This window comes from Pelophylax lessonae (genome assembly GCF_965119305.1).
Source record: "Pelophylax lessonae genome assembly, chromosome: 5".
Lineage (NCBI taxonomy): Eukaryota > Metazoa > Chordata > Amphibia > Anura > Ranidae > Pelophylax > Pelophylax lessonae.
In genome coordinates this window covers 351017869-351089957 of record NC_138772.1, presented here as the reverse complement: position 1 = coordinate 351089957, position 72089 = coordinate 351017869, and positions in this window count along the sequence as shown.

Sequence of the window (72089 nt, the reverse complement as noted above, 5' to 3'; positions counted from 1 at the left end):
CAAGTCGTGGTCGGTCGCGGTCCATTGAGTAGTACAGGACCCGTTCTAATAGGAGCGACACAAGTCGCTCCGACTTAGAAAAAAGGTCCTGTACTACTTTGGGGCGACCTGGGAGCGACTTGCATAGACTTCCATTATGTGAAGTCCCTGCAAGTCGCGCCGAAGTCGCGGTGCACAGCGGTGCACGCGACTTCACAGGTCGCCCCCCGAAGTTGGATCGCCTCAATGTGAACCGGCTCTTAATGGTTCAGTAAATTTTGTTTTGTTTTATTTATTTGGGGGGGGGTAAATTTATTGTTATTTTATAATGTAAGGGCTTTTATTTTAAGTAAAAACACTTTATTTTGCTGGAAGACTTTCCTACAAAAAGTGAGCTTTTGATATAGGGGGCATTATTTTAGGGCTTACATTTATTTAGGAGAAATATTGTTTTTTATTTTATGTTGATAATGCCTTTTTCTGGTTAAACTACTTTTTCCAGGGGTATTATTTTGGGGTTTTCATTTCTTTGGAGGATTTCTTGATCTTTATTTAATGCTGATAGAGCCTTGTTTAATGTTGGGGAATTCAAAGCACAGCATTCACTTGTTCCTGGCCATCAGTTCTTGGAGCTACCCTTTATGCACAGCAAGCTACTGTATTGTTTGAAAGAAAATTACTCTAAATGGAGAAACAGTACCTAAAACACCTCACATTATTTGACTTAAATTCAACACCACCCCATCCCCATAGATAAAAAAAAGTTAGGTATATACCTGTTAGAGTTATTATCTCTGAAAAAAACGATATTGTTGCTGACCAACGTTACAATGATGTATACTCTGCAGTATCCTAATTTTTGTAATCAAACCTCCACCCCTTGCTCTTCGACTTTGCCATTTTTGAAAGCAAACCACCCAAAGTATATTATAAAAAGGCATAGATAGTCTTTTGAAAATGTAATTTTTTTGCTATAAGTGTTTGTAAAATGCAGGAAAGAAAATTAAAATATATTTTTTTACACAAAGTTTTTAATTAATAATATATTTCTAACACACATCCTCTCCATACTTACAATTACACCCTAAAACATATTTTGCTACTCCTTCTGAATATGGGGACAACATATGTGTGAGGCTTTTTCACAGCCTAGCCACACAGAGAGGCCAAAAATCAAAGAAACACCTTCAGGTTTTCTAGGGGAATAAATTATGCAACTATTTTCCTGTAACATTTATGGACACTGTGACTGTTTCTTTTTTCTTTTGGCACATTAAATGCATCGGGACTGTAGGAAGCATTCAGTTCTCTCTCACAGTCAATCGTTATGAGAGGGAATGGCTCAAGACAGGCATGCAGTCTATGTTGACATCTTTGCACACAACGACCACATGGTACAGGGCCAATTTCATTGGTTCTGTACCCGTTCATAATCATCCGTTGTGTCTAAAGGAGACAGTGATCAGTGGACTCACCAGTTAGTGCTTAAAGAGCTACACACAAACCTCTGATGTGGGTATGGGAGGCCGTAACAATTATTCTGCTGCTGAGCTACTTTTCACTGCTCTATCCTCTGCAGTCTTTTCATTTTAGAAATAAAACCTCTACCTGTGCTCTTTTTCTCTGGTAAGTTTGGGGGCTAAAATTGCTATTTAAAACTGCTCTACTGCTGGCCAATTTTCCAATACTGTATCATCTGTGGCCTCCTATTTCTTATGGAGAGTTTGATAGAAATTCTCTGGACCTCTCTAGTGATGTATGTAAATAATGTAAAAAAATTATAACTATAAACCAAGCCTCTGTTCACACCGAAACGGCTTTGAAATTGTGCTACTTCGACATTTCAAAGCTGCACATCAGTGCAATTTGCACTGCTTATTTAATAGCAGCTTGCGACTTCATACAACAGAAGTCTATGCAAGTTGCAATGAAATCTGCAAAAAGTAGTGCAGGAACCTTTTTTTAAAGTTGCTGAGTCGTGTGAATTTAAACAGTTCTATTGCTGACAATAGGATGTGACTTGAAACTGTCAAATCGCATGACAAATTGCACTGGTGTGAACAGCGGCTTAGTCCCAGAGTCAGATAATATTTACAAATGTAAATCGAAATTGACATTTAATTTAAAAAGCTTCATTACAGAATGATTTAATCCTTTAAAAAACAAAAACATAAAAGGAAAATTACAAATGTCCCCTCATGTAAATCATGAAGAGCATATGAAGAGCAAAGAAGCATTATCATAAATTGTCACATGCTCCTGTAGGACATGGAAATGTTCCCAACTTCCCTTATGGTGGAAATTATCCTTCTTTGTACATTTTTCAGTTACAGCTCAAGTACAGTACCCTCCTAGGTAGGTGCTAGGATAAGTGTAGCATACATTTTGGCTTCTCTGCTTAATAGAGTGACTGCTAGGTAAATGTAATTGCTTTCTGCTTAACAGAGAGCGGTGATTGGCTAATGTTGTCTACTCTGTGCTGCTCATACTGTCTTGAGTTTCCCTGTGTCCAAGCAACTAAGGAAAGTTCTGGTTAATTAGCAGAAACCATGCAGATGGGAGCATGAATATTCATGCAACCCTGGCCAATTACAAGGGGAGGTTGACCTGAGCAAGCTGGGTATTTATATTCTAGGAGAACATGGGCTTGGGGTCTTTCCTAGCAGAAGATTGCATCAGCTGGGGGAGAGGCCCTGCTTCCCCTGGCACATGCTGTCATGTCACCTCATGTGGGTGACCTGAGGATCTGAATTGAGAGAGATTGTGCTGCCATGCAGCCTTAGGTGGGAGTCCTGAGGGCCTGAGGTTAGTGAGAGTGACCCTGGTTCAACAAAAAGCTGGCCGAAGGGGTTGTCTATTCAAGATCTGGTCTGGTATCACTGGTATAGAGTATCGCATGGAAGTCGGAAGGAGGCTACAAGCTGTCCCTGGACATTGTGTGAATACAGACAACATAAAGGATCTATAGACTTGTGATTTTAACCCCTTCTGGTGTGCTAAAAAATTGACTGAGGGTATGAACAAGGGAACACTAGCTAGTGTTCCAAAGAGCTGGACCATCTGTCGCTACTGCTTAGGACTTTGCTCAGTTTTACTACTTTTAGATTTCCAGTCTGCCATAACTAGCTTTTACCTAAGGCGTTTTGCCCTGCTAATACGACTACTGAGGGACTTTGCTCGCTCCCGAAACTACTTTGTGTTACTTTCAAGGAGAAGTCTGCTATTTGCATTCAGCAAGAACTTGATCAGAGCTTACCGAGAGATCAGTTAGATGTTCCCAATTGTGAAAAGTTCTTTTTCTTGGAGTATCCCACTAAATTCCCTTCCCTATCCAAGTTCTTAAAAAAAAAAAAAAACAACAAAAACAAAACGCCTAGACTGGTCATTGAAGACAACTAGCGGAACTGTGTATTCACCTGGCTGTGTGAATCTACCTTGTGCCTGGCTGTAGAGCAAAAGTGGGGAAGACCAGAGAAAACACCAGCGACTAGCGGTAGCTAGTCGGTAGCTACACATGTAGCTACACATGCGGTAGCTACACATGTTTAATCAAAAATTATATTTTCTTTTAAAGTTAGTCAATTCACTTCACATTTTTTGGTTACAGCTTAAGTTTAGCCAAACATGTTTTTTTTCTTCTAAAGCTGCAGTCATTTTATTTACTTGTAATGAAGTATGTTCCATGTCATGCAATCTACTGCTTCACGTAGACATCTTCCCTGCAGGGTGCCTGGTCCTCTTCCTTGTGCTGAACATCTACCACTCTGTGGATTAATAGCTTTTGGTTTTGGGTCAAACTGCATGTAAGATGGCCTTATGGGACCCGCCCCCTCCTCCTTTCACTTCCACTGTACATGATTAAATCTGAATGTAACGTGATCTCTGAACAGGGAAGAATTTGATAAATGATAGAATTCTCTCCACCCACACAAGAAAGTCTATTTTCCTTGCTAACATGTTATTTCCCTTTTTTAGTAGAGGGATTTGCAGCAAAGATTGAGAGCCAAAAAGGTAAAATAGATAGAAGAGAAAAGACAAGTTGGATAAAATGTACCGCCCAAGGGAATGAGGGTGGGGGTATACTGGGAGGAAACTACCTTTTATGTATTTGAGCTATATAAAGTCTACTTCTTTCATGTTTTATTTATATTGTGATATTGGGGATCATTAGCTCAGTGGTAGAAGCATTTGTAGTCCATGCCAGTCCGAACTGTGATTTTAGGGCTGGCCAGCCCACTTTTATTCAAACTAAAACTCAAAGTTCATAAAACTTGCCCACGCAGGGGTTTCAGTTTCATGCAGCAAAAAAGGTTAATGAAAATATCAAGCCACCCGGCACACTCTTCATCAGCGCCACTGATCTTGTCACTGGTCCCTCACTGGTCATCTCATCAGCTGCTTGGACTCTCTCCTGGCTCACTCAGCCTATGGTCACAGCTCCCTGCTGTGTAGGCCCACTCCTGGTATCTCAATAGGGGTTCTCCTTACATCCCAAGCTCCTTTTACTCCACTAAGACTTCCAGATTCCCTCAGTCTCATGAACTGGCCAAGTTGTCCCAAATCTTCTTAGTCTCCTAAACCCTCTCATAGTCTCCCAGACTCTTATTGCTGCCTCAACTCTCTCTGTCAAATGCATATAGAATCCCTCCCAAATGGAGTGCACTGAACTATGCCAAAGCTTTCAGTATAAGCATAGCTCCCAACTGTCCCTGATTCAAGGGACTGTCCCTGATTTGGAACAAAGTCCTTCCACCCCTCTTTCCTTCTCATTTGTCCCTCATTTTGGTCTGATCTATATAGTTGTACATAAAATGCACTATCTGTCTGGGTTTCACAGTGTTAAACCATTTTTTCAGTTTCTAAATTTCTGCATTCATAAATTTCAAAAGCCAGCATAAATGTCACTTACCTGCTGATGGAGCCATACGTGGAAAAGAAGGCGATCTCTTACACCTCCAGTTTGTACCCCTGATAAGGTAACAGGAGGTATAAGAGCCTGGAGTGGCACAAGTGCCTGGCAGTTCTGGTTATAGCGGTTACAGATGAGAGGTCTGTGCGCACATGGATACAGGCTGGATTGTGACTCAAGGCAGCAGGCACAGTAGGCTTGAAGACAGTCAGCAGGCACTCGGCAGCTGGCAGGTCATGGGCCCCAAGCACTCAGTAGGCCATCAGGTGTCAAACATCAGGTACTTGGCAGGCTACAGGGGTAGGGATGGCCTCCATGGGTTGGACACAGAGCAGAGTCAGGCAAGCTGGGTCAATAACTAGCAGGCATGCCAGGTACAGAGCAGCAGGCAGAAGAATAGCCAGGTTCTGGCTGGAGTTGGCAGCGTCAAGCAGATAGACAGAAGGATCAGGCAGGGACATGGTCAAAGAGTAAACCAGGGGTTAGTTTAGGCAGAGTTCCAGCGTGGCCAGAGGAATCACAGAACGGCAACAGGAGATCAAGCACAGGAATAGGTAGCAGAACGTTGTAGACCATAAGACAATGTCCTAGTGCACCAGAGGTATTTAAATAGCCCACTTGGTGCCAATCTAGTGGACAATGATATATCTTTCCTCTAGATCACTAAATCTCTCTGACTGCAGCCTGTGTGAATGCAGTAACACACTCTGACACATTGGAAAGCTCTGGTAAGAGCAGCATTCTTCAACTCATCTGATCCCTCCAACAATCACCTCTCAATAAAGTTCTCCACTTAACAGAGGCTGTCTTCTGGCGATTACATTCCCCGCAGTTCCAACCAATCCCAACCATAAAACTAGCGTGATTTACATTTTATATCCAAATATTTGACTATATAAATGGATAGCCCAGAGATTTCCAAACAGCTTATAAGAGTTTTAAAAAGGTTTGAGAGGATCATTAGTGTGGTTGAAATAAGTTTATGGCCTGCAAATATTGCACATTCGTGTTCCTCTTTACCGTGGCCAAAGCCTCTGATATTAGGGTGGCATCATATCGGTCATTTTAAGATGTTAATTGGTAGGACAAATCATACCCCTCTGTATGTCTATGGACTGTAATTTATATCCATTTATATTTTATTGGGAATCGTCATAAAGGACTCGCAAAATGATTATAAAATGTTTTTTTAACCAGTAATGAATGATCCTATATGAAAAATAAATAATATTGCAATGCTTCAATATATAAGATAAATAATGCTGGGATAGGAAATCAAGAGTTTTCTTTTTCTTTTCTAGGCCTTGTTAAGGCCCAGTTAGACTGAATATCTAAGATTAAAATGAATACACTTCTCGTTTGGTCTGGAGTTTGTCTGTAGTAAATTGCTTGGCTAAAAACTTTTAGATATTTTAATATTTTGAGATTCTATTTAGTGATATTGGACTGTACTTTTCTCCTTTACTGTATGTTTATTTGATTTAATTGATGTTTGCGTGTGAGACACTTTATTTTCTGGATTCAGTTTTAACCTGTATCTTAACCCCAAACTTTCTTTTTGGATAGAATACTCCTATCAGGTTTTTCTGTCATCTATATCCCCATCTGGATATTTCTCTTCTTTTCTTGTCCTGTAGACAGAATAGGAAATGAGAGCAACATTTTTCAAATTGAAGGAAATCCCTTTTTAGACACCTGTCACCATAACAAGTTCCTCTTCATATGACAACTTAACATTTTAGATATTCTCTCACTTAAAGGGCCACTGACAATGGACACCAAGACAAATATAGAAAGTAAATCTCCCTACACAGAGACACAATCAGCACTAAAACCTGAAAGTAGCTCCAACCCTTTTCTATTTTACATCCTAAACATAAAAAAATGTGGCTTTAGATACACTTCATCCAATGTTTTTGAGGGTTTTCTTAAATTCTGGAGTAAGAAAACTCATTAGAAAAATCAAAACTGTTTCGGGTTGACGCGGATGATATTTTTTTAAGTAGTTGGGGTAGATTGATTGAAGTGTTTTTCATTTTGGGATTTTCAAAAATTCTAGGTTCACAATTAGAAAATCATTTGGGGCCCTTTCTCACCAATGTGCTTTTGATGCGCTTTTGTGCAGCTTAAGGGTCTTTTCACACTGATACTGCTTTCGATGTGTTCCTATTGACTTACAATGGAAGGTGCCTTTTTGGTGCGCTTTTGAAAAAGCGCAGTGCACCTGCAGTGTGAGCAGTTACAAAGGATTTAATGGGGAATGATTTTCATGTGCTGTTGTCATCCTGGAAAAGCTTGACAAATGCACACCAGTGCGAAAGGGGCCTTATACTTATCTCTGTGCTGCCCTTCACTAGTTATACTGCTGCAACATTTCTCTTATCCCTGCCCTTTACGGACTCTTTGCAATGCTCCCTGTCTCAACCCTATTTAGTGAATGTAAATAGTTGCCTCCAAGGAAGTATATGGAGCCAACTTCTTCAGTCCTGGGGGCTTCTGTCTCCTTGCACATGGCAGTCCTTCTGGTCAAGTTATCTGACCAATCACTGCTGACTCATTTTCAATTCCTCATTTGCATGGCTAAGGGGGACCAGAAGGGGAACTGCAGGTACTTTACAATTGACCAATAGGAAAGCGGTTGTTAGGGTCAGGATTAGTGTTGAGCGAACACGGACTGTATTATTCGTGTTCGTACCGAATAATTGGATTTTTTGTACCCGAACACGGACACGGACACTTTACTGTATGTTCGGGTAAAAATCCGTGTTCGGTCGTTTTATTTCCGGGTTTTGCATGCTTTGGCGCTCTTTTCATGGCGGGCTTTCAACAGCCAATCAACAATCGTTTAACTGGTGTGCCTTAAGCCATCCCAGCCATGCCTGCAAATGTCTCAGTAGCTGTGATTGGCCGTCTGAAGCATGTGACCAAGTCTTTATAAGTTCGAGGCAGCCGCAGCGGCGTCATTATGCTGCTTAGATTCAGGGACAGAGCACACATCAACGTGCTGGCTGCTGATTAGGGAAAGATAGGCAGGAAAAAACCATTTGTGTCCGGATAGAATTGAGGGACAGGTCGGAGTGTTTAGGCAGGGCGAGTTGTAGGCATTTTAGGGATAGAGTCTGCTGAATTATATAGGGTCAGTGTCTTCTACAAACTACAATCGATATTGCTGTGTGGGGGGTGGGGTCTGCACTCAATCCTGATCTACGATCTCTTCTCAATCCTGTTAGGGACAGAGTCTGCTGAATTTTAGGGAAACTGTGTTCTACAAACTACAATCGATATTGCTATGTGGTGTGGGATTGGAGATAGGCAGGTGTCAGTGATCCACATCCATTTTTCTGTGTGTGAGCTGCAGTGAACACAATCTTTTTGGGCTGCAGTGAACACAATCTTTTTGGGCTGCAGTGAACACAATCTTTTTGGGCTGCAGTGAACACAATCTTTTTGGGCTGCAGTGAACACAATCTTTTTGGGCTGCAGTGAACACAATCTTTTTGGGGTGCAGTGAACAAAATCTTTTTGGGGTGCAGTGAACACAATCCTTTTTGGTGTGCAGTGAACACAATCTTTGTGGGGTGCAGTGAACAAAATCCTTTGTGGGGTGCAGTGAACACAATCTTTTTGGGGTGCAGTGAACAAAATCCTTTTTGGGGTGCAGTGAACAACATCCTTTTTGGGGTGCAGTGAACACAATCTTTTTGGGGTGCAGTGAACAAAATCCTTTGTGGGGTGCAGTGAACACAATCTTTTTGGGGTGCAGTGAACACAATCTTTTTGGGGTGGAGTGAACAACATCCTTTTTGGGGTGCAGTGAACAAAATCCTTTTTGGGGTGCAGTGAACAAAATCATTTTTGGGGTGCAGTGAACACAATCTTTTTGGGGTGCAGTGAACACAATCTTTGTGGGGTGCAGTGAACACAATCTTTTTGGGGTGGAGTGAACAACATCCTTTTTGGGGTGCAGTGAACAACATCCTTTTTGGGGTGCAGTGAACACAATCTTTTTGGGGTGCAGTGAACACAATCTTTGTGGGGTACAGTGAACAGAATCTTTGTGGGGTGCAGTGAACACAATCTTTGGGGGGTACAGTGAACACAATCTTTGTGAGGTGCAGTGAACACAATCTTTGTGGGGTGCAGTGAACACAATCATTGTGGGGTGCAGTGAACTCAATCTTTGTGGGGTACAGTGAACACAATCTCATACTGAAGGTTTGAGGGTGCTGCCTGTTCCATACTCCCCCTACTCCTCATCTAGCCTTTTAGGGGTACAAACAATAGTAATTGGGGCCTAGTGTGGTTGTGTACGTGTGATATACATACACTTTTTTGGGATCATATTTTCTATTCCGCTATTTAATCAAAAACCTTTGGGGATCAGTTAAATTGGGGGATAGTCTGTGTTGGTACGTGTGAGAGAGATCCACCTTTCCAAGTTGTTGGGGTTCATCTCATACTTCTGAAGGTTTGAGGGTGCTGCCTGTTCCATACTCCCCCTACTCCTAGCCTTTTAGGGGTACAAACAATAGTAATTGGGGCCTAGTGTGGTTGTGTACGTGTGATATACATACACTTTTTTGGGATCATATTTTCTATTCCGCTATTTAATCAAAAACCTTTGGGGATCAGTTAAATTGGGGGATAGTCTGTGTTGGTACGTGTGAGAGAGATCCACCTTTCCAAGTTGTTGAGGTTCATCTCATACTTCTGAAGGTTTGAGGGTGCTGCCTGTTCCATACTCCCCCTACTCCTAGCCTTTTAGGGGTACAAACAATAGTAATTGGGGCCTAGTGTGGTTGTGTACGTGTGATATACATACACTTTTTTGGGATCATATTTTCTATTCCGCTATTTAATCAAAAACCTCTGGGGATCAGTTAAATTGGGGGATAGTCTGTGTTGGTACGTGTGAGAGAGATCCACCTTTCCAAGTTGTTGGGGTTCATCTCATACTTCTGAAGGTTTGAGGGTGCTGCCTGTTCCATACTCCCCCTACTCCTAGCCTTTTAGGGGTACAAACAATAGTAATTGGGGCCTAGTGTGGTTGTGTACGTGTGATATACATACACTTTTTTGGGATCATATTTTCTATTCCGCTATTTAATCAAAAACCTTTGGGGATCAGTTAAATTGGGGGATAGTCTGTGTTGGTACGTGTGAGAGAGATCCACCTTTCCAAGTTGTTGGGGTTCATCTCATACTTCTGAAGGTTTGAGGGTGCTGCCTGTTCCATACTCCCCCTACTCCTAGCCTTTTAGGGGTACAAACAATAGTAATTGGGGCCTAGTGTGGTTGTGTACGTGTGATATACATACACTTTTTTTGGATCATATTTTCTATTCCGCTATTTAATCAAAAACCTTTGGGGATCAGTTAAATTGGGGGATAGTCTGTGTTGGTACGTGTGAGAGAGATCCACCTTTCCAAGTTGTTGGGGTTCATCTCATACTTCTGAAGGTTTGAGGGTGCTGCCTGTTCCATACTCCCCCTACTCCTAGCCTTTTAGGGGTACAAACAATAGTAATTGGGGCCTAGTGTGGTTGTGTACGTGTGATATACATACACTTTTTTGGGATCATATTTTCTATTCCGCTATTTAATCAAAAACCTTTGGGGATCAGTTAAATTGGGGGATAGTCTGTGTTGGTACGTGTGAGAGAGATCCACCTTTCCAAGTTGTTGGGGTTCATCTCATACTTCTGAAGGTTTGAGGGTGCTGCCTGTTCCATACCCCCCCTACTCCTCATCTAGCCTTTTAGGGGTACAAACAATAGTAATTGGGGCCTAGTGTGGTTGTGTACGTGTGATATACATACACTTTTTTGGGATCATATTTTCTATTCCGCTATTTAATCAAAAACCTTTGGGGATCAGTTAAATTGGGGGATAGTCTGTGTTGGTACGTGTGAGAGAGATCCACCTTTCCAAGTTGTTGGGGTTCATCTCATACTTCTGAAGGTTTGAGGGTGCTGCCTGTTCCATACTCCCCCTACTCCTAGCCTTTTAGGGGTACAAACGATAGTAATTGGGGCCTAGTGTGGTTGTGTACGTGTGATATACATACACTTTTTTTGGATCATATTTTCTATTCCGCTATTTAATCAAAAACCTTTGGGGATCAGTTAAATTGGGGGATAGTCTGTGTTGGTACGTGTGAGAGAGATCCACCTTTCCAAGTTGTTGGGGTTCATCTCATACTTCTGAAGGTTTGAGGGTGCTGCCTGTTCCATACTCCCCCTACTCCTAGCCTTTTAGGGGTACAAACAATAGTAATTGGGGCCTAGTGTGGTTGTGTACGTGTGATATACATACACTTTTTTGGGATCATATTTTCTATTCCGCTATTTAATCAAAAACCTTTGGGGATCAGTTAAATTGGGGGATAGTCTGTGTTGGTACGTGTGAGAGAGATCCACCTTTCCAAGTTGTTGGGGTTCATCTCATACTTCTGAAGGTTTGAGGGTGCTGCCTGTTCCATACCCCCCCTACTCCTCATCTAGCCTTTTAGGGGTACAAACAATAGTAATTGGGGCCTAGTGTGGTTGTGTACGTGTGATATACATACACTTTTTTTGGATCATATTTTCTATTCCGCTATTTAATCAAAAACCTTTGGGGATCAGTTAAATTGGGGGATAGTCTGTGTCGGTACGTGTGAGAGAGATCCACCTTTCCAAGTTGTTGGGGTTCATCTCATACTTCTGAAGGTTTGAGGGTGCTGCCTGTTCCATACTCCCCCTACTCCTCATCTAGCCTTTTAGGGGTACAAACAATAGTAATTGGGGCCTAGTGTGGTTGTGTACGTGTGATATACATACACTTTTTTTGGATCATATTTTCTATTCCGCTATTTAATCAAAAACCTTTGGGGATCAGTTAAATTGGGGGATAGTCTGTGTTGGTACGTGTGAGAGAGATCCACCTTTCCAAGTTGTTGGGGTTCATCTCATACTTCTGAAGGTTTGAGGGTGCTGCCTGTTCCATACTCCCCCTACTCCTCATCTAGCCTTTTAGGGGTACAAACAATAGTAATTGGGGCCCAGTGTGGTTGTGTACGTGTGATATACATACACTTTTTTGGGATCATATTTTCTATTCCGCTATTTAATCAAAAACCTTTGGGGATCAGTTAAATTGGGGGATAGTCTGTGTCGGTACGTGTGAGAGAGATCCACCTTTCCAAGTTGTTGGGGTTCATCTCATACTTCTGAAGGTTTGAGGGTGCTGCCTGTTCCATACCCCCCCTACTCCTCATCTAGCCTTTTAGGGGTACAAACAATAGTAATTGGGGCCTAGTGTGGTTGTGTACGTGCGAGATACATACACTTTTTTTGATCATATTTCCTACTCCGCTATTCAATAAAAACCTTTGAGGATCAATTGAATTGCGGGATAGTCTGTGTCGGTACGTGTGAGAGAGATCCACCTTTCCAAGTTGTTGGGGTTCATCTCATACTTCTGAAGGTTTGAGGGTGCTGCCTGTTCCATACTCCCCCTACTCCTCATCTAGCCTTTTAGGGGTACAAACAATAGTAATTGGGGCCCAGTGTGGTTGTGTACGTGTGATATACATACACTTTTTTGGGATCATATTTTCTATTCCGCTATTTAATCAAAAACCTTTGGGGATCAGTTAAATTGGGGGATAGTCTGTGTCGGTACGTGTGAGAGAGATCCACCTTTCCAAGTTGTTGGGGTTCATCTCATACTTCTGAAGGTTTGAGGGTGCTGCCTGTTCCATACCCCCCCTACTCCTCATCTAGCCTTTTAGGGGTACAAACAATAGTAATTGGGGCCTAGTGTGGTTGTGTACGTGCGAGATACATACACTTTTTTTGATCATATTTCCTATTCCGCTATTCAATAAAAACCTTTGAGGATCAATTGAATTGCGGGATAGTCTGTGTCGGTACGTGTGAGAGAGATCCACCTTTCCAAGTTGTTGGGGTTCATCTCATACTTCTGAAGGTTTGAGGGTGCTGCCTGTTCCATACTCCCCCTACTCCTCATCTAGCCTTTTAGGGGTACAAACAATAGTAATTGGGGCCCAGTGTGGTTGTGTACGTGTGATATACATACACTTTTTTTGGATCATATTTTCTATTCCGCTATTTAATTTAACTGGGCCTCCATGCGAGACCTGTGTGCCTTGTTGCGCTGTTTTGAGTACTCCACCAACATGGCCAGTGGCAATGACGCCGTTCTCAGCTTAACTATCCCACTTCCATGCCTCCTTGAAAAAACAATTCGGGCGATGATGGAAGAGGATGTGGCACAGGATGAGGAGGAGGAGGAGGATGAAGAGGTAACATTTCCAAGGCTTTCAGGGCAGTCATTCGCAAGGGGCTCCGAGGGTGGGTTCCTGCACACGCAAACGCCAGGGACGCAATTGTCCAGCAGGGGCACAGTTCTGGAGGATGAGGAGGATGAGGAGGAGGAGGAGCTGGAGGAGGAGATGGAACCATGTTCACAGCAGGGTGGCACCCAGGCCAGCTCATGGCCATCACTGGTGCGTGGCTGGGGGGAAACAGAGGACACGGACGATACACCTCCCACAGAGGACAGCCTTTCGTTGCCTCTGGGCAGCCTGGCACACATGAGCGATTACATGCTGCAGTGTCTCCACAACGACCGCCGAGTTGCCCACATTCTAACTTGTGCTGATTACTGGGTGGCCACGCTGCTGGATCCCCGTTACAAGGACAACGTACCGTCCTTAATTCACTCACTGGAGCGCGATCGCAAGATGCGCGAGTACAAGCGCACGCTGGTAGACGCCATGCTGCTGGCATTCCCATCTGACAGCGGGGCCACAGTGGAAGCACAAGGCAGAGGAGGAGGAGGAGGAGGTCGCCAACGCAACCAGGGCACCGCCAGCACCTCAGAAGGCAGGGTTAGCATGGCCGAAATGTGGAAAAGCTTTGTCAGCACGCCACAACAAACAGCAGCACCAGCAGCTCAGATGGAACGTCTTAGCAGGAGGCAGCATTTTACCAACATGGTGGAGCAGTATGTGTGCACACGCCTACATGTAGTGAATGACGGGTCTGCCCCCTTCAACTTCTGGGTCTCCAAATTGGGCACATGGCTTGAGCTTGCCCTTTACGCCTTGGAGGTGCTGGCGTGCCCTGCAGCCAGTGTATTATCTGAACGGGTATTTAGCACGGCTGGGGGCGTTATAACAGACAAGCGCAGCCGCCTGTCCAGAGACAATGTGGACAAGCTCACGTTCATTAAAATGAACCAGGCATGGATCCCACGGGACTTTTCCGTACCTTATGCAGAATAGCAATGGATACCGACCTTACCCACCCATTGTTCCATTTTTGCTCTTTCTCACTCTTTTGGGGTGTACCCTCATTTAAAATTTTTGAAAAGAAGCAGTGTTGGCTACCTCGTCCTCCTCCTCAGGGCCAGATTAATGTAGGGGCTATTGGAGCTGCAGCTCCAGGCCCCTACCTTTTATATAGGCCCCGGGTTGGCCATATTCACTGTTACCGCTCTTCTGTCACTTGTAAACACAGAAGTCTGGCTTCTATGCTCGCTTCCCCAGGCAGCACCCTCAGAACCTCCCCACACAGCGTGAAGGCCGGACAAGGAGGGACAGTTGGCGATGCATGGATGTGTTTATGGGCTTCAGAGACAGCATCCCATGTTGAATTAGGCATGCATGGCTGCACCCTTCCTCCTCTGGGTGCATGGCAAGGCACGGCCCTTAAGGCCCTTCAAAATCCTCAGCACCAAGCCCATGATGCTGTTAATCCGGCCCTGGTCCTCCTCCACCGCCGCTTCCACCTACACCGCCCATAGGTGTGCGCAGCCTATTGCATTAAGGTGTGCACCCCAAAGTTGAAATACACATGCATGTGTTTGCCAGCAGGGAGAGTAATGTATCGGGGCCATGTACCTGTAGGCAAGGAGAAATAGAGCAGAGCAGGTCCCAGGGAGATCTTTCCCATCTCCTCACTGGCAATGCTATGTGCCCTAGGTGATTAGGGTGTGCCCAGGCACACCCAGCACACCCTGTGCGCACGCCTATGTCACCGCTAGGCTTGTGACGGTATCAGATTTTCATGCTGCGATTAATTGATTAAGGTTTTGCCACGGTATACGGTATTATCACGGTATTCTATTATTAAATTTAAATTATTAAATTTCCACCTCACTTCAATTTCATTGCTGAATTTAGGGGCTTTGGTTCACTTATGCACATTATTATATAGTCAGTCAGTACAGACTCTGTGAACCAGGCCTAAAATAGGTCATCAAGCAGTGTCTGGCCTAACTGGTGATAACTGGTTCTGGCGCTCGGCTCCGATCCGATGGCCTGGTCATTAAGAGGGCAAATCCTTGTGGTCAAGAAGTGGTTAAACCTGAAGGAGGTGTTGTTTATAAATTACTTTACTATTGCTTTAGGCCTGGTTCACATGTATGCGGGTTGGTGGTTCACATTTGCACAGGCATAGCAGCCCATTGATTTGAATGGGCTGCTATGCCCTCATTTTCCGCAGAAAAAAGGTGCATGCAGCATTTTTTTAAAATTCAGTGGCCTTGAAATCCATCCTGCTTTTGCACCATGCGACTAACCTGCAGTTCCTGCTCTGGCAAGCTTTCTGCATTTTTTGTATACGTGGGCACGGCATTTAAAAATAAACAGTTTGCGTGTGCAGCAACGGCAGGTAAGTCGCATGGTGCAAAAGAAGGATGGATTTCATGGCCACTGCATTTTTTTAAATTCTGCATGCACCTTTTTTCAGCTGAAAACGCAGGCATAGCAGCTCAAGCCCATTCACATCAATGGGCTGCTATGCCTGTGCAAATGTGGGCCCCCAACCCGCATACATGTGAACCAGGCCTAAAGCAATAGTAAAGTCATTAATTGGTTAAACCTGCAGGAGGACCGGTGTTTTTATCTATTAATGACTTTACTATTGCTTTAGGCCTGGTTCACATGTATGCGGGTTGGGGGCCCACATTTGCACAGGCATAGCAGCCCATTGATGTGAATGGGCTTGAGCTGCTATGCCTGCGTTTTCAGCTGAAAAAAGGTGCATGCAGAATTTAAAAAAATGCAGTGGCCATGAAATCCATCCTTCTTTTGCACCATGCGACTTACCTGCCGTTGCTGCACACGCAAACTGTTTATTTTTAAATGCCGTGCCCACGTATACAAAAAATGCAGAAAGCTTGCCAGAGCAGGAACTGCAGGTTAGTCGCATGGTGCAAAAGCAGGATGGATTTCAAGGCCACTGAATTTAAAAAAAATGCTGCATGCACCTTTTTTCTGCGGAAAATGAGGGCATAGCAGCCCGTTCAAATCAATGGGCTGCTATGCCTGTGCAAATGTGGGCCGCCAACCCGCATACATGTGAACCGCCAACCCGCATACATGTGAACCACCAACCCGCATACATGTGAACCAGGCCTAAAGCAATAGTAAAGTCATTAATAGATAAAAACACCGGTCCTCCTGCAGGTTTAACCACTTCTGGATCGCAAGGATTTGCCCCTTTAAAGACCAGGCCATCGGATCAGAGCGCCAGGACCAGTCATCACCAGGTAGGCCAGACACTGCTTGATGGCTATATAATAATGTAATGTGGGCTGCTAGGCGTGTGTGTGTGTATATATATATTTATTAGAGCTGCACGATTCTGGCCAAAATGAGAATCACGATTTTTTAGCTTGGAATAAAGATCACGATTCTCTCACGATTCTCTGTGTAACAAAAAAAAAAAAAATTGGGATAACTTTACTGTTACGTTTTTTTTTTTTTTTTTATTCATTAAAGTCTAATCATTGCGTTTGAAAGACTGCTGCGCAAATACAGTGTGACATAAAATATTACAACAATCGCCATTTTATTCTGTAGGGTCTCTGCTAAAAAAATATATAAAATGTTTGGGGGTTCTAAGTACTTTTCTAGCAAAAAAAAAACTGATTTTAACTTGCAAACAGCAAGTGTCAGAAAAAGATCCAGTCTTTAAGAGGTTAAACTTCCTTTCTCCCTGGCAGAGGGAAGGAAAAGATACGAATGTAATCATTTTTGTTTATAGTTAGGAGACTTAATGCTGAAAGGTGTTAGCTGAGTGAGTGAATGAGTCATCCAGCTCACTGAAATGTATCAATTCACAAGTCAGGCAGACTTGACAGAGAAACTCGGTATTTTAAAAATGCCACAATAACAATACCGTGGCTATGCAATACCGCGATATATCGAATTACCGAAAACCGGCATATGTCTAGTCACCGCCACATCCACCACCACCTCAACCTCCCTCCTACTCCATATGGGCCTCGTCCTTCAGAGATGAAGAAGAACATTGTTTTATTTTTCTGTTTTTTTTTGTTGTTTTAAGTTATTTCCCTATCCACATTTGTTTGCAGAGCACTTGCCATGCTCTTAATTACGTTTTGCTGCCATTTGCAGCACTCTAGCCCTTTCCTTTGGTGTTTTAGAGCCATTTTAGTGCCTTAAAGTTCGGGTCCCCATTGACTTCAATGGGGTTCGGTGTCCGGGAAAAGTTCGGTAAAAGTCCGGGACACGGACCCGGACTTTTTTTTAAAGTTCGGCCGAACCCGTCGAACACGGACATCTAGGTGTTCGCTCAACCCTAGTCAGGATGTTCCAAATTCTGTATAAAAGTGTGCTGTGTTCTCCCAATAAATGGTGTTCCTGTTTTACCCTCAACTCGGAGCTTTGTCTCGTTTTTGGGAGGGGATTTACTATCTGCGGCTAGAGACTGTTTCCTGCTAACGTAAGCCACTCGGTTACGGTGGCCATTCGGCGGTTTCATTCCTTTTTACGCTGAGGTTTGTAACAAGAAGTATGAGTTTTTTTTCCTTAATTGTCCCCCACCAGCTCTAGCACTGAGAACCGAGCGATAAAACGCTGCTGATCGCTCAGTTCTCACATCCCCCACGCTCACTGGAGTGCTGGTCTGTGCAGGAGGCGGGAGGACCTGCTCAGGCTTTTAGCCACTCGCTGAAAGGCTTAGCTGGATGCCAGTCCAGGCATGTGGGCAGATCCCAATGTGATCATGATCCTTCACGGGCCTGGACCGGCTCAGTGACGTCAGCCGACAGTGGGCTTCAGCCCTCTGTCTGCTGAAAACAGATCACAGGGCAAAATTAACTGCACTCCTGTGATCCACAAGGAAAGTACACCCAAACAATCTTTGACTGTACTTTTTCTTTAAAATACACCTTATCCATACCTCTGCAAACATTCTTGTTAAACGCTTTGTGGAGTTCTTCTTTAAATATTTATTCTGGTCTTGAACTAACCTCCAAATTATTAAAAGATTGTATTCACTTGCAACTCACTAATGTGGACAATGTTTTGCATCGACTCATTGCACATGTAGACTAATTATTTTATATATTTAGCAAAAAGAGTTACACCAATTTTAGTGTGCTGTTTCTTTGTGAGTATACATAAATTACAGATATGTTAAAATCAGCATGTCATGGTTTTATTGCTCCTAAGTGCTAAACTAAGCTTTACATCACAATTTTCTCAGACAGTTTAGGAGATATAACTGGCGATGGTAAAATAAATTTTAATTGACAGAAGCAGATAGAATTTTGCACAATCAGTCATATGTTGTGCATTATAAGCTACTGTTGACATATAATCGCATTAATGCATTGCCTATCCATTAAGCTAATGCAGATGAAACAGGAATTTTCTACTATAAAACATGCAGACATCTTATTTCCTGGAATCATCTTAGCATGAACAAAATCTTCTGTCAGGAATACCATATGAGCCAACTAAATGGGGAATTTGCTACAATAACTATGCTGAAAATAAAGAAAAATAAATGAAAGCTGAAATGTGGATTTTTGTAACATAAACTGTACCTTAATAACAATAATGTGTTCCCATCATGCTTTGCCTTTCAAATCTCACCAGAAGAAGCTATGGTACTGGAGTGTCTTTTTTTATCAGACTGAAATGCTCTAAATGTAAGGTAAGAATACCCGTTAACATATTTCTGCAGGTGTTTTTATTTCTAACAATGGAATGTGGGAATTTTAAATGGGCAAGGGAGGGATTTTAAGGTGCCTACCCTTACCTTTACCAAGATTCTCCACTGCCCCAATCTACTGCTGGAGAAAAAAAAAATAGCTACTTTTGGGTATGGTGCAATCATAATACTAGTGCATGTCACATGCCAGGCATGCTAAGCACTATGCCAGGAATGCTCAACCAGTGGTCCATGGGCAACATGTGGCCCTTGGAGCCTTCTGATGTGGGCCGTGACCTCAAACCAGGGAAATGCATGCCCATGCTCTAGGATGGAGGGTCGGCAAGTGCAGATCTCGATAAACGGGTTGCCAACTCACCATCCCAGAGCATCAGAATGCATGAAACCGAAGGCGGCTGCAAAGACGATGCTCCTCTGTAGTGCTGCCTCCTGTCCCAGATAGAGTAATACAAAGTGCACTTTGCCTGAGACTTTTCTAGCAGCCTAGAGAAAGCGATGCCAGCAGAAGCTAGAAGAGGAAAACGTCAGAGTAATAAACATCACATACACTGCACTTCTGCAAGGGGCATATTAGCACTTATAAAATAAAGGGTTACTAGGCTGCTTTCACACTGATCAGCAGGTGAAGCACATTGCGCCTGTGGTTATTATATCCTGCGGGTTTGGTGCACTTTCTAAAAGCACACCAAAACTCCTGAATGCAGGAGTTTTGGTGTGCTTTCAGAAAGTGCACTTAATGCTTAGTGTGTAATAGAAGTCTATGGCTCAATGCAGGTAACCTGCAGGAAAGCCACAATGCATCAGTGTAGGAAATAAGCCTTTATAGGGAGTTCAGAACAGTATGGGCTCATTTACATTTGCAGTTTGGGTGGGGGGGGGGGCAGTAAAACCCCATAGTCAGAGTTGTATAAAGTACTCAAAACCCATACTTGAGTAAAAGTACAAGTGCTCGATCAAAAAGTGACTTGAGTAGAAGTACTAGAGTATTCAACATTTTTTGTACTTAAGTATTGCAAGTAGTTTTTTTTTTTTAAATTTTGCTACTCAAGTACTGAAAGTAAAAGTACCAGTAGTTTTGAAAAAAAATGCTACTCAAGTACTGAAAGTAAAAGTACAAGTACTGTGTTATGTAGTTATTAAAGAAAGAAGTCAAAAGTTTGAACATCATATTGTTTTTTATTATTTCAAATGCAGCTTTTTATTCATACATACAGTAGCTTTTATTTTCTTATGCGCTGATAATACACGTTTTGAGCTTCATGAAACCTGCCATCTACTGTTCTGGCAGTGGTAATTTTTATAATTGTAACGAGTAACTATGCGGCACAAAAAAAAAAATATCGGAGTAGAAGTATTAAAATCATTGAAAAAATGTAGTGAAGTAAAAGTGGAAGTAGGAGAAAAAAATTCTACTCTAGGAAAGTACAGATACCGCCTTTCGGTACTTAAGTACAGTAGTGAAGTAGTTCTACTTAGTTACTATACATCTCTGCCCATAGTTCATTTTGGCCCGCTACCAGTTACCAAATCACTAGGTGTCCCTCGCTCTTGAAAAGATTGAGCACCCTTGCACTACACAAAGAATAAGCTTAAAGAAAGTCAGTATTTGCAGTGGATTTTTGGGCCCTTGGAGGAAATCTGCTACAAAGACACAAATCCAGAAAGTTAGTTAAAAAACAGTACAGAGTGCAGGTTGCTTTAAAGATATTTGTATTCATAAAAATTTTTACTTGATAGTGGCTTGAACACTGAATACAGTCTCATTAAAGGCATATTTATGGCTCCTCTTCCCAAAGTACCAGATGTGATCTCAATTTTAACAAGTCCAATGAAATAAAATATAGCAGAAGCTGCCGTACAAATAACAGAACTAAAATATTAAGTGTATTCAGCAATATGCTATTTTTGGCTTTTGCTCCAAAAATAAAAACTAAGCTTATTAGATTTTGTAAGTAAGTCAGAAAATGTTGCTGATATCACAAAGTTTATTTCATGCAGAATCTAACATTTAAATAGCTGTGAACTCCTTAATGCCGTGGAGCCATAATAAAACTCCATCTCTCCATTCTCTGAGGATCTCCTAAATAATATACAGAAAATTGAAAGTGAGGAGCACATTTATACACACTGGGTACAGTAAAATAAAAGTATTCCACATAGAAACATATAAATTATTCTAAAAAAAATGGCATGACCTGCAAAATACTATTCAACTGGTAATGTGACTATAACTGCTACTATTACAGCTAACTGTCTCCATTATCATTATGTCATCATCATCTTTTACATAGAAAACCAAAATAGGAATATTCTATGTAATTTCTAAATTTCTGTAAAACTTTATTATGTATATAGATATATAAGAGCCTCATTTTTGTGATAAGGGTGAAAAAAAAGCCAGCACTTCGAAACCACACAATGTCCTACATAGTATACTATTTTTAATGAAAGTACATGCTTAATCCGTATAGTTATCCCCCATTAACAGTAAAGTCAGAAAAAGTCTCACAGTATTAATATAGGGGAGTGTCCATTTAGTCATCATGCTCAGATGCAGATGCAAACTCCTTAACTCTATAACTCCTTGCCTTTCAGGACATACCCAGGGAGTAGAAATTCTTCAGGTTCCCTTGCTTAGAAGCTCAGAGAGGCCACACCTGATGGCGCATAGGAGGCTGGGCAAGTGATCTGCAGCCAAGGGAGCGGCATGCAGAAGAATCATCAACCTCCCCAGTTGCTAAAGGAGTACTCCAGTTCAAGTGGGGTGACTCTTCTTTGTTCCTTGGATTCCTCTAGAAGTTTGCTTTTGTTACCTGGACTTACTTGTGAGGAAAGCTGGTTTTAGGAATACCACGTATAATAATAGGCAGTGCCAAATTAGTTAGAGTGTATCACCATTCCTATAAAGTGCAAAAAAAAAATCCAATGTAAGAAATTCAACACAAAAGAAGGATATTATGCCCAAAAAAGCTTAAAGTGGTTGGAAAGTCAGAATGTTTTATATCTTAATGCATTCTATACATTAAGATAAAAAGCCCACTGTGTGCAGCAGCTCCACTCAGCCCCTCTAATACGTACCTGGGCCCCCTCTCTATCCAGTGATGTCCACGCGTGCCTCAGCCATCCAAGAGAGACACAGACGCAGCACCATTGCCTCCCGCTTCTGTCAATCAAACTCAGTTAGCCAATCAGGAGAGAGAGGGGGCAGAACAGTAGCTTTGTGTCTGACTAGATACATGGAGCTGCAGCTCGGTTTGGGTGCCCCCATAGCAAGCTGCTTGCTGTGGGGGCACCCAACAGGAGGGAGGGGCCAGGAGCTCCAGCTAGGGACCCAAGAAAAGGAGGACCTGGGCTGCCCTGTGCAAAAACACTGCATAGAGGAGGTAAGTATAAAATTTTTGTTATTTTAATAGAAAAAAACAAGACTTTACAATTACTTTAAGTGACAAAAAAACAAAGAAGTGCATTTAAGTCCTTTCAATCAGAATTAAAACGTCTGTGAATTATGAATCCTCCATTGATCAATCCAAACAGTTATCAGATTTTTCAGTGTAGGGGCCTGTATCACTTAACACCACCACCTCATGAAGTGGAAACTTACCAGAAGCAGATGCTACAGTAAATGTACCAGACACAGCATACCACATATTTCAGGTAAGGGTCATCTCAGGTAATCTATGCACCAACCCACAACTGTCTCCTCTCGAAAAGCACCAGAGTCTGACCTGTAGCAAATAAAGCTCACACCGAATCATTACAGCTTCCTCCTGGGTCTTCTGGCCCTTGAAAGGTTTAATAGCACATGGCAAGTGGGAATGGAGGTGACAGAGCAGGTTATCCTAAGGACAGGGGGGGCATGTCACCACACTGCTCCAATATTCTTAAGATGGCCAATGACTATCGTGACTAGGTACAATCCAATGACAACTCTGAACTTAAACATTTGTACAAGCAGCTGTGTTGTATTTTACTAAAGTAGTGATTCTCAACTAGATCGTCTGTTGTTATAGAATCTTATAGAGACTATGATATGCAGCCACATGTTACTCTGATTGAGTCACAGAGACATTGCTGTGAAGAGACCATGTTGGTGAAGCTTTCATTATTCTGCAGTGTATGCATTTTCATATGTTTGTGCAGCTTTCATTATTTTGCAGTGTATACATTTTTTTGCCATTCTGAAGCCATTCTGCAATATTGCTTTTACCTCTGCACCTGTTTAGTAAACTGCAAGTTACAGCTACTCTCTGATCAATCAGCTGATTACCTTTTCTGTTAAAACAGACTGGCTGCAATCAATGGCTTGTCAGCTGCTAATCACAGCTAATCACAGTTATTTCTTAATCAGCAGATTATAGGGGACCCTTCTGCTTTATGTTTATGGTGGCTGAAGTGGCCGTATGTTTATAATGTAAGAAAATGCAGAGGACTTAAAGTGGTTCCTAAGGCGGCAGAAGGTCTTAATGCATTCTATGCTTTAAGATAAAAAAAAGCCTTTAGTGTGCAGCAGCCCCCTTCAGCCCCCCTAATACTTACCTGAGCCACATCTTGATCCAGAGATGGGCACAAGGGCTTCGGCTATCCAGAACTCTCCCTCCTGATTGGCAGAGACACAGCAGCGGCACTATTGGCTCCTGCTGCTGTCAATTAAAGTCAGTTAGCCAATGCGGAGAGAGAGGGGGCAGGGACGAATTCAGTCTCTATGTTTGAATGGACACAGAGAGCTGCTTGCTATGGGGCACTCGACAAGGGGGAGGGGCCAGGAGCACTAGCGAGGGACCCCAGAAGAGGAGGATCCAGGCTGCTCTTTGCAAACATGTTTGTTATTTTTAAAGATAAAAACAAGACTATAGTATCACTTTAAAGGTTACTGAGCTGGACCCCACACAAACAGTTCTGTTCTGCTGTAACGCTTACATCCAAGGCCACAAGAGGGTGTAAAACACTATTATACTCACATGACAACGAGTGCTACGAGAATGTCAAAAACAGTATCTCAACAGAACCTTCCAGCTAGAGACTGACACTCATATGCGGTATCCCCTGTGACATTTATAAGAGCTATTTTACCTGCCAAAGCATTTTTATTTCTGTCCATCCAGTCCTGAGATTTACACAACTCTTCCCCACTGCATTGATCTTTCTCTGTTGCAGTTTAACTTTCACTTACAGGTCCTCCCCTGAGCTCCACCCTGGCTTTTTTTGTTTCTTCTGTCTCCCCCTCTCCGAGTTCTGCAGTGTAGACTGTATAGGGGACTGCAAGATGCCGATACCAAGTCCATGTCTGTTATATACAATGTTTGCAAGGAAAAAAAAATACATTTAATTATGTATTAATGTTTTATATTTGATTGAAGATAACATTTACTCCTAATCTATTCTCTGACCATATGCTGTAAACAAAAACAAGCTGGTGACATCCTGGATCTGCGAATATCACCTTGTATATTATATCGTGTTAGGTGTTATAGGTTAAGATTAGTGCTACCGAAACCTTCTGAGATTCCATTTTTCAACACTGCTAATAGGCAAGCATTAAGCGAATTCAGAGGAAGGTTGGTTCTTTTTTATTCCATAGGAAAGATAATGATCAACTACCAGCATGTTTGTGTGATGAGGACTGTTTCTAACAGTAGGGAGTTCTTGTTACTGCTCTGCTGTTTGCCTTCAGAGAGCCATCAAATTGATTACATTTATTGAATTATGAATGGCAGTCCTCAGCCAAATCAATATTTGATCAAATCTGTTCACTCAGTTGAAGTTGCATAAAACAAAACCATAAAAATTCCATAAACTATTTGTGAACAGTAAATGTGATACTGTAGGAGAGAACAATGTCAAATCTAACTTTAAACATGAGTCCTAATAAATGTTAAATTTAACTGGTCTTACGATGGAATAATATGCTTATTTACTCATGTAGAATGAGAACACTCTACCTTACGAGAGATTGCATAACACATACATTTTTCCAAGAGTATGTATAACCTACTCAATACTATGGTAGGGTAATAACTGAAAAGTGACAGTAAAAGACTATAAATGTAAATATGTCATATAGATAAAGTGCCAGTGCAAAGTAAATCCTTGAATAAATATATGCTCTAACGAGCAGGGCCCTCTAGTTCCTCCTGTTTTGAACTGTACTGTAACTGTATTGTCTTCCCTCAAATTGTAAAGCGCTGCGCAAACTGTTGGCGCTATATAAATCTTGTATAATAATAATAATAATATAAGTAAATAATACAAAAAAGTCCAGTAGAATAGAATATGAATAGTAAAACTTCTTATAAATTGTACAATACAGAAAGTATTTATTTCATAAAGTGCTTCAAAGACATGACACCACTGCATTTTAAATAATTTCCAACTTGTGCTCCTTTCATCAGGTGAAGTGCAAGCTCACCTTCATTAAAGACCCCAAAGTATAAGTAGTTGAATTAAGAACTAGTATAAATACTTGAAGTTACTCAATGTTTCATCCTTCAGCAGGCCATTCTTCATGGGGCAGAGACAGCTGGGCAAGTAATCCCCAGACAGATTAGAGTTCCCTCCACTATCAGAACCGGAATTTGGTCAGCTGGGCAGGAGCCAAATAGCACACATCTTCTCAGAAGACTCAACCGATCTGGGGAGCACCGTCCAAATTGCCATCAAAGTACTCCACTTCCCATGGGGGTAAACCATTTGGCCTTGGATACCTCCAACTGTTCTCCTGGGTTACCGGAGCTACTGGTAACCTTCAGGTAAAGACTTAAGTGTGAGGGACACTGTTTATGGGAATAATTACAAATAGCTGTTTGTATTTTGAACTGAAGTAGCTAATCTCAGCAAGACTCCCTGTTGTTTTATAAATTAGGCTATGCTGCCACATGTTACCCTGATTGGGCCATAAAAACATTGCTGATGTTTTTGCAGCTTTCATAATCTGTTTTGTAATACTCTGCAGTGTATGCAAGCTATTTGTCATTCTAAACTTGTTTTGCATTATTGCTTCTTACTTTGCACCTATTTAGTAAACTGCAAGCTACAACTTTACTCTCTGGAGAAGATATACTTAAGGCCTGTACACACGATAAGAAAATCTGAAGGGAAAATTAGTCCGACGACCGACTTGCCGATTTTCGGATTGTTAGTATGGTGCTTTCGACAGCTGACTCAGACTTTTTGTCCGAAAAAATCCTTATGTGTAGGCTATAAAATTTTTATTGTCCGTCAACACAACGTCCGATTTTCGTCTCCTTAGTACAGTTTTCGATGGAAAAAAATCTTAAGAGCAAGACTAGGCATGCTCAGAGATGAAAGAACACAAACAAAACAATCCAACACATGACATCACTTCTGAAGTAGAATTCTGTCGTACGGGAAAATTCATTTGAAAATAATCTCTTCACTTTCCACATCAGACTAGCATGCCACAAAAAACGGACAACAGATCGTTCAATAATCTGATCGTGTGTATGGGGCTTAAAACTGGAGTGCAAAATCTGGTGCAGTTCTCCATAGAAATCAGCTTCCAGATTTCATTCTCAAAGCCTAATTGAACAAGCTGGAGTTAGAAGCTGACTGACTACCATGTACAGCTGCACCATATTTTGAGTGCTCCAGTTTTAGTAAACCCCCCCCCCCCCCCCCACTGTCTGAATATTGGGCTCACTACCTATTATTTTAAACTAGTGCTCCTTCACTCTTTTGCTTTGTATAGCATTTAATACATGGAAAATGCTTACAGAAAAGGATAGAATACAAGGCTGACCGCATCACTGTGCTGCTGCTCCTTCAATGTCCAATCTCATTCATGGGCGGATCGTACACCAGGCTGCATTACTTTACCACAGCCAAATTTAGGATTGGACCATGCTGCTTGGCAGGAGTTCCTGGATCACAACCAGGGGCAAGTACAAACCAGAGGCCCATTGTGCAGTGACTTGGCCTCCCTCCCACTCTCCCTCTTCCCATCCTCCTCCTGACCCCTATTTCAGGCTGAAGTCATGCTCCAGGTACTCTCTGCTCACTGGAGGAGAGTCTCCAGTGGGGCATGGAACTGGCCTCTGCTCAGATACAGTTTACACCATCCATACTCGGGAGGGAGGCCTGCCCTCTGTCCTTGTCTTTAACCCGCACTCAGTAGGTCAGTGGCATGGACTTTTTACTTGTCTTCAGCAGGAATCCTTTAGGCATGTCTGTGGTACAGCCTTTTAAAGAACATCAGAGCAGCCCAGGGGGGTGCCCCCCTGCCCCCTGGCCAAGTTCTCCCCTGATCACAAAACTGGCCAAACAGGATTACAAACAAACAGGAAAATAACTGTTCACATATTTCTAATTCAAATGTATAATGCATTGTTTGTATGGGGTCCCAGTTTTGGAAACTATAATTTTTCTTCAGTTCTGCTATTCTGTGTTCATTTTACTGTTCCAAATGTAAAACAGAATTGAAAAAAATATAGACATTATGTATAAAGTACCCTATTGTAAAGAACAGATTCACAAGGCTGTTCTGAAATCTTCCAGTAAACCACAGTCTTCGTTCACACATGCACCCGAAACAGCCCGTAATATTGTATATGAGCAAACTTAGGATTCATGTACCATGTGCAAGTCTATGAGCCACGTTTTAGAAGGTGACCTACTCATTTTTAACACTCTAATCAGTCACCATCAACTGAATCCTCTTATTTATTTTTCTCTTGCTATTAACTAATTATTTCTGCCTTCCAACCTTGGACAATATGGGAAAATGTGTGAGTTTCCTTGCATTCTGTACTATATCTGTTTTGGATATAAAAGATTGACACATAATCCTCAGAGCTGAATTATACACTACATCTTGAAATAAGCATAAATGAGTTGTGTGCTTTTTCTCACTGAACCATTACTGCATACCAGATTTGGACTTATTTTCTCTGAATTTCATGCTTCCTTTCCTACAATCTAGCAATTTTAAAGGTTGCATAGATAATGTATGAACATAGAAAGATGATTTGGAATTTTAAAGATCTCAAGTGAAAGGTCAGCTACTGGGTGCATATTAAAATGGTTAGTGAGCACAGAGTGCTTTTTTCCCGCTTTTAAATTAGTTGAAATAATAACTTTATTCAGAGCTGTTTATTACTACATTAGCATTAACTGCAATAGGCTTTACCATTAGTTCCAAGATGATTTTCCTCTTCTCCAGTAAAAATCGTCATTAATCAGGAAAATAACACAGTGCTGTAAAATGGGTTATTTATGGCCTTCAAAGCTTTTGATGAGTTGAGCTTTGAATGGGAATAACTTTTTAGTGTAAGTGTTGGCTGTTCTTTTGGAATCAAACAGTATTGTATTTATCTTTACCAAGAGGAGAAAATGTGTCCTTTATATATTCAGGCAAACTGTATCAAATAAATAGTACTAGCTCAACTACTAGCTCAACAATATAAATGTAGTGATATCCTCACAAAAAAACTTGTGGGACACTTTTTCTTAGAGTGGAAAAATTCCTTGAGGAAAACCAACCCATAAAGCTTTAAAATTAAGGAAACCTGTCCAAAAATATTCCTGTTTACAGTGTGCTAGTATTTGTTTATTTTTATTAGATTTTTATGGTGCCTTCTTTTACTACTTCAGACTCTTTCAAGTTATTTTGACTATTTATGCCAGTAGTGGATGTGAACCCTGATTAAGTCACACGTTACAGACGAAATGCGTTGGGTAGGATCTATGTGATACGTCACTTCCGCCATTGTGGAACACAGATGGGACGCAAACTGACATCCTTGCTTTTAGCAAGCTGTATTTGATTGTTAACAATGTAAGTGCAATTCCTTTATGCGTGAATTTTGATAAACATTTGTACTGCACTTTGAGAGGCACTTCTTTTTGCTTTCCTGTGTGATACTTGGTCTGGGTCCATGAGGGTGTAGAAGCACTAGTGGCTGATATGGCATCCTGGATCGGCTCATTAGACACGTTAAGAGGACCAGTGAGAGGGGCATCCCCTTATTCAAATGCTGTTTAAGACTACCTGTAATGGGGGTCATATGTGTCTGGTAAGTGGGCTGTGTGATTAAATGTTGATGGAAGAAGACACCGAATGTTCACTATTCGTGTGGGAATTCGTAAGGAAAAATTGTTTACACATGGTTGGAGACACCTGGTGGATGTTCAATGGACACTGCACTTTATTGATGCTTTTTATTGATGTATTTTGTTTTCTTTAAGAATTGTTTTGTTTAGAGCATCTTGGGAGCGCGGTTATTAATATTTGCTATACCATCCTTAGGCTTCGATTTGCCTCACAAAGAGCAGCTCCAGAGATTAAAATTTATATATATTTATATAGTCATATTTATTTTTAATTAGTATTTAACATCAACTCCATTCTTATCTATTTACATCTTCACATATTGCATTAATTGGTTTATACTATTTTGGTTTGGTTTGCGCGGGCTGAGGGTTTTTTTGTTTTTTCTTTTTCGCAATATAACTGTAGAGAGTTAAATGCATAAAAAACAACAAATAAAGAAAGAAGAAGAAGAGAGAGAAAAAAAAAATATATATTGAGGGTTGAGGGTTACACCTATTTTTTTAAATAAGTAGTGGTAAACTTTCTTGATCTAAGGGACCTCAAGGATGGCCCTGGCCTTGACATGACATCAAGAGCTGCATGTAATACTTAGTGAACGTAATGCTACAGAAAGAAAACATACTACAGGAGGAGGTCAAAGACAATGAGAATACACAAGAGATGGTCAGAGATTACAGGCATGATATAGAAGTTTTTGAAGACTGGGGGCATGCTTTAGGAGACAGTCGGAAGACTATAGACACACTACATGAGACTGTTAGGGGTTACAACTATTACAACTCATTTAAAAACCAGTGTTTTCATTTACAGTATTGTGCAAAAATTTTAGACAGGTGTGAAAAAATGCTGTAAATTAAGAATGCTTTCCGAAATAGAAGAGTAAACCGTTTATTTTTATCAATTAACAAAATGGAGAGCAACTGACCAAAATTCAAATCAAAGCAATATTTGTTGAGACCACCTTTTGCCTACAAAACAGCATCAATTCTTCTTGGTTCACTTTCACAGTTTTTGAAGAAACTTGACAGATAGGCTGCTACAAACATCTTGGAAAACCTAAACACAGATCTTGGGTTGATGTAGACTGCCTTAAATCCTTCTGTTTTTTTCATGTAATCCCAGACAGACGTGATGATGTTGAGACCAGGGCTCTATGGGGGCCAAACTATTACTTCCAGGATCCCTCATTCCTTTTTACGCTGACGATAGTTCCTATTGACATTGGCTGTATGTTTGAAGTCAATGTCATGCTCCAGAATAAATTTGGAACCAATCACAAGCCTCCCTGGGGGTATGGCATGCTGGATAAAAGCATCTGTCTCTATTTCATAGCATTGAGGGCACTGTTGATCCTGACCACATCTCCAGCTCCATTTGCAGACAAAAAGTGCCAAACTTGCAAGGAACTTCCACTATGCTTCACTGATGCCTGAAGACACTCATTTTTATACCACTCTCCAGCCCTTTGCCCAACAAACTGCCCCCTGCTAAAGCCAAATATTTCAAATATTGTCTCATCAGTCTGAGCACCTGATGACATTTGTCTGCATTGGATTTCCTATGTTTTTGTGCATAATTGAGTTGCTTAGTCATGGTTCCATGTCAGAGGTATGGCTTTTGGCCACAATTCTTCCACTTCTGGCCAGACTTCTCCAGACATTATAGAGAAGTTCAAGTGCTCAGTAATAATGTGTGCTTAACCTTTCTTGTTATAGAGGTACCTACATCCTAAAGCACAAATGTATTGGGAAAAACTAGGAGGGGCAACATAATTTTTCTTGATAACATCAAGGACATTACACCAGATTAAAATCACATAATTGTATTGTTACAAATAACATCATAGAAGAATAATTTTCACTAAAAGAAGACATAGGAATAAAAAGAAATACACAGAAGTAGTGGCAACTCACACCAAAGAGATGTTAATCCAAAAAGGAGGTGTGCATATAGTCAGCCACACTCAACATGTTTCTTCAGGAGTATAATGAGGTAGAAAAGTTGTACAAAGTAATACCAATAATGAGTAAATGCTAAAGATTGCTTAAAACACCAATTTCAGCAAGTCACAATTACAGTAGGGTAAACCTATACAACGAAACCTTGCTAAAAACAATAATGGATTAAAATATAACAAAACATCTTTGTTCCTAATTGACATACATACTGTCTTATCAATAATACATGGAACGGGCCTTAATCCAGATAACCACATCTGGGTGGGCAGATAAAAATCAGAAATTAAGAGGGAAGGGAAAACTAAAAAAGGAGAAGGAAAAGAAACACAAATATTGAAACCTGTCGAGTCTGGCTGACTATATGCACACCAACCTCCTTTATGGATTAATATCACTTTGGTGCGAGTTGGCACTCCTTCCATGGGTGCAGTACAGCCATATAAGAGGGATTTTTATTCCAGTGTTTTTTGGTGAAGAGTCTTTTTTTTGTAATAGTGTTTGCAATATTAATATACTGTTATTTTAATCTTGTATAATGTCTTTATGGTACCAAGAAAAAAAGCCTGTTGCCCCTCTTAGTTTTTCCCAAAAAATTCTCCAGACAGTAGATGGGTCCCACTGGTTTCTGCCAGTTCTGTGATGATGGAACTGCTGGACATCTTCCAATGTTGAAGGGAAGTAAGGATAATAGGTCTTTCATCTGCTGCATTTATTTTCTTTGGCTGACAACTGTGTTTACAGTCCTAAATGTTGCATGATCAATGGCATTCTTAATGCTGAGAAATACAGACAGATATCTATCATACCATACCATCAGGAAGGCATGTGATTGGCCCCAAATTTATTTTGCAGCAACACAACAACCCCAAACATACAGCCAATGTCATTAGGAACTATCCTCACATAAAGAAGAACAAGGAGTCTTGGAAGTGATGGTTTGGCCCCACATTGATCTCAACATCATTGAGTCTGTCTGGGATTAAATGAAGAAACAGAAGGATTTGAGGTAGCCCACATCCACAGAAAATCTTGAGTTAGTTGTTCAAGATGTTTGGAACAACCTACCTGCCGAGTTTCTTCAAAAACTGTGTGCAAGTGTACCTAGAAAAGAAAAGTTGATGCTGGCCTGAAGTCAAAGGGTAGTCAGTCACACAAAATATTGATTTGATTTTGGTTCTGTTTTGTTCAATAAAAAGTAAAAGAAAACAATTAAAATAAATAAATATATTTTTAAAGTATTCTTACTTTACAGCAGTTTTTTTACACAAAAAAACATTTGCACAGTACTGTTCCCTGCAATCCCCTTAAAAATAACTTGTGCTGCATTTATTACTTCTCTCGGCAATATTTGTTGAACTCCTTCATGACTAGGGTAAAAACAAACCTTACCATCCAAACCCAAAGATTTAACTTCAAAATGTTAGGAAAACTGTACATATCATCACAGGTACTTAGTGTGAACAGGTGTATCATTCCTTGTTTTTTTCAGGACACATTGGACTTTCATTTGGTGGGAAATGTTAATGATATCTCCTGATTTTCTTTTATTATGAAAGGAAAACTGGCCCAAAATAGTGTTAAAATAGTGTTAAAAGAAATCATGTTTTAAAAGTTAGCCTTATATTTTTAAGTCATTTTCATGACCGATCACAAAAAAAAAAAAAAAAAAACCTGCAAAAAAAGCCTCTCCTACTTCGGACGATCGTGGTGGTACCACACATGTGTGCATTTTATGTTCTTTGTACCCTGGAAACAATAGTATGCATTTTGTTTTTATTTACCTACCTAAACACACTGACACTCACACTTAGTGTTGAGCGAACACGGACTGTATTATTCGTGTTCGTACCGAATAATTGGATTTTTTTTACCCGAACACGGACACGGACACTTTACTGTATGTTCGGGTAAAAATCCGTGTTCGGTCGTTTTATTTCCGGGTTTTGCATGCTTTGGCGCTCTTTTCATGGCGGGTAGGGTTGAGCGGACACCTAGATGTCCGTGTTCGACGGGTTCGGCCGAACTTTAAAAAAAAGTCCGGGTCCGTGTCCCGGACTTTTACCGAACTTTTCCCGGACACCGAACCCCATTGAAGTCAATGGGGACCCGAACTTTAAGGCACTAAAATGGCTCTAAAACACCAAAGGAAAGGGCTAGAGTGCTGCAAATGGCAGCAAAACGTAATTAAGAGCATGGCAAGTGCTCTGCAAACAAATGTGGATAGGGAAATAACTTAAAACAACAAAAAAAAACAGAAAAATAAAACAATGTTCTTCTTCATCTCTGAAGGACGAGGCCCATATGGAGTAGGAGGGAGGTTGAGGTGGTGGTGGATGTGGCGGTGACATAGGCGTGCGCACAGGGTGTGCTGGGTGTGCCTGGGCACACCCTAATCACCTAGGGCACATAGCATTGCCAGTGAGGAGATGGGAAAGATCTCCCTGGGACCTGCTCTGCTCTATTTCTCCTTGCCTACAGGTACATGGCCCCGATACATTACTCTCCCTGCTGGCAAACACATGCATGTGTATTTCAACTTTGGGGTGCACACCTTAATGCAATAGGCTGCGCACACCTATGGGCGGTGTAGGTGGAAGCGGCGGTGGAGGAGGACCAGGGCCGGATTAACAGCATCATGGGCTTGGTGCTGAGGATTTTGAAGGGCCTTAAGGGCCGTGCCTTGCCATGCACCCAGAGGAGGAAGGGTGCAGCCATGCATGCCTAATTCAACATGGGATGCTGTCTCTGAAGCCCATAAACACATCCATGCATCGCCAACTGTCCCTCCTTGTCCGGCCTTCACGCTGTGTGGGGAGGTTCTGAGGGTGCTGCCTGGGGAAGCGAGCATAGAAGCCAGACTTCTGTGTTTACAAGTGACAGAAGAGCGGTAACAGTGAATATGGCCAACCCGGGGCCTATATAAAAGGTAGGGGCCTGGAGCTGCAGCTCCAATAGCCCCTACATTAATCTGGCCCTGAGGAGGAGGACGAGGTAGCCAACACTGCTTCTTTTCAAAAATTTTAAATGAGGGTACACCCCAAAAGAGTGAGAAAGAGCAAAAATGGAACAATGGGTGGGTAAGGTCGGTATCCATTGCTATTCTGCATAAGGTACGGAAAAGTCCCGTGGGATCCATGCCTGGTTCATTTTAATGAACGTGAGCTTGTCCACATTGTCTCTGGACAGGCGGCTGCGCTTGTCTGTTATAACGCCCCCAGCCGTGCTAAATACCCGTTCAGATAATACACTGGCTGCAGGGCACGCCAGCACCTCCAAGGCGTAAAGGGCAAGCTCAGGCCATGTGCCCAATTTGGAGACCCAGAAGTTGAAGGGGGCAGACCCGTCATTCACTACATGTAGGCGTGTGCACACATACTGCTCCACCATGTTGGTAAAATGCTGCCTCCTGCTAAGACGTTCCATCTGAGCTGCTGGTGCTGCTGTTTGTTGTGGCGTGCTGACAAAGCTTTTCCACATTTCGGCCATGCTAACCCTGCCTTCTGAGGTGCTGGCGGTGCCCTGGTTGCGTTGGCGACCTCCTCCTCCTCCTCCTCTGCCTTGTGCTTCCACTGTGGCCCCGCTGTCAGATGGGAATGCCAGCAGCATGGCGTCTACCAGCGTGCGCTTGTACTCGCGCATCTTGCGATCGCGCTCCAGTGAGTGAATTAAGGACGGTACGTTGTCCTTGTAACGGGGATCCAGCAGCGTGGCCACCCAGTAATCAGCACAAGTTAGAATGTGGGCAACTCGGCGGTCGTTGTGGAGACACTGCAGCATGTAATCGCTCATGTGTGCCAGGCTGCCCAGAGGCAACGAAAGGCTGTCCTCTGTGGGAGGTGTATCGTCCGTGTCCTCTGTATCCCCCCAGCCACGCACCAGTGATGGCCATGAGCTGGCCTGGGTGCCACCCTGCTGTGAACATGGTTCCATCTCCTCCTCCAGCTCCTCCTCCTCCTCATCCTCCTCATCCTCCAGAACTGTGCCCCTGCTGGACAATTGCGTCCCTGGCGTTTGCGTGTGCAGGAACCCACCCTCGGAGCCCCTTGCGAATGACTGCCCTGAAAGCCTTGGAAATGTTACCTCTTCATCCTCCTCCTCCTCCTCATCCTGTGCCACATCCTCTTCCATCATCGCCCGAATTGTTTTTTCAAGGAGGCATAGAAGTGGGATAGTTAAGCTGAGAACGGCGTCATTGCCACTGGCCATGTTGGTGGAGTACTCAAAACAGCGCAACAAGGCACACAGGTCTCGCATGGAGGCCCAGTTATTGGTGGTGAAGTGGTGCTGTTCCGCAGAGCGACTCACGCGTGCGTGCTGCAGCTGAAACTCCACTATGGCCTGCTGCTGCTCGCACAGTCTTTCCAGCATGTGCAAGGTGGAGTTCCACCTTGTGGGCACGTCACATATGAGGCGGTGAGCGGGAAGGCCGAAGTTACGCTGCAGCGCTGCCAGGCGAGCAGCAGCAGGGTGAGAACGCCTAAAGTGCGCACAAACGGCCCGCACTTTCTGCAGCAGCTCTGACATATCGGGGTAGTTTTTAAGGAACCTCTGCACCACCAAATTCAGCACATGCGCCAGGCAAGGGATGTGCGTCAAACCGGCTAGGCCCAGAGCTGCTATGAGATTTCGCCCGTTATCGCACACCACCAGGCCGGGCTTGAGGCTCGCTGGCAGCAACCACTCATTTGTCTGCTGTTCCATGCTCCTCCACAACTCCTGCGCGGTGTGTGGTTTGTCCCCCAAACAGGCAAGTTGTAAAACTGCCTGCTGTCGTTTACCCCTGGCCGTGCTGAAGTTGGTGGTGAAGGTGTTACGCTGTCCGGATGAGGAGGCGGTAGAGGATGAGGAAGCGGAGTAGGAGGAGTTAGGAACAGGAGGCAAACTGAAGCGCCCTGCAATCCTCGGTGGTGGAAGGACATGCGCCAAATTGCTATCCGCCTCAGGCCCATCCGCCACTGCATTTACCCAGTGTGCCGTTAGGGAGATATAACGCCCCTGACCGTGCTTACTGGTCCACGTATCCGTAGTTAGGTGGACCTTGGCACAGATGGCGTTGCGCAGTGCACACCTGATATTTTCCCCCACTTGGTTGTGCAGGGAAGGGATGGCTTGCCTGGAAAAGTAGTGGCGGCTGGGCACGACGTACTGTGGGACAGCCACCGACATAAGGTTTTTAAAACTGTGCGTCTCCACCAGACGGAATGACAGCATTTCAAAGGCCAATAATTTTGAAATGCTGGCATTCAGGGCCAGGGATCGCGGGTGGGTAGGGGGGTACTTCCTCTTCCTCTCAAGTGTTTGGGAGATGGAAAGCTGAACGCTTCCACGGGACATTGTGGAGATGGTTGTTGGTGACCCAGGTGGTGGTGTTGCTGACAGATCGTCTGTTTGCGGGGTGGCAGGTGCCGGTATCACTACAGATGTGGCTGGAGCGGCCGAGACTGCAGCAGAAGAGGAAGCAGGATGAGCCAGAGACGTTTCTTGGTTTTGAAGGTGTGTACTCCACTGCAGCTCGTGCTTTGCACTTAGATGCCTGATCATGCAGGTTGTGCTCAGGTTGAGAAGGTTTATGCCTCGCTTCAAGCTCTGATTGCACAGGGTGAAAACCACTCGTGTCCTGTCATCAGCACATTTTCTAAAGAACTTCCACGCTAGAGAACTCCTTTGAGCTGACTTTGGTGCGCTCGTTCCCTTGCTGCGTTGGGCAGTAGCGGGCGTAGTGTCTAGGGCACGGCCGCTCCGCTTCTGCACCCTGCTCCCTCTTCTGCTGTGCTGGTGGCTCTGTGCGACCACCGCCTCTTCCTCCAAACTACTCAGGTCACCTGCATGACGTTCATTCCATGTGGGGTCGAGGACCTCATCGTCCTCCACATCATCTTCCACCCAGTCTTCACCCCTGCCCTCCTTGTCGGTCTCCACAATGCTGAACGCCGCAGCAGTTGGCACCTGCGTTTCGTCATCATCGGAGACGTGCTGCGATGATCCTTGCATGTACTCATCTTGAGAAATAAGTGGTTGGGCATCGCTGCACTCAATCTCTTCCACTTCTGGGGCAGGGCTAGGTGGATGGCCCTGGGAAACCCTGCTGACAGAGTCCTCAAAAAGAATAAGAGACTGCTGTATGGCTTGGGGCTCAGACTGCTGGCCTGATTTGCAAGGGGGTGAGGTGAAAGACGGTTGGACATTGGCTGCAGGTGCCAACTCTGACCTTTCTGCAGTAGACTGGGTGGGAGACAATGTGAAGGAACTGGAGGCACTGTCAGCAGCAAACCAATCTACTATCGCCTCAACTTGTTCTGGCCTCATCACTTCTAGGGGCGTTTGATGCCCTACCAAATACTGATGCAGGTTCTGTCGCCTACTCACACTTGAGGAAGGTGTTTCACTTGTGCGTGTAGCTGGCACAGATCGACCACGTCCTCTCCTTGCAACAGGAGCTCTACCAGCAGCACCACGACCCAGGCCACGGCCCTTATTTGACGGTCTCCTCATATTTCTGTAATTTAAGATCTTGCCCTAGAAAGGTTTTTATTGAATAGCGGAATAGGAAATATGATCCAAAAAAGTGTATGTATCTCGCACGTACAAAACCACACTAGGCCCCAATTACTATTGTTTCTACCCCTAAAAGGATGGATGAGGAGTAGGAGGAGTATGGAACAGACAGCACCCTCAAATCTTCAGAAGTATGAGATGAACCCCAAAAACTTGGAAAGGTGGATCTCACACGTACCGACACAGACTATCCCGCAATTCAATTGATCCTCAAAGGTTTTTATTGAATAGCGGAATAGGAAATATGATCAAAAAAAGTGTATGTATCTCGCACGTACACAACCACACTAGGCCCCAATTACTATTGTTTGTACCCCTAAAAGGATGGATGAGGAGTAGGAGGAGGAGTATGGAACAGGCAGCACCCTCAAATCTTCAGAAGTATGAGATGAACCCCAAAAACTTGGAAAGGTGGATCTCACACGTACCGACACAGACTATCCCGCAATTCAATTGATCCTCAAAGGTTTTTATTGAATAGCGGAATAGGAAATATGATCAAAAAAAGTGTATGTATCTCGCACGTACACAACCACACTAGGCCCCAATTACTATTGTTTGTACCCCTAAAAGGATGGTTGAGCAGTAGGAGCAGGAGTATGGAACAGGCAGCACCCTCAAATCTTCAGAAGTATGAGATGAACCCCAACAACTTGGAAAGGTGGATCTCACACGTACCGACACAGACTATCTCGCAATTGAATTGATCCCCAAAGGTTTTAATTGAATAGCGGAATAGAAAATATGATCAAAAAGAAAGTGTATGTATCTCGCACGTACACCACCACACTAGGCCCCAACTACTATTGTTTGTACCCCTAAAAGGATGGTTGAGCAGTAGGAGGAGGAGTATGGAACAGGCAGCACCCTCAAATCTTCAGAAGTATGAGATGAACCCCAAAAACTTGGAAAGGTGGATCTCTCTCACACGTACCAACACAGACTATCCCCCAATTTAACTGATCCCCAAAGGTTTTTGATTAAATAGCGGAATAGAAAATATGATCCAAAAAAAGTGTATGTATATCACACGTACACAACCACACTAGGCCCCAATTACTATTGTTTGTACCCCTAAAAGGCTAGATGAGGAGTAGGGGGGGTATGGAACAGGCAGCACCCTCAAACCTTCAGAAGTATGAGATGAACCCCAACAACTTGGAAAGGTGGATCTCTCTCACACGTACCAACACAGACTATCCCCCAATTTAACTGATCCCCAAAGGTTTTTGATTAAATAGCGGAATAGAAAATATGATCCAAAAAAAGTGTATGTATATCACACGTACACAACCACACTAGGCCCCAATTACTATTGTTTGTACCCCTAAAAGGCTAGATGAGGAGTAGGGGGAGTATGGAACAGGCAGCACCCTCAAACCTTCAGAAGTATGAGATGAACCCCAACAACTTGGAAAGGTGGATCTCTCTCACACGTACCAACACAGACTATCCCCCAATTTAACTGATCCCCAAAGGTTTTTGATTAAATAGCGGAATAGAAAATATGATCCAAAAAAAGTGTATGTATATCACACGTACACAACCACACTAGGCCCCAATTACTATTGTTTGTACCCCTAAAAGGCTAGATGAGGAGTAGGGGGAGTATGGAACAGGCAGCACCCTCAAACCTTCAGAAGTATGAGATGAACCCCAACAACTTGGAAAGGTGGATCTCTCTCACACGTACCAACACAGACTATCCCCCAATTTAACTGATCCCCAAAGGTTTTTGATTAAATAGCGGAATAGAAAATATGATCCAAAAAAAGTGTATGTATATCACACGTACACAACCACACTAGGCCCCAATTACTATTGTTTGTACCCCTAAAAGGCTAGGAGTAGGGGGAGTATGGAACAGGCAGCACCCTCAAACCTTCAGAAGTATGAGATGAACCCCAACAACTTGGAAAGGTGGATCTCTCTCACACGTACCAACACAGACTATCCCCCAATTTAACTGATCCCCAAAGGTTTTTGATTAAATAGCGGAATAGAAAATATGATCCAAAAAAAGTGTATGTATATCACACGTACACAACCACACTAGGCCCCAATTACTATTGTTTGTACCCCTAAAAGGCTAGATGAGGAGTAGGGGGAGTATGGAACAGGCAGCACCCTCAAACCTTCAGAAGTATGAGATGAACCCCAACAACTTGGAAAGGTGGATCTCTCTCACACGTACCAACACAGACTATCCCCCAATTTAACTGATCCCCAAAGGTTTTTGATTAAATAGCGGAATAGAAAATATGATCCAAAAAAAGTGTATGTATATCACACGTACACAACCACACTAGGCCCCAATTACTATTGTTTGTACCCCTAAAAGGCTAGGAGTAGGGGGAGTATGGAACAGGCAGCACCCTCAAACCTTCAGAAGTATGAGATGAACCCCAACAACTTGGAAAGGTGGATCTCTCTCACACGTACCAACACAGACTATCCCCCAATTTAACTGATCCCCAAAGGTTTTTGATTAAATAGCGGAATAGAAAATATGATCCAAAAAAAGTGTATGTATATCACACGTACACAACCACACTAGGCCCCAATTACTATTGTTTGTACCCCTAAAAGGCTAGATGAGGAGTAGGGGGGGTATGGAACAGGCAGCACCCTCAAACCTTCAGAAGTATGAGATGAACCCCAACAACTTGGAAAGGTGGATCTCTCTCACACGTACCAACACAGACTATCCCCCAATTTAACTGATCCCCAAAGGTTTTTGATTAAATAGCGGAATAGAAAATATGATCCAAAAAAAGTGTATGTATATCACACGTACACAACCACACTAGGCCCCAATTACTATTGTTTGTACCCCTAAAAGGCTAGGAGTAGGGGGAGTATGGAACAGGCAGCACCCTCAAACCTTCAGAAGTATGAGATGAACCCCAACAACTTGGAAAGGTGGATCTCTCTCACACGTACCAACACAGACTATCCCCCAATTTAACTGATCCCCAAAGGTTTTTGATTAAATAGCGGAATAGAAAATATGATCCAAAAAAAGTGTATGTATATCACACGTACACAACCACACTAGGCCCCAATTACTATTGTTTGTACCCCTAAAAGGCTAGATGAGGAGTAGGGGGGGTATGGAACAGGCAGCACCCTCAAACCTTCAGAAGTATGAGATGAACCCCAACAACTTGGAAAGGTGGATCTCTCTCACACGTACCAACACAGACTATCCCCCAATTTAACTGATCCCCAAAGGTTTTTGATTAAATAGCGGAATAGAAAATATGATCCAAAAAAAGTGTATGTATATCACACGTACACAACCACACTGGGCCCCAATTACTATTGTTTGTACCCCTAAAAGGCTAGGAGTAGGGGGAGTATGGAACAGGCAGCACCCTCAAACCTTCAGAAGTATGAGATGAACCCCAACAACTTGGAAAGGTGGATCTCTCTCACACGTACCAACACAGACTATCCCCCAATTTAACTGATCCCCAAAGGTTTTTGATTAAATAGCGGAATAGAAAATATGATCCAAAAAAAGTGTATGTATATCACACGTACACAACCACACTAGGCCCCAATTACTATTGTTTGTACCCCTAAAAGGCTAGATGAGGAGTAGGGGGAGTATGGAACAGGCAGCACCCTCAAACCTTCAGAAGTATGAGATGAACCCCAACAACTTGGAAAGGTGGATCTCTCTCACACGTACCAACACAGACTATCCCCCAATTTAACTGATCCCCAAAGGTTTTTGATTAAATAGCGGAATAGAAAATATGATCCAAAAAAAGTGTATGTATATCACACGTACACAACCACACTAGGCCCCAATTACTATTGTTTGTACCCCTAAAAGGCTAGATGAGGAGTAGGGGGAGTATGGAACAGGCAGCACCCTCAAACCTTCAGAAGTATGAGATGAACCCCAACAACTTGGAAAGGTGGATCTCTCTCACACGTACCAACACAGACTATCCCCCAATTTAACTGATCCCCAAAGGTTTTTGATTAAATAGCGGAATAGAAAATATGATCCAAAAAAAGTGTATGTATATCACACGTACACAACCACACTAGGCCCCAATTACTATTGTTTGTACCCCTAAAAGGCTAGATGAGGAGTAGGGGGAGTATGGAACAGGCAGCACCCTCAAACCTTCAGAAGTATGAGATGAACCCCAACAACTTGGAAAGGTGGATCTCTCTCACACGTACCAACACAGACTATCCCCCAATTTAACTGATCCCCAAAGGTTTTTGATTAAATAGCGGAATAGAAAATATGATCCAAAAAAAGTGTATGTATATCACACGTACACAACCACACTAGGCCCCAATTACTATTGTTTGTACCCCTAAAAGGCTAGATGAGGAGTAGGGGGAGTATGGAACAGGCAGCACCCTCAAACCTTCAGAAGTATGAGATGAACCCCAACAACTTGGAAAGGTGGATCTCTCTCACACGTACCAACACAGACTATCCCCCAATTTAACTGATCCCCAAAGGTTTTTGATTAAATAGCGGAATAGAAAATATGATCCAAAAAAAGTGTATGTATATCACACGTACACAACCACACTAGGCCCCAATTACTATTGTTTGTACCCCTAAAAGGCTAGATGAGGAGTAGGGGGGGTATGGAACAGGCAGCACCCTCAAACCTTCAGAAGTATGAGATGAACCCCAACAACTTGGAAAGGTGGATCTCTCTCACACGTACCAACACAGACTATCCCCCAATTTAACTGATCCCCAAAGGTTTTTGATTAAATAGCGGAATAGAAAATATGATCCAAAAAAAGTGTATGTATATCACACGTACACAACCACACTAGGCCCCAATTACTATTGTTTGTACCCCTAAAAGGCTAGATGAGGAGTAGGGGGAGTATGGAACAGGCAGCACCCTCAAACCTTCAGAAGTATGAGATGAACCCCAACAACTTGGAAAGGTGGATCTCTCTCACACGTACCAACACAGACTATCCCCCAATTTAACTGATCCCCAAAGGTTTTTGATTAAATAGCGGAATAGAAAATATGATCCAAAAAAAGTGTATGTATATCACACGTACACAACCACACTAGGCCCCAATTACTATTGTTTGTACCCCTAAAAGGCTAGGAGTAGGGGGAGTATGGAACAGGCAGCACCCTCAAACCTTCAGAAGTATGAGATGAACCCCAACAACTTGGAAAGGTGGATCTCTCTCACACGTACCAACACAGACTATCCCCCAATTTAACTGATCCCCAAAGGTTTTTGATTAAATAGCGGAATAGAAAATATGATCCAAAAAAAGTGTATGTATATCACACGTACACAACCACACTAGGCCCCAATTACTATTGTTTGTACCCCTAAAAGGCTAGATGAGGAGTAGGGGGGGTATGGAACAGGCAGCACCCTCAAACCTTCAGAAGTATGAGATGAACCCCAACAACTTGGAAAGGTGGATCTCTCTCACACGTACCAACACAGACTATCCCCCAATTTAACTGATCCCCAAAGGTTTTTGATTAAATAGCGGAATAGAAAATATGATCCAAAAAAAGTGTATGTATATCACACGTACACAACCACACTAGGCCCCAATTACTATTGTTTGTACCCCTAAAAGGCTAGAGTAGGGGGAGTATGGAACAGGCAGCACCCTCAAACCTTCAGAAGGTATGAGATGAACCCCAACAACTTGGAAAGGTGGATCTCTCTCACACGTACCAACACAGACTATCCCCCCATTTAACTGATCCCCAAAGGTTTTTGATTAAATAGCGGAATAGAAAATATGATCCAAAAAAAGTGTATGTATATCACACGTACACAACCACACTAGGCCCCAATTACTATTGTTTGTACCCCTAAAAGGCTAGATGAGGAGTAGGGGGGGTATGGAACAGGCAGCACCCTCAAACCTTCAGAAGTATGAGATGAACCCCAACAACTTGGAAAGGTGGATCTCTCTCACACGTACCAACACAGACTATCCCCCAATTTAACTGATCCCCAAAGGTTTTTGATTAAATAGCGGAATAGAAAATATGATCCAAAAAAAGTGTATGTATATCACACGTACACAACCACACTGGGCCCCAATTACTATTGTTTGTACCCCTAAAAGGCTAGGAGTAGGGGGAGTATGGAACAGGCAGCACCCTCAAACCTTCAGAAGTATGAGATGAACCCCAACAACTTGGAAAGGTGGATCTCTCTCACACGTACCAACACAGACTATCCCCCAATTTAACTGATCCCCAAAGGTTTTTGATTAAATAGCGGAATAGAAAATATGATCCAAAAAAAGTGTATGTATATCACACGTACACAACCACACTAGGCCCCAATTACTATTGTTTGTACCCCTAAAAGGCTAGATGAGGAGTAGGGGGAGTATGGAACAGGCAGCACCCTCAAACCTTCAGAAGTATGAGATGAACCCCAACAACTTGGAAAGGTGGATCTCTCTCACACGTACCAACACAGACTATCCCCCAATTTAACTGATCCCCAAAGGTTTTTGATTAAATAGCGGAATAGAAAATATGATCCAAAAAAAGTGTATGTATATCACACGTACACAACCACACTAGGCCCCAATTACTATTGTTTGTACCCCTAAAAGGCTAGATGAGGAGTAGGGGGAGTATGGAACAGGCAGCACCCTCAAACCTTCAGAAGTATGAGATGAACCCCAACAACTTGGAAAGGTGGATCTCTCTCACACGTACCAACACAGACTATCCCCCAATTTAACTGATCCCCAAAGGTTTTTGATTAAATAGCGGAATAGAAAATATGATCCAAAAAAAGTGTATGTATATCACACGTACACAACCACACTAGGCCCCAATTACTATTGTTTGTACCCCTAAAAGGCTAGATGAGGAGTAGGGGGGGTATGGAACAGGCAGCACCCTCAAACCTTCAGAAGTATGAGATGAACCCCAACAACTTGGAAAGGTGGATCTCTCTCACACGTACCAACACAGACTATCCCCCAATTTAACTGATCCCCAAAGGTTTTTGATTAAATAGCGGAATAGAAAATATGATCCAAAAAAAGTGTATGTATATCACACGTACACAACCACACTAGGCCCCAATTACTATTGTTTGTACCCCTAAAAGGCTAGATGAGGAGTAGGGGGGGTATGGAACAGGCAGCACCCTCAAATCTTCAGAAGTATGAGATGAACCCCAAAAACTTGGAAAGGTGGATCTCTCTCACACGTACCAACACAGACTATCCCCCAATTTAACTGATCCCCAAAGGTTTTTGATTAAATAGCGGAATAGAAAATATGATCCAAAAAAAGTGTATGTATATCACACGTACACAACCACACTAGGCCCCAATTACTATTGTTTGTACCCCTAAAAGGCTAGATGAGGAGTAGGGGGGGTATGGAACAGGCAGCACCCTCAAACCTTCAGAAGTATGAGATGAACCCCAACAACTTGGAAAGGTGGATCTCTCTCACACGTACCAACACAGACTATCCCCCAATTTAACTGATCCCCAAAGGTTTTTGATTAAATAGCGGAATAGAAAATATGATCCAAAAAAAGTGTATGTATATCACACGTACACAACCACACTAGGCCCCAATTACTATTGTTTGTACCCCTAAAAGGCTAGATGAGGAGTAGGGGGGGTATGGAACAGGCAGCACCCTCAAACCTTCAGAAGTATGAGATGAACCCCAACAACTTGGAAAGGTGGATCTCTCTCACACGTACCAACACAGACTATCCCCCAATTTAACTGATCCCCAAAGGTTTTTGATTAAATAGCGGAATAGAAAATATGATCCAAAAAAAGTGTATGTATATCACACGTACACAACCACACTAGGCCCCAATTACTATTGTTTGTACCCCTAAAAGGCTAGATGAGGAGTAGGGGGGGTATGGAACAGGCAGCACCCTCAAACCTTCAGAAGTATGAGATGAACCCCAACAACTTGGAAAGGTGGATCTCTCTCACACGTACCAACACAGACTATCCCCCAATTTAACTGATCCCCAAAGGTTTTTGATTAAATAGCGGAATAGAAAATATGATCCAAAAAAAGTGTATGTATATCACACGTACACAACCACACTAGGCCCCAATTACTATTGTTTGTACCCCTAAAAGGCTAGGAGTAGGGGGAGTATGGAACAGGCAGCACCCTCAAATCTTCAGAAGTATGAGATGAACCCCAAAAACTTGGAAAGGTGGATCTCTCTCACACGTACCAACACAGACTATCCCCCAATTTAACTGATCCCCAAAGGTTTTTGATTAAATAGCGGAATAGAAAATATGATCCAAAAAAAGTGTATGTATATCACACGTACACAACCACACTAGGCCCCAATTACTATTGTTTGTACCCCTAAAAGGCTAGATGAGGAGTAGGGGGGGTATGGAACAGGCAGCACCCTCAAACCTTCAGAAGTATGAGATGAACCCCAACAACTTGGAAAGGTGGATCTCTCTCACACGTACCAACACAGACTATCCCCCAATTTAACTGATCCCCAAAGGTTTTTGATTAAATAGCGGAATAGAAAATATGATCCAAAAAAAGTGTATGTATATCACACGTACACAACCACACTGGGCCCCAATTACTATTGTTTGTACCCCTAAAAGGCTAGATGAGGAGTAGGGGGAGTATGGAACAGGCAGCACCCTCAAACCTTCAGAAGTATGAGATGAACCCCAACAACTTGGAAAGGTGGATCTCTCTCACACGTACCAACACAGACTATCCCCCAATTTAACTGATCCCCAAAGGTTTTTGATTAAATAGCGGAATAGAAAATATGATCCAAAAAAAGTGTATGTATATCACACGTACACAACCACACTAGGCCCCAATTACTATTGTTTGTACCCCTAAAAGGCTAGATGAGGAGTAGGGGGAGTATGGAACAGGCAGCACCCTCAAACCTTCAGAAGTATGAGATGAACCCCAACAACTTGGAAAGGTGGATCTCTCTCACACGTACCAACACAGACTATCCCCCAATTTAACTGATCCCCAAAGGTTTTTGATTAAATAGCGGAATAGAAAATATGATCCAAAAAAAGTGTATGTATATCACACGTACACAACCACACTAGGCCCCAATTACTATTGTTTGTACCCCTAAAAGGCTAGGAGTAGGGGGAGTATGGAACAGGCAGCACCCTCAAACCTTCAGAAGTATGAGATGAACCCCAACAACTTGGAAAGGTGGATCTCTCTCACACGTACCAACACAGACTATCCCCCAATTTAACTGATCCCCAAAGGTTTTTGATTAAATAGCGGAATAGAAAATATGATCCAAAAAAAGTGTATGTATATCACACGTACACAACCACACTAGGCCCCAATTACTATTGTTTGTACCCCTAAAAGGCTAGATGAGGAGTAGGGGGAGTATGGAACAGGCAGCACCCTCAAATCTTCAGAAGTATGAGATTGTGTTCACTGTACCCCACAAAGATTGAGTTCACTGCACCCCACAATGATTGTGTTCACTGCACCCCACAAAGATTGTGTTCACTGCACCTCACAAAGATTGTGTTCACTGTACCCCCCAAAGATTGTGTTCACTGCACCCCACAAAGATTCTGTTCACTGTACCCCACAAAGATTGTGTTCACTGCACCCTAAAAGGATGTTGTTCACTGCACCCCACAAAGATTGTGTTCACTGCACCCTAAAAGGATGTTGTTCACTGCACCCCAAAAAGATTGTGTTCACTGTACCCCCCCAAAGATTGTGTTCACTGCACCCCACAAAGATTGTGTTCACTGCACCCCAAAAAGATTGTGTTCACTGTACCCCCCAAAGATTGTGTTCACTGCACCCCAAAAAGATTGTGTTCACTGTACCCCCCAAAGATTGTGTTCACTGCACCCCACAAAGATTCTGTTCACTGTACCCCACAAAGATTGTGTTCACTGCACCCCAAAAAGATTGTGTTCACTGTACCCCCCCAAAGATTGTGTTCACTGCACCCCACAAAGATTGTGTTCACTGCACCCCACAAAGGATTTTGTTCACTGCACCCCAAAAAGATTGTGTTCACTGCACCCCAAAAAGGATTTTGATCACTGCACCCCAAAAAGGATGTTGTTCACTGCACCCCAAAAATGATTTTGTTCACTCCACCCCAAAAAGATTGTGTTCACTGCACCCCACAAAGATTGTGTTCACTGCACCCCAAAAAGATTGTGTTCACTGTACCCCCCAAAGATTGTGTTCACTGCACCCCACAAAGATTGTGTTCACTGCACCCCAAAAAGATTGTGTTCACTGCACCCCAAAAAGGATGTTGTTCACTGCACCCCAAAAAGGATGTTGTTCACTCCACCCCAAAAAGATTGTGTTCACTGCACCCCACAAAGATTGTGTTCACTGCACCCCAAAAAGATTGTGTTCACTGCACCCCAAAAATGATTTTGTTCACTGCACCCCAAAAAGGATTTTGTTCACTGCACCCCAAAAAGGATGTTGTTCACTCCACCCCAAAAAGATTGTGTTCACTGCACCCCAAAAAGATTGTGTTCACTGCACCCCACAAAGGATTTTGTTCACTGCACCCCAAAAAGATTGTGTTCACTGCACCCCAAAAAGGATGTTGTTCACTGCACCCCAAAAAGGATTTTGTTCACTGCACCCCAAAAAGATTGTGTTCACTGCACCCCACAAAGGATTTTGTTCACTGCACCCCACAAAGATTGTGTTCACTGCACACCAAAAAGGATTGTGTTCACTGCACCCCAAAAAGATTTTGTTCACTGCACCCCAAAAAGATTGTGTTCACTGCAGCCCAAAAAGATTGTGTTCACTGCAGCCCAAAAAGATTGTGTTCACTGCAGCCCAAAAAGATTGTGTTCACTGCAGCTCACACACAGAAAAATGGATGTGGATCACTGACACCTGCCTATCTCCAATCCCACACCACACAGCAATATCGATTGTAGTTTGTAGAACACAGTTTCCCTAAAATTCAGCAGACTCTGTCCCTAACAGGATTGAGAAGAGATCGTAGATCAGGATTGAGTGCAGATTCACCCCACCCCCCACACAGCAATATCGATTGTAGTTTGTAGAAGACACTGACCCTATAATTCAGCAGACTCTATCCCTAAAATGCCTACAACTCGCCCTGCCTAAACACTCCGACCTGTCCCTCAATTCTATCCGGACACAAATGGTTTTTTCCTGCCTATCTTTCCCTAATCAGCAGCCAGCACATTGATGTGTGCTCTGTCCCTTAGCTAAGCAGCAGAATGACGCTGCTGCGGCGGCTGCCTCGAACTTATAAAGACTTGGTCACATGCTTCAGACGGCCAATCACAGCTACTAAGACATTTGCAGGCATGGCTGGGATGGCTTAAGGCACACCAGTTAAACGATTGTTGATTGGCTGTTGAAAGCCCGCCATGAAAAGAGCGCCAAAGCATGCAAAACCCGGAAATAAAACGACCGAACACGGATTTTTACCCGAACATACAGTAAAGTGTCCGTGTCCGTGTTCGGGTAAAAAAAATCCAATTATTCGGTACGAACACGAATAATACAGTCCGTGTTCGCTCAACACTAATGGCGGGCTTTCAACAGCCAATCAACAATCGTTTAACTGGTGTGCCTTAAGCCATCCCAGCCATGCCTGCAAATGTCTTAGTAGCTGTGATTGGCCGTCTGAAGCATGTGACCAAGTCTTTATAAGTTCGAGGCAGCCGCCGCAGCAGCGTCATTCTGCTGCTTAGCTAAGGGACAGAGCACACATCAATGTGCTGGCTGCTGATTAGGGAAAGATAGGCAGGAAAAAACCATTTGTGTCCGGATAGAATTGAGGGACAGGTCGGAGTGTTTAGGCAGGGCGAGTTGTAGGCATTTTAGGGATAGAGTCTGCTGAATTATAGGGTCAGTGTCTTCTACAAACTACAATCGATATTGCTGTGTGGGGGGTGGGGTGAATCTGCACTCAATCCTGATCTACGATCTCTTCTCAATCCTGTTAGGGACAGAGTCTGCTGAATTTTAGGGAAACTGTGTTCTACAAACTACAATCGATATTGCTGTGTGGTGTGGGATTGGAGATAGGCAGGTGTCAGTGATCCACATCCATTTTTCTGTGTGTGAGCTGCAGTGAACACAATCTTTTTGGGCTGCAGTGAACACAATCTTTTTGGGCTGCAGTGAACACAATCTTTTTGGGGTGCAGTGAAAAAAATCTTTTTGGGGTGCAGTGAACACAATCCTTTTTGGTGTGTAGTGAACACAATCTTTGTGGGGTGCAGTGAACAAAATCCTTTGTGGGGTGCAGTGAACAAAATCTTTTTGGGGTGCAGTGAACAAAATCCTTTTTGGGGTGCAGTGAACAACATCCTTTTTGGGGTGCAGTGAACACAATCTTTTTGGGGTGCAGTGAACAAAATCCTTTGTGGGGTGCAGTGAACACAATCTTTTTGGGGTGCAGTGAACACAATCTTTTTGGGGTGGAGTGAACAACATCCTTTTTGGGGTGCAGTGAACAAAATCCTTTTTGGGGTGCAGTGAACAAAATCATTTTTGGGGTGCAGTGAACACAATCTTTTTGGGGTGCAGTGAACACAATCTTTGTGGGGTGCAGTGAACACAATCTTTTTGGGGTGGAGTGAACAACATCCTTTTTGGGGTGCAGTGAACAACATCCTTTTTGGGGTGCAGTGAACACAATCTTTTTGGGGTGCAGTGAACACAATCTTTGTGGGGTACAGTGAACAGAATCTTTGTGGGGTGCAGTGAACACAATCTTTGGGGGGTACAGTGAACACAATCTTTTTGGGGTGCAGTGAACACAATCTTTGTGGGGTGCAGTGAACACAATCTTTTTGGGGTGGAGTGAACAAAATCATTTTTGGGGTGCAGTGAACAACATCCTTTTTGGGGTGCAGTGATCAAAATCCTTTTTGGGGTGCAGTGAACACAATCTTTTTGGGGTGCAGTGAACAAAATCCTTTGTGGGGTGCAGTGAACAGAATCTTTGTGGGGTGCAGTGAACACAATCTTTGGGGGGGTACAGTGAACACAATCTTTTTGGGGTGCAGTGAACACAATCTTTGTGGGGTACAGTGAACAGAATCTTTGTGGGGTGCAGTGAACACAATCTTTGGGGGGTACAGTGAACACAATCTTTTTGGGGTGCAGTGAACACAATCTTTGGGGGGTACAGTGAACACAATCTTTTGGGGTGCAGTGAACACAATCTTTGTGGGGTGCAGTGAACACAATCTTTGGGGGGGTACAGTGAACACAATCTTTTTGGGGTGCAGTGAACAACATCCTTTTAGGGTGCAGTGAACACAATCTTTGTGGGGTGCAGTGAACAACATCCTTTTAGGGTGCAGTGAACACAATCTTTGTGGGGTACAGTGAACAGAATCTTTGTGGGGTGCAGTGAACACAATCTTTGGGGGGTACAGTGAACACAATCTTTGTGGGGTGCAGTGAACACAATCATTGTGGGGTGCAGTGAACTCAATCTTTGTGGGGTACAGTGAACACAATCTCATACTTCTGAAGATTTGAGGGTGCTGCCTGTTCCATACTCCCCCTACTCCTCATCTAGCCTTTTAGGGGTACAAACAATAGTAATTGGGGCCTAGTGTGGTTGTGTACGTGTGATATACATACACTTTTTTTGGATCATATTTTCTATTCCGCTATTTAATCAAAAACCTTTGGGGATCAGTTAAATTGGGGGATAGTCTGTGTTGGTACGTGTGAGAGAGATCCACCTTTCCAAGTTGTTGGGGTTCATCTCATACTTCTGAAGGTTTGAGGGTGCTGCCTGTTCCATACTCCCCCTACTCCTAGCCTTTTAGGGGTACAAACAATAGTAATTGGGGCCTAGTGTGGTTGTGTACGTGTGATATACATACACTTTTTTTGGATCATATTTTCTATTCCGCTATTTAATCAAAAACCTTTGGGGATCAGTTAAATTGGGGGATAGTCTGTGTTGGTACGTGTGAGAGAGATCCACCTTTCCAAGTTGTTGGGGTTCATCTCATACTTCTGAAGGTTTGAGGGTGCTGCCTGTTCCATACTCCCCCTACTCCTCATCTAGCCTTTTAGGGGTACAAACAATAGTAATTGGGGCCTAGTGTGGTTGTGTACGTGTGATATACATACACTTTTTTTGGATCATATTTTCTATTCCGCTATTTAATCAAAAACCTTTGGGGATCAGTTAAATTGGGGGATAGTCTGTGTTGGTACGTGTGAGAGAGATCCACCTTTCCAAGTTGTTGGGGTTCATCTCATACTTCTGAAGGTTTGAGGGTGCTGCCTGTTCCATACTCCCCCTACTCCTCATCTAGCCTTTTAGGGGTACAAACAATAGTAATTGGGGCCCAGTGTGGTTGTGTACGTGTGATATACATACACTTTTTTTGGATCATATTTTCTATTCCGCTATTTAATCAAAAACCTTTGGGGATCAGTTAAATTGGGGGATAGTCTGTGTTGGTACGTGTGAGAGAGATCCACCTTTCCAAGTTGTTGGGGTTCATCTCATACTTCTGAAGGTTTGAGGGTGCTGCCTGTTCCATACCCCCCCTACTCCTCATCTAGCCTTTTAGGGGTACAAACAATAGTAATTGGGGCCTAGTGTGGTTGTGTACGTGTGATATACATACACTTTTTTTGGATCATATTTTCTATTCCGCTATTTAATCAAAAACCTTTGGGGATCAGTTAAATTGGGGGATAGTCTGTGTTGGTACGTGTGAGAGAGATCCACCTTTCCAAGTTGTTGGGGTTCATCTCATACTTCTGAAGGTTTGAGGGTGCTGCCTGTTCCATACTCCCCCTACTCCTAGCCTTTTAGGGGTACAAACAATAGTAATTGGGGCCTAGTGTGGTTGTGTACGTGTGATATACATACACTTTTTTTGGATCATATTTTCTATTCCGCTATTTAATCAAAAACCTTTGGGGATCAGTTAAATTGGGGGATAGTCTGTGTTGGTACGTGTGAGAGAGATCCACCTTTCCAAGTTGTTGGGGTTCATCTCATACTTCTGAAGGTTTGAGGGTGCTGCCTGTTCCATACTCCCCCTACTCCTCATCTAGCCTTTTAGGGGTACAAACAATAGTAATTGGGGCCTAGTGTGGTTGTGTACGTGTGATATACATACACTTTTTTTGGATCATATTTTCTATTCCGCTATTTAATCAAAAACCTTTGGGGATCAGTTAAATTGGGGGATAGTCTGTGTTGGTACGTGTGAGAGAGATCCACCTTTCCAAGTTGTTGGGGTTCATCTCATACTTCTGAAGGTTTGAGGGTGCTGCCTGTTCCATAATCCCCCTACTCCTAGCCTTTTAGGGGTACAAACAATAGTAATTGGGGCCTAGTGTGGTTGTGTACGTGTGATATACATACACTTTTTTTGGATCATATTTTCTATTCCGCTATTTAATCAAAAACCTTTGGGGATCAGTTAAATTGGGGGATAGTCTGTGTTGGTACGTGTGAGAGAGATCCACCTTTCCAAGTTGTTGGGGTTCATCTCATACTTCTGAAGGTTTGAGGGTGCTGCCTGTTCCATACTCCCCCTACTCCTCATCTAGCCTTTTAGGGGTACAAACAATAGTAATTGGGACCCAGTGTGGTTGTGTACGTGTGATATACATACACTTTTTTTGGATCATATTTTCTATTCCGCTATTTAATCAAAAACCTTTGGGGATCAGTTAAATTGGGGGATAGTCTGTGTTGGTACGTGTGAGAGAGATCCACCTTTCCAAGTTGTTGGGGTTCATCTCATACTTCTGAAGGTTTGAGGGTGCTGCCTGTTCCATACTCCCCCTACTCCTCATCTAGCCTTTTAGGGGTACAAACAATAGTAATTGGGGCCCAGTGTGGTTGTGTACGTGTGATATACATACACTTTTTTTGGATCATATTTTCTATTCCGCTATTTAATCAAAAACCTTTGGGGATCAGTTAAATTGGGGGATAGTCTGTGTTGGTACGTGTGAGAGAGATCCACCTTTCCAAGTTGTTGGGGTTCATCTCATACTTCTGAAGGTTTGAGGGTGCTGCCTGTTCCATACCCCCCCTACTCCTCATCTAGCCTTTTAGGGGTACAAACAATAGTAATTGGGGCCTAGTGTGGTTGTGTACGTGTGATATACATACACTTTTTTTGGATCATATTTTCTATTCCGCTATTTAATCAAAAACCTTTGGGGATCAGTTAAATTGGGGGATAGTCTGTGTTGGTACGTGTGAGAGAGATCCACCTTTCCAAGTTGTTGGGGTTCATCTCATACTTCTGAAGGTTTGAGGGTGCTGCCTGTTCCATACTCCCCCTACTCCTAGCCTTTTAGGGGTACAAACAATAGTAATTGGGGCCTAGTGTGGTTGTGTACGTGTGATATACATACACTTTTTTTGGATCATATTTTCTATTCCGCTATTTAATCAAAAACCTTTGGGGATCAGTTAAATTGGGGGATAGTCTGTGTTGGTACGTGTGAGAGAGATCCACCTTTCCAAGTTGTTGGGGTTCATCTCATACTTCTGAAGGTTTGAGGGTGCTGCCTGTTCCATACTCCCCCTACTCCTCATCTAGCCTTTTAGGGGTACAAACAATAGTAATTGGGGCCTAGTGTGGTTGTGTACGTGTGATATACATACACTTTTTTTGGATCATATTTTCTATTCCGCTATTTAATCAAAAACCTTTGGGGATCAGTTAAATTGGGGGATAGTCTGTGTTGGTACGTGTGAGAGAGATCCACCTTTCCAAGTTGTTGGGGTTCATCTCATACTTCTGAAGGTTTGAGGGTGCTGCCTGTTCCATACTCCCCCTACTCCTCATCTAGCCTTTTAGGGGTACAAACAATAGTAATTGGGGCCTAGTGTGGTTGTGTACGTGTGATATACATACACTTTTTTTGGATCATATTTTCTATTCCGCTATTTAATCAAAAACCTTTGGGGATCAGTTAAATTGGGGGATAGTCTGTGTTGGTACGTGTGAGAGAGATCCACCTTTCCAAGTTGTTGGGGTTCATCTCATACTTCTGAAGGTTTGAGGGTGCTGCCTGTTCCATACCCCCCCCTACTCCTCATCTAGCCTTTTAGGGGTACAAACAATAGTAATTGGGGCCTAGTGTGGTTGTGTACGTGTGATATACATACACTTTTTTTGGATCATATTTTCTATTCCGCTATTTAATCAAAAACCTTTGGGGATCAGTTAAATTGGGGGATAGTCTGTGTTGGTACGTGTGAGAGAGATCCACCTTTCCAAGTTTTTGGGGTTCATCTCATACTTCTGAAGATTTGAGGGTGCTGCCTGTTCCATACTCCTCCTCCTACTGCTCAACCATCCTTTTAGGGGTACAAACAATAGTAGTTGGGGCCTAGTGTGGTGGTGTACGTGCGAGATACATACACTTTCTTTTTGATCATATTTTCTATTCCGCTATTCAATTAAAACCTTTGGGGATCAATTCAATTGCGAGATAGTCTGTGTCGGTACGTGTGAGATCCACCTTTCCAAGTTGTTGGGGTTCATCTCATACTTCTGAAGATTTGAGGGTGCTGCCTGTTCCATACTCCTGCTCCTACTGCTCAACCATCCTTTTAGGGGTACAAACAATAGTAATTGGGGCCTAGTGTGGTTGTGTACGTGCGAGATACATACACTTTTTTTGATCATATTTCCTATTCCGCTATTCAATAAAAACCTTTGAGGATCAATTGAATTGCGGGATAGTCTGTGTCGGTACGTGTGAGATCCACCTTTCCAAGTTTTTGGGGTTCATCTCATACTTCTGAAGATTTGAGGGTGCTGCCTGTTCCATACTCCTCCTCCTACTCCTCATCCATCCTTTTAGGGGTACAAACAATAGTAATTGGGGCCTAGTGTGGTTGTGTACGTGCGAGATACATACACTTTTTTTGATCATATTTCCTATTCCGCTATTCAATAAAAACCTTTGAGGATCAATTGAATTGCGGGATAGTCTGTGTCGGTACGTGTGAGATCCACCTTTCCAAGTTTTTGGGGTTCATCTCATACTTCTGAAGATTTGAGGGTGCTGTCTGTTCCATACTCCTCCTACTCCTCATCCATCCTTTTAGGGGTAGAAACAATAGTAATTGGGGCCTAGTGTGGTTTTGTAAGTGCGAGATACATACACTTTTTTGGATCATATTTCCTATTCCGCTATTCAATAAAAACCTTTCTAGGGCAAGATCTTAAATTACAGAAATATGAGGAGACCGTCAAATAAGGGCCGTGGCCTGGGTCGTGGTGCTGCTGGTAGAGCTCCTGTTGCAAGGAGAGGACGTGGTCGATCTGTGCCAGCTACACGCACAAGTGAAACACCTTCCTCAAGTGTGAGTAGGCGACAGAACCTGCATCAGTATTTGGTAGGGCATCAAACGCCCCTAGAAGTGATGAGGCCAGAACAAGTTGAGGCGATAGTAGATTGGTTTGCTGCTGACAGTGCCTCCAGTTCCTTCACATTGTCTCCCACCCAGTCTACTGCAGAAAGGTCAGAGTTGGCACCTGCAGCCAATGTCCAACCGTCTTTCACCTCACCCCCTTGCAAATCAGGCCAGCAGTCTGAGCCCCAAGCCATACAGCAGTCTCTTATTCTTTTTGAGGACTCTGTCAGCAGGGTTTCCCAGGGCCATCCACCTAGCCCTGCCCCAGAAGTGGAAGAGATTGAGTGCAGCGATGCCCAACCACTTATTTCTCAAGATGAGTACATGCAAGGATCATCGCAGCACGTCTCCGATGATGACGAAACGCAGGTGCCAACTGCTGCGGCGTTCAGCATTGTGGAGACCGACAAGGAGGGCAGGGGTGAAGACTGGGTGGAAGATGATGTGGAGGACGATGAGGTCCTCGACCCCACATGGAATGAACGTCATGCAGGTGACCTGAGTAGTTTGGAGGAAGAGGCGGTGGTCGCACAGAGCCACCAGCACAGCAGAAGAGGGAGCAGTGTGCAGAAGCGGAGTGGCCGTGCCCTAGACACTACGCCCGCTACTGCCCAACGCAGCAAGGGAACGAGCGCACCAAAGTCAGCTCAAAGGAGTTCTCTAGCGTGGAAGTTCTTTAGAAAATGTGCTGATGACAGGACACGAGTGGTTTGCACCCTGTGCAATCAGAGCTTGAAGCGAGGCATAAACCTTCTCAACCTGAGCACAACCTGCATGATCAGGCATCTAAGTGCAAAGCACGAGCTGCAGTGGAGTACACACCTTCAAAACCAAGAAACGTCTCTGGCTCATCCTGCTTCCTCTTCTGCTGCAGTCTCGGCCGCTCCAGCCACATCTGTAGTGATACCGGCACCTGCCACCCCGCAAACAGACGATCTGTCAGCAACACCACCACCTGGGTCACCAACAACCATCTCCACAATGTCCCGTGGAAGCGTTCAGCTTTCCATCTCCCAAACACTTGAGAGGAAGAGGAAGTACCCCCCTACCCACCCGCGATCCCTGGCCCTGAATGCCAGCATTTCAAAATTATTGGCCTTTGAAATGCTGTCATTCCGTCTGGTGGAGACGCACAGTTTTAAAAACCTTATGTCGGTGGCTGTCCCACAGTACGTCGTGCCCAGCCGCCACTACTTTTCCAGGCAAGCCATCCCTTCCCTGCACAACCAAGTGGGGGAAAAAATCAGGTGTGCACTGCGCAACGCCATCTGTGCCAAGGTCCACCTAACTACGGATACGTGGACCAGTAAGCACGGTCAGGGGCGTTATATCTCCCTAACGGCACACTGGGTAAATGCAGTGGCGGATGGGCCTGAGGCGGATAGCAATTTGGCGCATGTCCTTCCACCACCGAGGATTGCAGGGCGCTTCAGTTTGCCTCCTGTTCCTAACTCCTCCTACTCCGCTTCCTCATCCTCTACCGCCTCCTCATCCGGACAGCGTAACACCTTCACCACCAACTTCAGCACGGCCAGGGGTAAACGACAGCAGGCAGTTTTACAACTTGCCTGTTTGGGGGACAAACCACACACCGCGCAGGAGTTGTGGAGGAGCATGGAACAGCAGACAAATGAGTGGTTGCTGCCAGCGAGCCTCAAGCCCGGCCTGGTGGTGTGCGATAACGGGCGAAATCTCATAGCAGCTCTGGGCCTAGCCGGTTTGACGCACATCCCTTGCCTGGCGCATGTGCTGAATTTGGTGGTGCAGAGGTTCCTTAAAAACTACCCCGATATGTCAGAGCTGCTGCAGAAAGTGCGGGCCGTTTGTGCGCACTTTCGGCGTTCTCACCCTGCTGCTGCTCGCCTGGCAGCGCTGCAGCGTAACTTCGGCCTTCCCGCTCACCGCCTCATATGTGACGTGCCCACAAGGTGGAACTCCACCTTGCACATGCTGGAAAGACTGTGCGAGCAGCAGCAGGCCATAGTGGAGTTTCAGCTGCAGCACGCACGCGTGAGTCGCTCTGCGGAACAGCACCACTTCACCACCAATAACTGGGCCTCCATGCGAGACCTGTGTGCCTTGTTGCGCTGTTTTGAGTACTCCACCAACATGGCCAGTGGCAATGACGCCGTTCTCAGCTTAACTATCCCACTTCTATGCCTCCTTGAAAAAACAATTCGGGCGATGATGGAAGAGGATGTGGCACAGGATGAGGAGGAGGAGGAGGAGGAAGAGGTAACATTTCCAAGGCTTTCAGGGCAGTCATTCGCAAGGGGCTCCGAGGGTGGGTTCCTGCACACGCAAACGCCAGGGACGCAATTGTCCAGCAGGGGCACAGTTCTGGAGGATGAGGAGGATGAGGAGGAGGAGGAGCTGGAGGAGGAGATGGAACCATGTTCACAGCAGGGTGGCACCCATGCCAGCTCATGGCCATCACTGGTGCGTGGCTGGGGGGATACAGAGGACACGGACGATACACCTCCCACAGAGGACAGCCTTTCGTTGCCTCTGGGCAGCCTGGCACACATGAGCGATTACATGCTGCAGTGTCTCCACAACGACCGCCGAGTTGCCCACATTCTAACTTGTGCTGATTACTGGGTGGCCACGCTGCTGGATCCCCGTTACAAGGACAACGTACCGTCCTTAATTCACTCACTGGAGCGCGATCGCAAGATGCGCGAGTACAAGCGCACGCTGGTAGACGCCATGCTGCTGGCATTCCCATCTGACAGCGGGGCCACAGTGGAAGCACAAGGCAGAGGAGGAGGAGGAGGAGGTCGCCAACGCAACCAGGGCACCGCCAGCACCTCAGAAGGCAGGGTTAGCATGGCCGAAATGTGGAAAAGCTTTGTCAGCACGCCACAACAAACAGCAGCACCAGCAGCTCAGATGGAACGTCTTAGCAGGAGGCAGCATTTTACCAACATGGTGGAGCAGTATGTGTGCACACGCCTACATGTAGTGAATGACGGGTCTGCCCCCTTCAACTTCTGGGTCTCCAAATTGGGCACATGGCCTGAGCTTGCCCTTTACGCCTTGGAGGTGCTGGCGTGCCCTGCAGCCAGTGTATTATCTGAACGGGTATTTAGCACGGCTGGGGGCGTTATAACAGACAAGCGCAGCCGCCTGTCCAGAGACAATGTGGACAAGCTCACGTTCATTAAAATGAACCAGGCATGGATCCCACGGGACTTTTCCGTACCTTATGCAGAATAGCAATGGATACCGACCTTACCCACCCATTGTTCCATTTTTGCTCTTTCTCACTCTTTTGGGGTGTACCCTCATTTAAAATTTTTGAAAAGAAGCAGTGTTGGCTACCTCGTCCTCCTCCTCAGGGCCAGATTAATGTAGGGGCTATTGGAGCTGCAGCTCCAGGCCCCTACCTTTTATATAGGCCCCGGGTTGGCCATATTCACTGTTACCGCTCTTCTGTCACTTGTAAACACAGAAGTCTGGCTTCTATGCTCGCTTCCCCAGGCAGCACCCTCAGAACCTCCCCACACAGCGTGAAGGCCGGACAAGGAGGGACAGTTGGCGATGCATGGATGTGTTTATGGGCTTCAGAGACAGCATCCCATGTTGAATTAGGCATGCATGGCTGCACCCTTCCTCCTCTGGGTGCATGGCAAGGCACGGCCCTTAAGGCCCTTCAAAATCCTCAGCACCAAGCCCATGATGCTGTTAATCCGGCCCTGGTCCTCCTCCACCGCCGCTTCCACCTACACCGCCCATAGGTGTGCGCAGCCTATTGCATTAAGGTGTGCACCCCAAAGTTGAAATACACATGCATGTGTTTGCCAGCAGGGAGAGTAATGTATCGGGGCCATGTACCTGTAGGCAAGGAGAAATAGAGCAGAGCAGGTCCCAGGGAGATCTTTCCCATCTCCTCACTGGCAATGCTATGTGCCCTAGGTGATTAGGGTGTGCCCAGGCACACCCAGCACACCCTGTGCGCACGCCTATGTCACCGCCACATCCACCACCACCTCAACCTCCCTCCTACTCCATATGGGCCTCGTCCTTCAGAGATGAAGAAGAACATTGTTTTATTTTTATGTTTTTTTTTGTTGTTTTAAGTTATTTCCCTATCCACATTTGTTTGCAGAGCACTTGCCATGCTCTTAATTACGTTTTGCTGCCATTTGCAGCACTCTAGCCCTTTCCTTTGGTGTTTTAGAGCCATTTTAGTGCCTTAAAGTTCGGGTCCCCATTGACTTCAATGGGGTTCGGTGTCCGGGAAAAGTTCGGTAAAAGTCCGGGACACGGACCCGGACTTTTTTTTAAAGTTCGGCCGAACCCGTCGAACACGGACATCTAGGTGTCCGCTCAACCCTACTCACACTGTCACGAAACACAAAACCCTTTTTTCTTACCTGAAACACACTGGCACTAATAGTGACTCTAACTGACACTAACACTGGCACCTACACTGAAACTAACACTCACTACTTTAGATCATGCCCTCAACTAGTTAATCTTTTTTTATATTTTTTACAGACAGATTTTTACAGGCATGTCCTCTAGTGATCTAGTGGGAAGGAAAGGAAACAATGGTGGAGAGATATTAAAACTGGTGCAGAATCTGGTGCAGCTGTGCACAGTAACCAATCAGCTTCAAACTTCAGCTTGTTCAATTAAGCTTTGAGAAAAAGCCCCTGTTCACATTGGCGTGATATGACATGCGCTTTGACAGGTCACTAATTAGTTTGACAAATCGCAGCCTATTGCCAGCAATGGGAGCATCCCAATTGGTGCAAGGCCAACTTTGCAGCGCCACACTGAGTTCCTGCACTACTTTTGGTGACTTTGAGGGCGACTTCAATAGACATCTGTGCATGAACCCGCACAGATGTCTTTCAAGTCGCCCCTGAAGTCAGACTAAACTGCGGCTTTTGAATTGTGCACGTTCAGATGAAGTCGCACAATTTCAAAGCCATATTCAGTGTGAACGAGGGCTAAAACCTTGAAGCTGACTGGTCATAGTCACTTTGCACAGCTGCACCAAAATCTGTGTGCACCAGTTTTAGTAAATCTCCCCCAATGCATCTTTTCCTCCTCACTAGAGGGAACATCTGTTCACAGAGGAAAAACAACACAGGGGCAGGGTACAGAGTGAATGATCACTGTGACAGTCAATCAGGTGCTATCACAGTGATCATGTGATTGGGATCCAGTTCCCCCAGGTCCTAATCATTAGTAGAGACCTAGGGTTGTTACCGAAGCCCAGTCTCTGTACTGGGAGCGCGCTTCCAGCATAAACACAAGAATACATATGTATATGTCATGCCAGGGATACAAGCCCTCTTGCTGGATGCCACACATATGTTTTTGGCAGTTGTAAAGGGGTAAAAATATTAAAAAGTAAAAACATAAAAAAAGAAAATGGCTGGACAGCACAGAAAAAAAGAAACATGGATTGAAGTAAATAAACTAAGTCAGTCTAAGAGTTTTTTTTTCCTTCACTGGCCAGTGTAAGAACCTACTTAAAAATAATAAAGACTTTTGTCTGCAGGGGTCCCAATGGCTACACAATATGTGTAAGGCCCACATGTGGTCCCTGGGCAGCAGGTTGGGCACCAGAGGTTCATATTATGGTCTTGTGGATTGGTTGAACTTTATGGACTACCTAAAGGTCTGCACTTGCAACCAACACTGAAGGAGAGATACAATATGCACAATCCAGGCTGAAACTTGTTCCATTTATCTTCACTGTATCCTTTACTACTACAATTATAAGCATGTTCACGCACTGCCTGCACATGTATGATCCCTCTGTTTTGAATATTTTTTTAACCACCTCCCATCCGCGCTACAGCCTATGTACGGCTGCAGCGCGGACTCACATTTTCGGGAGGCCGTCTTTATACGGCCTCCCAGAAACAGTCTCCCCGCGCGCGGACTCACATTTTCGGGAGGCCGTCTTTATACGGCCTCCCAGAAACAGTCTCCCCGCGCGCTCCCGCAAGCACGCATCGGGGAAAATCTGTGTCGGCCGTGTCCCTTGGACACAGCCGATCACAGATCGTGGTGAATGGCCAATCACAGCGGCCATTCACCACGTGATCGGACCGTCCAATGAGAGAGATGATCTCATATGTAAACATATGAGATCATCTCTCATCGCCAGCGCTCCTTCCTCACACGGAGACTGCAGTGTGAGGAAGGAGGAGAGCCGATCAGCCGCCGGGGACACAGAAGAATGTAATCAGGGCACCGATCACCAGTGCCCTGATTACTAGAGGTAAAAAAAACATACACTCAGTGCCCACAGTGCCCGCCATCAGTGCCCCCCATCAGTGCCCACAATCAGTGCCCATAGTGCTGCCAGTCAGTGCCTGCTCATCTAGGCACTGATGAGCACTGACTGGCAGCACTATGGGCACTGAGTGTGGGCACTGATGGTGCTGCCCATCAGTGCTCATCAGTGCTGCCATCAGTGCTCATCAGTGCCACCTGTCAGTGTCCATTAGTGCCTTCCGCCAGTGCCCATCAGTGCCATCCACCAGTGCCCATCAGTGCCACCCGTCAGTGCTGCCTCTCAGTGCCCAGCAGTGCCACCTCTCAGTGCCCATCAGTGCCGCCTATCAGTGCTCATCAGTGCCGCCTATCAGTGCTCATCAGTGCCGCCTATCAGTGCCGCCTATCAGTGCTCATCAGTGTGGCATATTAGTACCTCCTCATCAGTGCCCATAAGTGCCACCTCATCAGTGCCCATAAGTGCCACCTCATCAGTGCCCATCAGTGCAGCCTATCAGTGCCCATCAGTGCCGCCTCATCAGCGCACATCAGTGAAGGAGAAAAATTTATTTATTTTCAAAATTTACTCGCAGAAAATAAGAAAAACTTTTTTTTTTTTTCAAAATTTTCTGTCTTTTTTCTTTTTTTTGTAAAAAATAAAAAACCCAGAGATGATTAAATACCACCAAAAGAAAGCTCTATTTGTGTGAAAAAAATGATAAAAATTTCATATGGGTACAGTGTAGCATGACCGTGTAATTGTCATTCAAAATGTGAGAGCGCGGAAAGCTGAAAATTGGCCTGGATGGGAAGGGGGTTTAAGTGCACAGTAGGCAAGTGGTTAAAATTAAAATTGAATAATTTGAGGGCTGTGGGCCCTAGCTTATGTGATTTATTGACTTTTTAGGATGCTGCAGATCAGTGAACAGGAGCCAGAAGCATACGCAAAGCAGGTGGATAATGGAGGAAGCCAAGGTTTTGCAACAACATATCTAATAAAGGCTGAAATAGAGATATGTTTAACTTGAATATAATGCACAGTTACACTTCATGAAAATCTACTTCAAACTTTGTTTTTCATCAAAGATTTTATAATGAAAAATGTAGCAATTCTTTAACGAAAGAGTGAGATTCAATCGACATTGACACAGCATTATCATGGTGTAACGCTCATGCGTTTTTTGTTAGTGAATGGATTTGCAGCTGCAGAATTGTTACACTCAGTAGTCATGTAGAGATTCTGTTGAACAACATATCCAACTCTCAGGACTTCATCACCGTGCACAGCCTGGTTATGCAATATACATACACTCTATATGATGTTCCTGGAGTGATAGAATATATGATAGTATAGAGGTGAGAGACAGGCGATAGTATGGTGAGCACTCAGTAATAGTATTCAAGAGAGTGGTAGGTGATGGTAGTATGCAGATAGGTTCTAACAATCATGTATAGAAGATAGAGTAACCCAGTGCAAAGATAGTTGATGGTAGTCCCAAGAGCTCACAATCTATGCAGATGATAGGAGTAGCTTAGATAGAGATAGTCTTGATATATGCAGTAGATGATAGTGAAGTAAAGTTAGTAAGGGATCCCCTGTGGGGTACTTATCACTAGATAGTTAGCAGTAGCAAAGTCCAGTAGTAAGGAGTGATCCGGTAGCGAGATACGGGATCCATAGCGAGGTTCCGGTTCAGTTCAGGTAAAGGGTATAGCTGGAAGCTCCGGCAGCACAAGACAAGGTAAGGTGAACATGCGGTTTCACAAGGCAGGTAAGCATCAAGGCACATTGAACGAACACATGTGAGTGAAAGCTGGTGGTTTAAATAGCTGTTCAGTCCGGCGCCTCATGATGATGTCAGCACTCTTAAAGGGAAACACACCTATATGTGCTTCATCTACCTAGGTAGATGGAACGCACCCGGAAATGATGTGATAGGAAGGCACTGAGAGTGCCAGGATCTTACACATGGTAGCTTACAAAGGTGCACAAATAAGCATGTGTGTCACAAATAAGCATGTGTGTCACAATATGATAAAGTCCCTTGATATCTGAGTTACATAGCTGATCTGATAAAATAAAACCATGCTAATACTTAATTTATTACTGTGAAATTATAGGTATCTAACATATTAGCAAAATCTTTATAACCAGGAGTTACCCCCACTGAACCCCCAGGCGAAGGAGAAACGGACTATCTCTCTCGGTACCCACAAATTATGTATAAAAAAGTTTTTACATTTTATTTATAAAAAAAATGGTTAAAAAGGGGACAAAAATCCATACAAATAAAAAAGGATGATGCTTGCAATAAAATTTTTGTTGCGTTAGTATTGCTGGTTATATGGTATTCTCAGGTGAATCCTAAGGACACAGGATGTAATTAATTCTTGATGTACAGCAAATCCTCTACATGTTTCGTGATCACTACAGCTTCTTCAGGAGAAACTAATTACTACCATCTTTGTTGAAAATAATACATCCAGGTAATAAGATAATAAGTACAAAATAATGGACATTATTTGGGTTTCATCTTTTTGTTTACCCAAAGAGGACCAGTTTAAGCAACAACCTTCTTTGGCCAGTACAAGTTTTGAATGATGCAAACTTTCTAAACACTTTAGGTTTCTTCATCAGACATTACACTGTATATATTTATATATATATATATATATATATATATATATATAATTAAAAATAACATATAATAACATAACAATATTTTAAAAGCTTGTATCTTTAAAAATGTAAGTTAGCCAATAAAGAACTTTAAATGACTTGAAAGCCAAATGGTTTACTTTCATAGAGAGTCTAAGCTTAGTATAAGCTATCCTTCCATCACCACTGCTGTCCTATAACTACTAACTAAATATTCATCATAATAACCTATCAGCAGCTCAGTCTTTCCTTCACCTGACCTAAAAAGAGCAGAGGCATCAGGATACAAAGGTTCATTTACTAAAACTAGAGAGTGCAAAATCTGGTGCAGCTCTTTATAGAAACCAATCAGCTTCCAGGCTTTATGTCAAAGCTTCATTTAAAAAGTTGAAGTTAGAAGCTAATTGGCTACCATGCTCCGGATTCTTTACACTCTAGTTTTAGTAAATCAACCCCACAGGGTCTTAATCAAAAGGTGATGTTCAGGGACAGCCTATTAGTCAATGGATCACCCTGAAGAGGGATTCTTCCCTATGACTATGAGTGGGCAGCTGTAGAAAGCCCAAAGTTGCTTATAAATACTGTACATATATAACAAGTATCCTTTACAACAATTTTAGTTATAGGACTACATAAGGTAGAAGAGAAGTAAAATAAATTAGGTTAAGCACCGCCTTAAATCAACTGCCACAAAGTGATACGCATATACCTGTAATGGTTTCTGATCAATTTTAATATTTCACCTTCAATTTTATAGCTTTCGGTCTGTATCTATATATCATAAAGCTCTCATCAGTCATGTTTTATGTATTGCACTGCATGTAGTACTAAATGGAATGTCATTACATTAAAAATGAAACATAAAACAGGTGGCTTATTAAAATAAATGTATGAAAAAAAGATGGAAAATGAAATCATAATTTCTAGTCATATACAAATAGACATGTTACAAACATTGACTGAAATTGTATTTTTGACTGCCAGTTTAATTTTAAAAAGTTCCTGAGTTTTAATATAGTATAAATGTTATTATTGGGAACATACAGTATATTACCCTACTTTTTAAACAGCATTTTGGCCTTAAACCATGTTTTTAATTAAGAAATTGCCAATAAGGTAATACATCTTAAATCCATTACATTATTGTATTACAATGTATATGTTCATAGGAGCTTATTAGCATTTACAACATATTTTGTATTCGAATATGATATATTTTTATAGTTCAGTAACATATTCTTTATGATAGGACGTGTTTTATTTATTTAACAGTACCAAAACAGAAAGAAGATATAATATAATTAGAAGTGTTCTTCCTTTTCTGTTTCTTTAATGATGCTAAAGATCCTAAAGTCCTGAATTCAAAATGTAAATATTTTCTATGTTATAGGATACATCTAGAAATGTTAAAGTGACTATAAAACCTCCTTTTTAAAAAAGATAAAAATAACAAACATGCTATACTTACCTGCCCTGTGAAGGGGTTTTGCACAGGGCAGCCAGGATTCTCCTCTTCTCGGGTCCCTCTTTGCTGTTCCTATCCCCTCCCTTCATTCGAGCGCCCCCACAGCGAGCAGCTTGCTATGGGGTCACCCGAGCTGAGCTGCAGCTCCATGTGTCCATTCAGAGACAGAGCTGCCGTTAGCCCCCCTCCCCTCTCGTGATTGGCTGACTGACTTTGATTGACAGCCGCAGGAGCCAATGGCACTGCTGCTGTGAATCTCGGACAGCCGAGGGACTCGTGGACATCGCTGGACAGAGACAGGGTTCAGGTAAGTATGAGGGGGTGCTGGGGGGGGCTGCTACACATACACGCAGAAGACTTTTTATCTTAATGCATAGAATGCATTATGACAAAAAACCTTCTGCCTTTACAACTCCTTTAATTGTGCCTAAGCACATCCCTGAAAAATTTACTTTTTGTTAAGAATTCCTCCTGAAAAACATAAAGGCACTTCCCACTATGTGTGTCTAGGCACTCCTGTTCCTTTAGTCTTCTAGCTGTTTATATGCAGTGTGAGGCACTGGGCTCCGGACTTCTAGTCTCACGAGATATGGAATGTGAGTCAGCGAAGTCAGTAGAGTGCTGCTTACTATTCTCCCTGCTGTAGAGAAGACTGCAGTGCAAGGATCACCTTACTTTACCTTCTACTCAACACAAAAGAAACTGACCTATGTACAGCATATTTTTACCAAAAAGAGTTTACTTTACAGTAGGCCAGCAATCTTGTGTACCTTTAAAATATCCAATCCTCTAACATATAAGTACTATTTTTTGATGAAATGTGGTATTGCAGCCCATTTACTAAAATATATCGCAGGTATATAGCAACAATACTCCCTTTGCCAGGTGTTGCAAAGTGGCAGTGTCTCTGCATAGGTCCCCCTTTCCTGACTCATTCCCTCGGTTCTCCTCTTTATTTGCAGTAGCAAAAAACAGGCAGGTGACAGATCCTCCCAGAACAACAGTGCTCCCACCCGGCTGTCATTTTACAATAGGCCAGGCGGGAAGAGGTTGAAGTTGTCAGGGGGGACAAAGCATATGCAGTAGATACCTGCAGAAAGAGCCACTACTGTGACTCCCTACTGAGTGTTAGTACTTTTATGCTAGTACAATTATAGGGTTGATTTACTAAAATTGGAGAGAGCAAAATCTGGTGCCGCTGCGTATGGTAGCCAATCAACTTCTAACTTCATTGTTCAATTAAGCTTTGAGAAAAAAAAAAAACTGGAAGCTGATTGGTTTCTATGCAGAGCTGCACCAGATTTCGCACTCTCCAGTATGAGTAAATGAACTCCAATGTTTACAAGAAGGCTGTGGGATGTGAGAGTTCCTTGATGTTATCCCTGCCCTAGAAAGACTTATTCAAAACATAAAATATTTGAACACAAATGTAACTGTAATCCTAATATAATAAAACACTTTAAACAAGCTGGTATGCATTTTCCAGAACTGCAAAATAAAAGAAGCATGGAAATAGTAATTACCACCTTATAAAGCAAGTAAGTCTAACTCTGTGTTTGAGGCCATTAATAAACACAATGACCAACTAGTATAGATTGACTCATATTTGTTTTAAATAGCTGATGGTTGGTTGGCATTCAATTTCCAGGCCAAAGCTTCTAGCAAGTCATATCTCGCTAAAACACATTTAGCTATAAAAGTAATAGTGTGTCAGATGTACAATGTATCTCAACATAAATAAGAATTAAATAGGTCAGTTTTATGCAATGCTGTGCATCACTTTTACCAAACAGAAGCCTTTTAGTATGTGATTTTACATTAGGGTGTGCATTCTGGGTCTCTAAATGAATTATGTCTGTATGTCACGTCACCAAATATCTTTTCTTTGGTTTGTTAAAGGGAAAACTGTGCTAAGGGAAACACAGGTCTGTGACTGCTAACCTCCTTCATGCATGCATGTTTGCATTTTACAAAAATGACTAAAATAACAAAAATACTAAAATACCAAATTACTATGTATAGTTAAGTTTAAGGCAACAAGCTTTGTGAGCGGACAGCTCTTTTGTCAAGAGACAACTTGTACCTTGTTGCAGTTACAGAGACGTGGTTATAGGATTTAAATGACTAGGAAAAATAACAATACCACGGTACGTACACACTATACAGGAAAGACAGAGTAGGGAAGAGGGGATGTGGAGTTGCCATATATGTAAAAAATAGCATAACGCTAACATTATTCAAAAAGCAAATAAAATACTCAAAACCCTCTTGGTCTGCCTTCCAACCAGAGAGGGATCTTCCCTTAGAATTGGTGTAGTAAACATACCCCTTAGACTGACTGAGGATTATGATAACTCAAATGGCAAGGAAGGGAGAGGTTTTGATTATGGGTGACTTCAACATGCCTGACATTAACTGGATGGAATTCACAAGCTGCTATTACAAGCAGGAGCAGGGATGTAATTGAAGCACTGAATGGGGTCTCTCAGAAACAGCTAGTAAAAAGCCCAGCCCAAGGTAACCATATTCTAGATCTAGCACTGACAAATGGGAATAGACTGTCTGATGATAAGGTGGAAGAGAACTTAAGTTCTAGTGATTACCAATGTCTTAGGTTTGATAATAAAACAAGAACTGAAAAATCTTAAAACAAGAGCTGAAAAAAGTTTTAGATTTCAAAAGGACAAATTTTGCTGAAATGGGGAAATTTCTAAAAAATTGATTGAAAGATTGGAATAAAATGACAAGAGTAAGTAATCAGTGGGCCCTATTAAAATCTACCATCCCCAAGGAAACTAGATCCTATTAGTAAGAATAAATGAAAGACAAAACCCAATATGGTTCACCAAAAAGGTAAGCAGGATAGTAAAGAAAAAAAAAAAACAGCATATAGTAGTTTCAAGGAAACAGCAGTTGTAGTAGCTGACAGAGAAGAGTATGAAAATAGATAAAAGGAAACCAAACACGTTATTAGTGCTGCCCAAGCACAGAAAGAGGAGAAAATTGCTAAATCTATTAACAAAGGAGATAAAACTTTTTATACGTACATTAGTGATGGGATGAAAAAAATACAATGGGATTACTAAAATAACAATACCAAGTTGGGGAATCATATTGGTTCTAGTAATGATGGTCCATTTTTAGGATTTCTGGAGGCAGAGGTAGCAGACAAACTGGCTTGGTTAAAGCTTAATAAAGCAACGGGTTCTGATGGTACTCATCCCAGAGTTCTAAGGCCTATTTCACATGGGCGTTCCGTATGTCCGTATATCACCCCATCCGTTTGCGGGTGATATACGGACATAATGTATGTCTATGGGATTGCGGATGTCAGCGGATGACCATCCGCTGACATCCAATTTGCGTCCTTTCAGTTCTGTTCCGTTTTTTGGAACGGAACAGAACCCTATTTTTCTGGAAAGGACGCAAAATCAAATGTCAACGGTGTCATCCGCTGATATCCGCAATCCCATAGACACACATTATGTCCGTATATCATCCGCAAACGGATGGGATGATATGCGGACATACGGACCGGATGACACAAGTACTTTTAGATATAGTTTTTGGACCATTAACAGATCTTTTTAATTAATCTCTTCTAACAGTAGAAGTTCCCCATGACTGGTGGACAGCTAATAATCTACCTATCCAGAAGAAGGACGGCAAGGTAGAAGCTGGCAATTACCAGCCAGTGAGTTTAAAATCAGTTGTAGTCAAGTTAATGGAATCACTTCTAAAAAGAAGGATCATTGATCACTTAAAAACACAACTTGCTGGACCCAAAAAACATGGCTTTACTTAGGGCAGATCATGTCAGACTAATGTGATTTCATTTTTTGATTATATTACCAATGTTTTGGACTAGGGTGGTGCTGTGAACATAGCATATCTTGATTTTAGCAGGACACTTGATACAGTTCCACATAATGATCTAATACAAAAGTACAAGCTAGGAACTAACCCCTTGGTGGTTCAGTGGATATGCAGTTGGCCAAAGGATAGATAGCAGAGTGTGGTTGTAAATGGGGTTCACTCAGAACAGAGAGCAGTCACTAGTGGTGTACCAAAGGGCTATGTACTAGGTCCTGTTCTATTTAATCTCTATGTAAGTTATATAACTAAAGGTTTGCTGGGCAAGGTATGTCTTTTTGCTGATGATACAAAGGCTCAATATCCCTGGAGGTGTCTTTAACATGGAACATAATTTGGCATTGCAGGGAAATTGGTTAAAACCTGGCTTGGTTAAAGCTTAATAAAGCAACGGGTTCTGATGGTACTCATCCCAGAGTTCTAAGGCCTATTTCACCAGGAGCGTTCCGTATGTCCGTATATCACCCCATCCGTTTGCGGGTGATATACGGACATAATGTATGTCCAAGGGATTGCGGATGTCAGCGGATGACCATCCGCTGACATCCAATTTGCGTCCTTTCAGTTCTGTTCCGTTTTTTGGAACGGAACAGAACCCTATTTTTCTGGAAAGGACGCAAAATCAAATGTCAACGGTGTCATCCGCTGATATCCGCAATCCCATAGACACACATTATGTCCGTATATCATCCGCAAACGGATGGGATGATATGCGGACATACGGACCGGATGACACAAGTACTTTTAGATATAGTTTTTGGACCATTAACAGATCTTTTTAATTAATCTCTTCTAACAGTAGAAGTTCCCCATGACTGGTGGACAGCTAATAATCTACCTATCCAGAAGAAGGACGGCAAGGTAGAAGCTGGCAATTACCAGCCAGTGAGTTTAAAATCAGTTGTAGTCAAGTTAATGGAATCACTTCTAAAAAGAAGGATCATTGATCACTTAAAAACACAACTTGCTGGACCCAAAAAACATGGCTTTACTTAGGGCAGATCATGTCAGACTAATGTGATTTCATTTTTTGATTATATTACCAATGTTTTGGACTAGGGTGGTGCTGTGAACATAGCATATCTTGATTTTAGCAGGACACTTGATACAGTTCCACATAATGATCTAATACAAAAGTACAAGCTAGGAACTAACCCCTTGGTGGTTCAGTGGATATGCAGTTGGCCAAAGGATAGATAGCAGAGTGTGGTTGTAAATGGGGTTCACTCAGAACAGAGAGCAGTCACTAGTGGTGTACCAAAGGGCTATGTACTAGGTCCTGTTCTATTTAATCTCTATGTAAGTTATATAACTAAAGGTTTGCTGGGCAAGGTATGTCTTTTTGCTGATGATACAAAGGCTCAATATCCCTGGAGGTGTCTTTAACATGGAACATAATTTGGCATTGCAGGGAAATTGGTTAAAACCTGCAGTTTAGGGATTCTAAATGTTAAATAATGCACCTAGGGAAAAAAGAATCCCCTGAGAGAGTACAATATTGGGGTTCCAGTGTTAGCCAGCACTACAGAAGAAAAAGATTTGGGGTATTTCTTTCAGATGATTGCAAAATGAGCAAACAGTGTGACCAGGCAGTGGGAAAAGCAAATAGAAGTTGTGGATGCATCACTAGAGGGAAGGAGGTTCTGATTCCTCTATATAGATCTTTGTTTTTTTTGTTTTTTTTAATCTTTTTATTGAAGTATTAACAAAGAACTCAACAAGACACAACCAAAAAACAAACAAGGTGCGAGAAGTCTACAGCAAGGTGGTACAGTAGCGATAGCATTCAATATTGTGCTGCCCACACAGGGGCAGGTCCTTCAAAAGGAACCAGCAGTGCAACTCAGAAACAGAATATTCAACCAGGAGCTACAACAGTCTGGAGCTTTCCAGTAGCGAGGGGCATACAAGTCAGTATAATCGACTTGGAAGTGGTGATCCAGGGAGA